The 63,565-nt window shown below is 38.8% G+C and overlaps 2 protein-coding genes across 2 annotated transcripts in view; both read left to right on the forward strand.

Moving 5' to 3' along the window:
* The first annotated feature begins 21,263 nt into the window (after positions 1–21,263).
* LOC101527508 (UDP-glucuronosyltransferase 2B16-like) lies at positions 21,264–33,289 on the forward strand. Its single transcript, XM_004596211.2, has 6 exons — positions 21,264–21,987; positions 23,244–23,392; positions 26,628–26,759; positions 28,980–29,067; positions 30,239–30,458; positions 33,010–33,289. Exons 1-6 carry the CDS (start codon positions 21,264–21,266, stop codon positions 33,287–33,289), a joined length of 1,593 nt encoding a protein of 530 aa, XP_004596268.2.
* Positions 33,290–61,337: 28,048 nt separating this feature from the next.
* Positions 61,338–63,565, forward strand: part of LOC118759009 (UDP-glucuronosyltransferase 2B31-like) — a 17,223-nt gene continuing 14,995 nt past the window's right edge. The window contains exon 1 of the mRNA XM_058667247.1: positions 61,338–62,067. Coding sequence (XP_058523230.1) covers positions 61,338–62,067 — 730 coding nt within the window. The remainder of the gene's footprint in view (positions 62,068–63,565) is intronic.

Here is a 63,565-nt window from a genome sequence, read left to right on the forward strand (position 1 = left end):
TCTGCTAGGACTATGTCCATAGAAATGAAATCTTCATGTGAGTGAGTGACTTGCAATCCTACACGTATACCACAACAATTTGCAATAGCAAAGACATGAAAACAGCCCATATACTCATCAACAGATGAATGGATAAATAAACTGTGGTACATCTACTCCATGTCATACTACTCAGCCATAAAGAACATTAAATTCTAACATTTACAACAAAATAGTCCAAAATTGAGGCAACATGCTTAGTGAGATCAACCAGTTTCCACAGGAATTATATCATAGGTTCTCTCTGATACAAAACAGTCGTCAGGCAAATCACAAATTAATAAATACAGGTATTCATACTCTCACAGATGTATGGTATAAGTGAGACTAGAATAGTGGGAATTAAAGTTCCATCACAAAGCATGTCTGCACTGCTGAATAAAGGCAGAACTTTCATTCTGAAACATGTAAACCATTTTTAAAATATTTTGGATCATTGATCCATTTCTGTTCATTTATTAATCAAACATATTACTCATGTTAATATCATTTCTCTAGTATAAAATTTAGTTTCATTCTTGACCTTTGCACTTATTTCAAATTTGTAGCAGATATTATCCTTTAGTTGAATATTTGCAAAACTGTTACTTAATAGCTTTTACTTAATATTTTTACTCAGATTAAACAACCTGATGACTCAAACTTATTTCTTCATTTCTCCTCTGCTCTCTATATATCTCTAAAAAGTTTTAAAAAATCTCCTTGCTCTCTAAAGGTAATGACTAATCTTTTTCTCTGTAATAATACCTAAACACGTATAAACAACCAGGCAAACTAATCATCTCAAACATTACCTTATAGCTTTTCTTTTTTTTTTTTTAAAGATTTATTTTATTTTTATTACAAAGTCAGATATACTGAGAGGAAGAGAGATAGAGAGGAAGTGGAGCTGCCGGGATTAGAACCAGCGGCCATATGGGATCAAGGCGAGGATCTTAGCCACTAGGCCACACTGCCGAGCCCAACCTTATAGCTTTTCTAAACTTCTCTGGGCATAGTTTATGAGTTCTCAATCTATTTCAACTATTAAATCTTTCCTTTTTTTACCTCTTTTTCCATCATAAATAAGCAATAAACCTATGTATACCTATATAAAATTCAAACACATTCTGTTTTGAGTTGTTCATCCTACACATTACAGATATTGCTTATAACCCTCAGAGATAAGCTATATTAAAAGCACACATCACATCCTAAATAGAGATTCATATGTTTAAAAAAGTGGGATATCCCCTAGAGACACTTTATCTCTTACCATTTTTAATGCTTAATTTTAAATATTTGCCTCAAGGAGACTTTAATACTGTTGCTGGCAAACATTTTTCTGCATCTATGTTCTCTGATATGACTGTATAAATCCCTGTCTGGGTGAGACAACTGAATGGTTGATATTCTGGAACACTAATAACTCTTGGCAGAGATTATGCTGTTATCGCCACAGAATTTCCTGATTGATCCTCTGAAACACAATGGGTTCCTCTATGGATCATTTGGCCTTGGAAATACAGCAGTCCCCGGAAAACAGCCCTGCCCATGAAGAAAATGCTTCTTCGAGCAGATCTTCCTCAAAGCACAGGTGAACTTGACAAAAATGTTCACCTGTACCTTACCTTCCATTGTTGCAAATGACTGAACAGGCAGATAAGGGGCCTATGATTTGGATTAACGACTACATTTCCCTGCAATTTAGAGATCAGAGAGGCCCACGTTAGCAGAGCAAGAAAACAACTGCCTTAGTATCTATTTAGGATTTCATATTCTTCCATTATGGTTGGGTATTCCCCCTCCATGTTTATCTCTGGCGAAACAGATTTGGTTAATTTCTCATTGTCTTTGAGAAACACCCCCACATTTTTTTTTTTGGCCTCAGCCAAGTTTTGTCTTTCAATGTAATGATAAAAAACTACTCCAATACAGGAAAATCAAATCTCAATTGTACTGCTATTTCATATTAACACCAGAAATATCAACTTATGAATTGGAGTAACTATAGAGCTATGGAAGAATTATTAGATTGATTGGTGACCCCTTGGTAAATTTTCACACGATTGTGGTTAAAAAATCAAAAACAAAATCTTCTGTGTAATCATTTAATTTCTCCTTCCTGTAATAAGTAATGTCATCATTGACATTACAATATGCACGGGCTAATTGCCTGACAGGATGGAGGTTTGCCTCCTCCTCAAGCTTGGCTGTACCACAACAGTATCTTACATTCTGAGCACGCTCAATTCTGGAAATTGCCAGCAGTTTCATGGCCCAGAGAAGTATTGAAAGATGACTTCTCTGACAACTTCCATAGTAACTGCAGTTGCATTTATTGAAATAGGACTTTTTATATTCAAGTCTGTGTCAACCCCCTTATGTTTAAGCTATAGGAATGTTAAGTTTTAATTTCAACATTGATAGCACTAATTCCTGTGATTGTGCCTATTATACCAGTATCAATAATAGTCCAGATTTTTCCCAAGAAAATTATATTCTGCCTGAGCTATATGCTCAGCCACACATTTGGTTGCATGTTAACCTCACATGAGAATGAAAACACTCCCCAACAGAAGAGCTCCTGTTTAACATGGATTCTAAACTAATGTACTAGGCAAAATGCTTCATTGGGCTTATCATTTTAACTATTATGAGACATTTTTCATGTGTTAATTATGCTCTGTTTATTTGCCTTAATAATTTTAATCCCACAAATTTCTATTTACATTTTTGAGAGCTCTTGTAGGAATATTTATGGGAAAATGGCAATGTCATCAACTTGGAACATTCAGGCTTTGAATGTAAGTGGCCTAATTAGAGGATACAGGGTTGCTGAATTGATCAAAAGCCAAAATTAATCCACATGCTGCCTATTAGAAACATAACTCACCAACAAAGACACACACATAATGAAAGTGAAGGGATGGAAAAAGATATGTTCTGCAAAATAAAGTTATGAATGAATAGCTGTATTAATACAAAAAATAAACTTTTAGACAACAATTGTTCAGAGAGAAAAATTTCATTACATTACATTACGTTACATTACATTACATTAAGGGAGTAACTCAACTTGAATATGTGACTGTAGTAAATACATACCCATCGAATGCTGGAGCATTCAGTTTTTCAAATAAATGTTGCACGGCCTCACAGAGGAGCTTTCTGAGTGGGATTATCCAGCCGTTGCGCACCGCGGCCTTGGTGCCAAAACCGCTAGGACACCATGTGGGGGTGAAGGGGTGCAAATTGCCCCGGAAGAAATTCTAGGGACATACTCAAGCAGAGGCAACTGAGAGTGTGTTTGACAGGTGGGGAATGATTTCTGGGTGCTTCCACAGACATGACACTACACTCACAGGTAATTGAGGGAATTGAGACAGGATTGTTCAGAAACGGCAATACAGAGAACATGTCTGGGTCAGGACAAGGCACCTGCCCATATGGAAGAGTTGGGCTGTGCTGGGTCCCATCACCTGTTAGGGTGTGAGACAGCCAGGATTGGGGGGCAGGCTAGAAAGGCTAGGCACAATACCTGCCAGTGAGCGACAGAGCAGGGCTGAGTCATGTCAGGCTGTGCTGCAGCACTTACTCGCACATGGGAAAACCGGATGGGGTGATTCAGTAGATTTGTGGGCTCTTTCCTGCTAAACCGCAGTACCTACCAATGTACCTGAGAACTGGGACTGGAGGCAGGCCAGGCCAGGCAAGCCTGTTGCACTCTCCAATACATGCTAGTACTAAGATTAGAAGTGGAATGTGCTAGGCATGTGGGAGTGGCCCCACAGGCAGGACAGGATGTTTTAAGCTGCAGCACTCACTAGGTTGTGCAGAAATGGGGGTGGGGGGGAAGCATAAAATGTGAGTCTATTGCACCCAACAGCATGCATGAGATCCTGTGTTGGGGGCTGGTCTAATAGAGGAACCTTGGGGACTCCCGGGCCAGTCAAGGATGCAGCTCCCATTAGTGTATATGTGGGCCCTGTAACGGTAGTCAAAGTTGAGGTAGGCAGTATCACTCACTGACATGTGCAGGAGCCAGGATAGTAAATGGACTGACCCACACTAGGTGGCAGCACCTGCTATTTCACATGAAAGCCAGACTAGTGGTTGATCAGGCTGGGATAAGCTGCAGTACCCTTAGCACATGCTAGCACCAGGGTTGGAAATGAGTCCAGTGGGTGCTAATTGAAGCCGCCCTGTCCTGGCTGCCAGTGTACATGAAGTTTGGTCCTGGGGTGGGCTGCAGCCACAAGTTAGTTCACGTACACGATAAGGCTGTGGGGCAAGACTGATGATGGGACTACATCACCTGGTGTGTGGGTTGGCTGGTAACAGGGAAGCACCTGGCCTGATGATGCACTAGCTGACACACACAGAGATAAGGTCAGGAAATTTCCCTGGCTATGTTTCTTGGGGGACTCCCCGACTAGACTATTGGACTGAGATCCTGTCTTAACAGAAAACTACAGGATATGTGGTCTGACCTTGGATTGCATGTATCAGGGCTGGGTTTCCTTGTCTGCTGATGTCTGTCCTCCACCCAGAGGCACACAGAGAAGGTGACACTTAGCTCATCTAGGATCAGGGTTTCTGGGGCATCACCAAATTACCACCTTTCCCTCCCCTTCCTCTGATTGGCCAGCAACTGAGGTACTGATGTAGCACTGTGGACATAGGAGAGAGAGAGAGAGAGAGAGAGAGAGAGAGAGAGAGAAACAGAACTGAAACATTTGTCCTGTCCACCTACCTTCATGCCCTGCCCCTCTCCCTCCTGATTGAAGCCTACTTGGGTATGTATCTTTCTCAATTACATTATCAATATAAAAATAAATATAAAGCAAATGTTAATAGATACAAAGGGTGACATATGGTCTAATTCAATCATAATGGGAGAATTCAGCAATCACTTAGAGAATCGAAGACTAGAAAGAGCTCAATCACACACTGATGAGAGGGCACTCTTCAACAAATGGTATTGGGAAAATTGGATCTTACTTATTTTTCCCTTGATCTGTAATTCTTTCCTATCACCAATTTTAGGTTGGGTTTGTTATTGCCTTGTAGTTCTTTCAGTGTAGTTCTTTTCATTGTAGTTGCAATTTTAGACTTATTTAATTATCTAAGTAGGTACCAATTACCGAAATTATTGAATTTCATTTTCTGTTTGTGTATTATTTCCTGTTTCTTTCAATTCAGTTGCCTCAATTTTTTAAAGATGTATTTATTTTTATTGAAAAGACAGATACACAGAGAAGGAGACACAGAGAGGAAGATTTTCCATTTGTTGATTCACTCCCCAAACAGCCTCAACAGCCAGAGCTGAGCTGATCCAAAGCCAGGAGCCCGGAGCCCCTTCCAGGTCTTCCATGCAGGTGCAGGGAAGGCTTTGGCTCATCCTCTACTGCTTTTTCAAGGTATAGCCATTGAGCTGCATGGGAAGCAGGGTGTACAGGACACAAACTGGTGCTCACATGGGATCCTGGCATGTGCAAGGTGAGGACTTTAGCCACAAGGCTACTGTGCCAGGCCCTCAATTTTTTTTATTCGCATTTTTTTTCTTCCTTGGCTCATTCACCATTCAAGAACATGTTATTTTATTTCTTGTATTTTATTTCTTGGTTTATTCCATTGTGAACTTATAAACGTGATGAATCTTTTTCTTTGAGATTTTTTTTGGGGTGACCTGAAGTGTGATCTATTTTAGAGTAGGTGATTTAAGCCCATGAAATGCATAATCTGCAGCTGCTAAATAACATGTTCCATTAATTTTAAAAAATTGTAAAGGTTTATTTATTTTTACTAGAAAGGCTGATGTATAGAGAGGAAGAGACATAGAGAGAAAGATCTTCCATCCACTGGTTCACTGCCCAAATAGCCGCAACAGTTGGAGCTAAGCCAATCTGAAGCCAGCAGCCAGGAGGTTCTTCCAGGTCTTCCCAATGGGTGCAGGTCCCAAGGCTTTGAGTCGTCTTCTATTGCTTTTCCAGGCCACAAGCAGGGAGCTGGAAGGGAAATAGCATGGCGGGTTACAAACTGGCGCCAATATGGGATTCTGGTACATGTAAGGCAAGGACTGTAGCCACCAGGCTATAGCACTGGGTCTTTTTGCTGTTGTTGTTGTTTTACTTTTAAAATCCTTTGTCTGTGTTATCTAGCTACCAACGAAAGTAGGATGGTTATGCTAAGATTATCAAGAGGTTGGTGGCTGGCGTATATGTAAGCTCTTTAGACCTACTATCTTAATTTCCTTATAATTGTATTTGCTTTCTTTGAAAAGATACTATTTCAATAAATAAGGACTGTCTGTGTGGAAAGCTTTTTATGTAAGTCTATTTTATCTTACAGAAGTAAACTTATTTCTGTGTTTAGATTACATTTCTTGCTATATCTATGTTTGTTTAATTTCACTGATGAATTAAGTTACTGTAGGCAGCATAAAATTGGGTCTTGTTATTTTATCAAGTTAGCCACTTAGAATCTTTAATTCTGAAGTGGAATTTGTAGTTGAAATTCCTACTGATATGTAAATATCTATACTTGTCATTTGTCAGAATGTGTCTGGTTGTTTTGTGTGTTCTTTTCTTATTTTAGCCTCTATTGTTACATTTCTTTGTGGTTTGCTGATTTGTTGTATTGACAGGGGTCATTTTTTTTCCCTTACTCTTTTTTCTGTTACTGCTCAACCAGAAAAGCTATGGCTTCTCAGATGTTTATAATGGTAGTTATTTTCCTTTCACAGATAGTATAAGTCTCCTTTAAATATTTCTTGTAAAGCCACACTTCATGTGAGAGATTTCCTAGTTTTGCTATTGATAGCAAGATATTTACTTAGTAACAATACTTTAGTTCCCTTTCACATTTGGAGTCTTTCTGGATACAGGATTCTCACAAGTATTTACATAAATTTCTTTTATGAATTCAAACATGTCTTCCCAGTCTACTCATTTCAGGCATCTGCTGAGAAAATGCTGGATATTTTATTGGGAATTATTGTATATACGATTTCAGATTTTGTTTTGCTTCTTCATATTGTTCTCATTGTCTTGGTCTTTCGATAACTTGAATATAATATAATTCAGACATTTTGTTTGTGTCAAACGTTTGTGGTCCTTTTGGCTTCTTGTCTAGGTTTTCAACAAGTTTTGTCTCTCTCTTGTTTTCTAGAGATTTCACAATGCAAATGTATTTTTTTCTTTTGATTCAAAGGTGTCCTATTAGTCTCAAAGTTTTTCTTCACACTTTCAACTTTTCTGTTGTTAAATCTGTGTTATTTTAAGATATCTATATTCCAGACAAGAATTAATGTCTCCAGCTTCAGAAGTTCAATTTCTAGGTTCTTCATTCATTTTAAAATGCTATTTATTCAATTTTTCAGGGCCAAGACTCCATACTGATTTACATTATCTCAATTTCTTTGCTATATTTCTCATTCAGATAATAAATTATTTCCTTTTTCTTTTAATTTATGGTACAAATATACTAATTATTTTTATAACCTCTTTGAATTGTCTTTATTCTTTTGAATTTTACCAAATTTCCATATAATAATTTGTTGAATTCATGAATTTTTTTGCTTGCTTAGAGTGCTGCAATAGTCCTTTAGATGTGTGAAATTGTCTTACCTTACACTTTTGGGTCTCTGTGCTGATCCTGGTGCAGCAGAATTGTATAAAATTTAAGGTATGTTTCATATGAAATGGCTTTCTTCTGGAGCTCTTAAGATGTCATTAGGTAGGCCATATTAATTTTTGGTCCAGGTTGGCAGTGAAATTTAGTATCTCTGTGGTTTCATCAATTATTATCTTTTCAAACTGCATTTGTTGTTGCTTCATAGGTAAAAAATTGTGAAATTTCTTTACCAATAAAGGTGAAGGCCACTTTGACAGGGTGCATTCACCAAATAGTTCTGAGGACAGTGTACCCAGTTTTTTATTTGTTCACTGTCCGTACCTGTGGGTCACAAGAGAATGGAGTTACCCTGGTTAGGGAAACACAAGCAGGTATGCATGGTAAGTTACAGAAGGTATGAGGCTGTTAATTTTTCAAAGTCTTAATGTGAAATTAGCAAACTTGAATTGCCTGGGTATGCTTGGTACATCGTCAAGTGGAACACTTCACAATGGCTGAAGATTACACAGTGGCTAGGTCTTCCAGTGGACTGGGACATTACATTGTCAGTGTTTCAGAGATGTGTGGCTTAATTTTCAAGGTCTTCAATCATTAATGTGCTCAGAAATGACTGTTTATCAATTTATCGCAGTTGCCTATATGATTTCTAGGTGCCTCATCAACTAATCCACTCACAGTAGGCATTCCAGGCACTTACTGAGTTTGATGTGTGGGTGCATGTGTGTGTGTTTCTGTGTGTGTAGGGTTGCAAACAATAGAACTGCTTTTGGAACCCAAAGAGAATGCTCCCTTGGGTCTTGGTGCACTGAGCTTTATTGGCAAGCTCCCTAGGTGCTCAGGGGACACAGAGAAGTTACCAGTTGCCTAAAATAAAGCTAAGTGCATTGGATCTGAAAGTAATTTGGTGCAACCATATTCTAGAAGGAAAAGAGTATGATATAGAATGTGCTCTTTCTATCAAGCAATGCAGTATTGTGGATGATGAAGCTGCAATCTTTTTTGAAAAAGCAGATATTGCAGTTGCGTCTTGCAACTCGATTATTTTTGGCTGGGGGCAGGGAATAAGAAGGCAAGGGTGGAGGAGCCATCTGCTTACCCTTTACCAACCAAACCAAGTTCCCCTTAATTTAGATTTGATACATTAAAAATCTCAATTGTGGATATTATGTGAATAATTTCATTTTATGCAAGTCCATCACATGTTTTTATGTTTTATGATATATAAGTCATATCCCACCAAAATCTTATACTTTGCTTTAAGCACTCCTGTTCAGATCTCAAGGCCTGTGATAGCCAGACATAGGCCAGGCCACAGCCAGGAGCCTGGGCTCTACCTGGATCTCACTCCTGAGTAGCAGGGTCTCAAGCACTGGACTCATCAACTTCTGCCTTCTTAGGCACCTTAGCAAGAAGCTGGATCAGAGGCAAAGCAGCTTCTCTGAAACAGGGATTCCCATGTGGGATGCAGTTGTCCCAAACAACAGCTTAACCAGTGCCCTGAAATACCAAACCAAAAAGAAACTCATTGTGTATTATCTTCCAGAGTCTATAGGATATAAACTATTGAAAAGATACTCCCTACATACTCTGTAAAATTATTGTGAATGTAACTCCATTCTAGTTAGGCAGATGTGAAATCTCAACTCTCCCTATACCGTCTCAAACAGGAGATGATCTAAACTCTTTACCAAGATTTACCATCCATGTGTGACAAATACTAAACTAGAAGCATGTGAGGCAAGGAAAAATCATTTTCTTGAGTCATTTCTTCACAATACTATGATTGTAATTGGGGGAAAAATGATAATACAGATTACAAAGCCTGTTTTGTGCCTGTTCATTTGTGATACTGAGAATGAATGATCTCACAAAATACATTAACATCTCACTCATGAAACTCAAGCCTTCTTCAGGGGCATATGCCACTGTCGCTGACCCATCTCTGTAACCCAAGCTCAGATACAGTATCAACAGAAACGGTAAGTAATAAAAATGAACACCATCTAGTCTTCAATCTGGAAGGATTCATTTTATGTGAAATAGTAATTGAGAAGTTAAGACTGAGGCCGCTATCAAAACAGGTGGGAAAATTTTGGAAAGCAACCAACAGAAAGCTAGTAGCTTTGTGAGAGATGTATTAAAAAACACTAGATATTTTAGTTTATCAGAGGGTGCAAAATAAAGAGATGCTTAAGTAGGGCTGTTGTAAGGGCAAAACAATCCTCAGATGCTGCCCACAAGGGAGATAATTTGCAAAACAGCCTGGATCTTTTGGATCATAATGTAAGAAAATTTATGCTTCTGGAAATCATTAAAGAATATTAAGATTCAGTGAGCAGTTTCTGGGCTGAACATAGATCAGACCATCAAAGGCTGTCTTGTTAAATCCACTCTCATGGCAGGGCCTGCGCACAAGCCCAAATCTGGATACTCAAAATGGAAACATCAAAAGGGAATCACAACATTGTAAAGACACTTTTCAGAGGGAGTGTGTGTGCACATTTAGCAAATACACAACAAATAAAATCCATGAAGGGATGACATCCAGTATTCAGAATTACTACAACCTGCTACAATATATTTGATTTTCAACACATTAAGCTTAAAAGGCATACAGAAAAACAGGAAAGCAAGACCTATTGATTTAGGGAAAGTGAGTAATAGAAACTGCCAGAAGAAGGGAGTAGTCATCAGATTTAACCAACAAAATTTCACATTGACTGTCATCAAAAATTTCAGACACAAAGAAAACCACATTAACAAACTAAAGGCCCTAGTAATGGTGGTGATATAATAGCCTGTAGATGACATTTTGGAAAAGGTAAAAATCTGATGTCTTAAACAACCAAACAGAAATTTGTGAGTTAAAGTGACTTTAAATGAAATTTTAAAATGTAATAGGTGTGTTCGAAATGTTTTTTTAAAGTCTGAACAACATTGATCATTGATCAACCAAAATTACAAAATCCAAAGAACACAGAGACCTAGAATGAACTGATATAAACAGAATGTTTCAAAATCTTGGCATAGAAACAGATGTCTACAGCAATATAACAGACCGGAGAACTCGGACATAGTCTGTAAACAACTACAGCAATCAGTTTTACAATGAAGCCAAGAAGAAACATTAAACAGAATGTAATACTTGAGTAATGATGGCAGATAGGCATTTTAAATCATGTTAGTAAACTTTTGACCTAAGAACATATAACAGATTATTTTAGAAAATGGAGTCTTAAGAAATCAAGGCTGGCACAGTAGAGGCTAATCTTCCACCAAATGGTACAAACATCTTATATAAGCAATGATTAATGTCTAGGCTGCTCCACTTCTTATCCTGCTCCATGCTTAGGGCCTAAGAAAGCAGCGGAGGATGGCCCAAGTCTTTGGGACACTGAACTCATGTGAGAGATCCAGAAAGTTCTACTGGCTTCAAATTAGGTTTGTTCCAGCCATTGGGGCCATTTGGGGAGTGAATCAGTGGATGGAAGATCTTCTTTATCTTTCCTTCTCCCTCTTGCAAAATATGCCTTCAAATAAAAAAACACATCTTTAAAAAATAAAGGGTGGAAAAATTAAAGAGACACTGTTTTAATCACCGCTCTCCTGTGGTATGTGTTGAGTCATGGAATTATGATTCCTCTAGCTTTCTTTTTATTCTTCAAAATAGGTTTGGCTATTAGTGGTCTCTTGTGTTTCCAGATGAATTTTGGTGTATGTTATTGTAAACAATAAAACAACAACAGAAAAGAAATAAGAAAGGAGGAGGTTGGGTGGTAACAGGCAGGAGGGAGTATAGAGAGGGAAGTATCGCTCTGCTCTTAAATCTGTATTGTGAAATACATACAATGTTTTTGCTTTCAATAAAAGTTTTAAAAATACTTACATATTTCAATCATTTAAATACACAAAACCCTAGAGGAGAAAACACACAAAATTTACATAATAAATGTATGTGATAATTATAAATAAAAGTAAACATGATGAGCTCTCAAAGTCACCATTAGTAAAGAAAGTTTCAATAATTTCCACATATGCATCCAACATCATTATAATCATTTTACCAAATAAAGCTTTTTTATACTAAGTCAGAAATTATACAAGGATTGTACAATATACCAGTCTTATAAACAATTGTATAAGGAAGCAGAAACACAATAGCATCATAACATCCTGTAGAGAATAAAAGTAATATGCAACAGAATTAGTATTTTCTAAATGTACATGACAGTACATGCATTTTATTATGCGAATAGAAAATACAAAATGAAAGCATAATCATTTTATTCATGGATGTCACCAGCTGCAGAGTATGGATATATCTTATTCCTTGCTTGTATTTCATTTGCACCCACATTGTAACGAGCTTTTAAAATTTTTCACGCAACAAGAAAGATCAACCCATGCACAGTTTAAGTTTGCAGACAGATTTTTTATACTATTTTAATACTATGATAATCCTCTTATCCAGTGTGGACAGAAAGGGCATTACATGACAATGAGTTAGTAAGACAAACATTAATAATCAGATACATTAAATGTCACTAAGTGATTAGAATAACCCACAATACCAAAAGTACCACATGAATTAGAATAATGATAAATATGCTGGAGCATATCATGGGTTAAGAGTTTATATAATGTATATTATATATTTTCACATATGCCACAATTCAGATTCAATTTCAATGCAACTTGATGAAACATACAGTTTGAGTATGGATCTGGTTCAATGTCAGCGCCACCGACTAGTTCTTACCACCAACTTGTTCAGATCTCAAGGCCTGTGATAGCCAGACATAGGCCAGGCCACAGCCAGGAGCCTGGACTCTACCTGGATCTCACTCCTGAGTAGCAGGGTCTCACTGGACTCATCAACTTCTGCCTTTTCAGGCGCCTTACAAGAAGCTGGATCAGAGGCAAAGCAGCTTCTCTGAAACAGGGATTCCCATGTGGGATGCAGTTGTCCCAAACAACAGCTTAACTGGCACCCTGAAACGCCAAACCAAACAGAAATTCATCTTCCACATTGATAACATGCGAAGTCTGACAGATCAGCTGTCTCCCCAAGTGAAAATTATTATTAAAATAACAATTTAATTTCAAAAACTATTATCCTAAAATTGGAAAATATGATAAAAAAAACAGGTTTAAAAATCCATAGAAATAGAAAAATTGAGAGTCTAGGGAATGGCAATTGTTGAAAAGATATTCCCTAACTACTCTGTAAAATTATTGTGACTATAACTCCATTCTAGTTAGGTAGATGTAAAAGCATATCTCTCCCTATAGCTTCTACAACAGAGGATGATTTGAACTCTTTACCAAGATTTACCATCTCTGTGTGACAAACACAACACTACAGGCATAACACAGGTCCTTAAGTTAAGTCCTAGTTCTTGTGGAAGAACTAGAAGCTTTAGCTGATGGCTTTGTACCAGCCCAGTTCTGGTCATTGCAGCCATTTGGAGAATGAACCAGTAAATGGAAGATCTCCCTTGCTGTCTTTCCCTTTCTCTCTGTAAAATCTTTCCTTCAAATGAAAATAAATACATCTTTGAAAATAAGACTGTCTTTGTTTCTTTGACTTAAAAGTAGTTTTATACACTTTTTAAAAAGATTTACTTATTCTATTGGAAAGGCAGATGTACAGAGAGGAGGAGAGACAGAGAGGAAGATCCTGTATCCGATGATTCACTCCCCCCCAGTGACCGCAACAGTCGGTGCTGCGCCGACCCAGGAACTTCCCTCTGGGTCTCCCACGTGGGCGCAGGGTCCCAAGGCCTTGGGCCATCCTCAACTGCTTTCCCAGGCCACAAGCAGGGAGCTGGATGGGAAGTGGAGCTGCTGGAATCAGGCGTGTTCAAGGCGAGGACCTTAGCCATTATGCCATCGCGCCGGGCCCTAAAACTAGTTTTAAAATACATGAAATCATATCAATCATTTTTTGTCTAATACTCTTTTCTTATGTATACATTTGAAATCATCTCAAAACAATGTTTAATTCATCTTTTTCTTAAAAGCTACTTGTTTTTATTAGAAAGACAGATCAGATTTACAAAGAGAAGGAGAGACATAGAGCACAATCTTCCATCTACTCATTCACTCCCCAAATGGCCATAGCGGTTGATGCTGAGTTGATCCAAAGTCAAGAGCTTCTTTCAGGTCACACACATGGGTGTAGGGTCCCAAAGCATGAACCATGTTCTACTACTTTCTCAGGCTTTAAGCTGAGAGCTGGATGTGAAGTGGAGCAGCTAGTGCCCATTTGGGATCCCGGTGCTTGCAAAGTGATGATTTAGCAATTGATTCTTCATGCTAGGCCCTCTCCATTTTTTAAAGATATATTCATTTTATGTGCAAGTCAGAGTTACAGATATATAGCTGGCTCACAGCTCTGGGATCCAAGAACCTTTTCCATGTCTTCATTGTGGGTTTAAGGATCCAATGACTTGGACAATCCTCTGCTGCTTTTCTAGGTTATAAGCAGGCAGATGGATCATAAATGAAGCAGCCAGACACGAACTGACACCTATATGGGTTGCCTATATCACAGGTGGAGGATTTGCATATTGTACCATGATGCCAGCCCCAGATTCCAGATTTCATATCTTATCCACTGGATTTAGTAGTGCCACAGTAAATGTGGGAATGTAGATTCTTTTACAGACTGATTTCATATCTTCTGGACATATAATACTGACAATGCAGATTCAAGGGATAGCTCCACTTTTGTTTTTTCAAAGGATTATAAACAATTGTATAAAACCAATTTACACATTATGTAAAATATTCATATTTTAAATATAAATTCATAAAATTGATAAAATATTTAATAGTTTGTTATTTGAATTTAATAATTACATTCATCTTGAAAATATTGTTACAAAGATAAAAGCTGCATTAGGAACAGCTACCAAACATTAGAAAAAATGAAACAATAACTTAATGAAATATACTTTCAGAAAATAGGGCAGAATCAAATAGCTCCAGCTTTTTAAACAGATTTATTTTATTTTTACTTGAAATTCAGATTTTTACATAGAGGAGTCAGAGATGTCTTCTATCTGCTTGCTCTCTCCTCAAATGTTCTTAAAAGCCAGAATTGAGCTGATCTAAAGCTGGGAGCCAGAAGCCTCTTCCTCACCTCCAACTTGGGAACAGGCCCCAAAGTCCTGGACCATCCTCTGCTGTTTTCCCAGGCCATAAGCAGAGCTGGATAGGAAGTGGATCAGTTGGCAGATGAAATGGTGACCATATCAGAATTGGCACTATCAGGCAAAGGAATAGCCTATTCAACCAACCTGCTACCCCACTCCCAACGGATAAAATATAACTCTGATACAAAAACCTGGTGGGTAGAGGAAAAGTACAGAAATACAATATTAATATATTCATGTGCAAAAACTTGTATCTAATTTTGCAAAATAAATAAAGACAAAAAGACAATTTTAATTCCTGTGTTTCATTGTTGTTTAACCCCTGTGTCTTCCCAAGAGTTAAGATTTGTTCTCTCTCACATTTTTATGATGATACATATCCTTTCATTTTAATAATGAAAAGATAGGTGTGACAGGACAGGTGGACGTGTCAGTAAAGAATTGGGAGTTTATATGAACAGGATTTGGGTCCTCTGTTTTTATTCCTCCCTGTTAAATGGAAGGTTCCCTTAACCTCAGGCCACTAAAATCTCCCCCCAAACCTCATGCTTACCCAGAACTTCCTAATGGACTTAAAACGCTCTCTTTATTGTAGTGAATTGAAATTTCTTCTAGTCTGGTCCCTGGGAAGGGCTTGAGTACAACGATAAGATTCTTAAAATGAAAATGCTGGCCTGCTTCTATAGGTATTCCCTCATTAAACCACACACAGACTCACTTAATAAGAATGTTGAACAACAGAATTGGCTCACCTCTCCATTTTTCTTTCCACCATGGGCAAACATCCATTTTCCTTTGTCGCTTATATACATATAAAGTCACTTCTGTGCTTAGAACCTGTTAGGTGTCTAAGGCCTAAACTCCCAAATCAGGTGAGACTATCCTCAAATCATCTAAAGACTGCCAGTTTGTTTCATGCTCTGGAAACCTCGAACTGGAACATTCAAAAATTGCTAAGCTAATGCGCTGTAACCTTGACCCAGGAGCATTTCTGCATGCTCTCCACCAAAGTTTTAGGGTTCTCCTACACCCCTCTGAACTAGAGCCCTGCTGCCCTAATTGAAACATCACTTAAAACCCACTGACCTATAACTGTTAGGCTGAACCCCCACTCTCTTTACTGCCTGGTCTGCTCCCAGAAATCAAATGTTGTTTTTTGCTTTACATTTTTCCTGGCCTCTTCCTTACATACTTAGAATCTTAAAATCCTACAACCTAGTATCTAGCTAACTTAACACAGCCATTAAAAATTGATCAGTTCCAGAAATGTCATGGAAAGCCTTCCATTATGGAATGGTTGAGAAGTCAGGGGCTCACCATTTGAATGGGCTATCCAGGAAGGTGTATAGCTACAAATGGGGCCCTGAAGCTGTCTCTGAATATTTCTATGTCCATTTTTTCTTATAGATTTATTTATTTTTATTAGAAAGGCGTATCTACAGAGAGGACAGACAGAGAGAAAGATCTTCTGTCCTCTGGTTCACTTGCCAAGTAGCCACTATGGCTACAGCTGAGCCAATCCAAAGCCCGAAGCCAGAAATTTTTTCCAGGTATTCCACATGACTGCAGGGTCCCAAGACTTTGGGCCATCCTCAAGTGCTCTCTCAGGCCATAACTAGAGTCTTGGATGGGAAGTGGAGCAACTAGGACAAAAAAAAACAAAACAAAAAACACACAAAAAAACAAAACAAAACAAAACAAAAAAACAGTACCTATTGGGGATCCTGGTGCATGCAAGGTGAGGACTTTAGCCATAGGGTACCACACCAAGCACTCTGGGTCCATTTTGTGGAATTTTTGTCATGTTATAATACTCATTGTACACTTCTCTATTATGCTGGTGAATGAAGCTATATAGTTTGACTTGTTACACATTTTTGTTTTTGTTGTTGTTCAAATACTATGTAATCTTAAGGAAAAGTTTTTCCTTGCATAGATCTGTCTCTTCAATTAAAATTTCATTTTTTTCCATATTATCTGCAAGAGCCATTCACACTTAAGAGATAATGGAGCTTTTACTAGACAAAAAAAGTGGTAAGTTGATGTATGTAATGTTGCTAAATTGGCTTTTCAAAATAATCAGTTGGCTGGAACAGACTCAAAAGGAGATGCATAATGACAATCAAGATTTGAAGAAACACATCACCAATCATCAGCAGCCTATCAGTCAAAATGACTAGGAGATACAGCCTCACATCAATTGTAGTATCTATCAAAGAAAGGACAAGTAGTAATACATGCCTGGCATGGGTGTGCGGGAAGAGAAGACTATTGTTGAGACTGCAAATTACTATACATTTATGAAAAAGGATGAGCTCTTGCGTAATGATTACATTCTTTGTGTAGAATGTACACTTAATGTTCTAATCCCTCTTAATTTTTGAAACATTACTCATTTGAAATTTTATTTTCTTCACAGATTCTGAATGAACTTATACTACTATCTATATGAAACTATTTATTTGTTAAAATCTCTGATTAGCCATTGAAAGATATTTTTATAGAAGACTGAATAATTTTCAGTAATAGTAACATATAACAGAGTACAGAATTTCCTTTAGGCTAAGTAAAAAAGAAGGGCCCAGCATATTTAGACAATCACCTGTGGAGTGTATCGAAGATTCTCTTCCTGCTTCAATACAGTACTTAACTCTGCTTTATCCTGTTCATATTAAGTGCCTCATGTGGACTAGATCAGGGAAAAGCCAGGCTAGGCTGATTGATCCTACTGGTGCAAACAAAATTAGAGTGGGTGAGGGTTGTTTGGGCTTAGCTGCAGCATCAGCTGGCAGAAGCTGGCACTGGGGGCTAATTCAAGTTAAACCACAGAACCACCTGGAGAGTGCATATTCCAGGAGTGGGAGTGGCCTGGGATTGAAATAGTGGGTTCCTCCCTCTTGGGTTACCACCCCCAGGGAAGGAGACAAAAACTAGGATAGGGCTGGGGTGGCTAGACAGAGTGACACCCAACAACATCCATGAGGGCTGGAAAGTTGACCTGGTTAGATGGAACTAGACTTTAATACCCATTGACATGTATGAGAGCAGAAGGGGATGTGGGACAGACTGGACTAGTCTGCTGCACATACTGGGAGACCAGGGTAGAGGGTGGGCCTGGTGGGGGTTATTGTGGGTCGCTCCGACTAGGCTGCAGCCCACACTGGTTTGTGTGAGGGTCAAGTGTGTGCTGAGCAGAAGCAGGCTGGACTGCAACACCCATTGGTTCCAGTGGAGGACAGGACTGGAAACAGGACCAACCCAGCAATTGCAACCACCAGCTGATCTGGGCGATGGACTGTTCCGGGCCTTGTGCTTGCTAGTACATACAAGAATCTGGTCTGGGAACACCTCAGACAAAGTTTCTTTGGGGATCCCCCCAATCAAACTGCCGGACTGAGAATCCTAACCATTAAAAGAGGACAGAACAAGTCAATCAACCACCTCAGCTAAATGTTGGCAGTGAAAAACTGGGCAAATAGAGACTCTATGGTGGACTATGTCAATCAATGGATTCTTCAACAACCTCATCGTGCTTGGAGTGGTGACAGTTGCAGCAATTCATAACTGTTGAACTATCAAAACCACTTGACCAAGACCATCGGAGCATGCCGCACATCCGGGACTTGGGGTGGGTGGGAAACTGGGTTGGGGCTTCCCCCTTAAAATCCCCTTTTACTTCAGATATATGAAGGAAACAATATGGGAAAAAATAAATAAAATTTAGCTTTCAATGATGAAAAAAAAGACCTCCAAATGCCTAGTAACTGGTATATTGAGGATATGACAAATAGAACATGGTGTGGAAAGATAGAAATTTTGAGAAGGGAATTTTTCATTAGTGTAAAACCTAACCAGATGTAATCCTCTGAGATTGTCCCAGGAATTCAGAGCAAATATCCTGAAGCAATGGATAGGGGAATGAATGCTGCCTAATCTTCAAGTTTAGCCAAAAGCTCAACGAAAGGTGCTGCATCTCTCTTTTCTGCTAGAAAAATACACGGTTCACCTTGCATGCCTGCACTTAATCCACATTCTGTTTTTACACCCCCCTTCCATGCCTAGGTGACCCTCTGTCCTCTTTCTTTAGAAAAAAAGATTTACGTTATTTTTATTGCAAACTCAGATATACAGAGAGGAGGAGAGACAGAGCGGAAGGTCTTCCATCTGTTAATTCACTCCCCAAGTGACCACCATGGTTGGAGCTGCATCGATCTGAAGCCAGGAGCCTGGAGACTTCCAGGTCTCCCAGGAGGGTGTAGGGTCCCAAGGCTTTGGGCTGTCTTCCACTGCTTTCCTAGGTCACAAGCAGGGAGCTGGGTGGGAAGCAGGGCTGCTGGGATTAGAATCAGCACCCATATGGGAACCTGGTATATTCAAGGCAAGAACTTAAAGCACTAGGCTACAGTGCCGGGCATGAACCTCTGTCTTTAAAAATCTTTTACTGTCAATAATGTTTGGCTGATGATCATGAGTTAGTAACCCATGTATGTGATTATTGGTGTTGTGCATCAAGCCCCCCATTGTTGGACAGCAAACAAACTGGCACAATTACTAAATCAGTTATTCTCTTGTGTAACAGAAAAACCAGCTGTAGTGGAATCAAGGTTAAATCGTGTCTAAAACAGTTTTGACAGCTTGTCCTGGAGAAAAATTTAATAGCAAAAAAAAAGTTCCCACATATCACAGCCTTTAAAATGCAAGAAACAGGTAATGTTTTCCTGAGTCTGTCATATTTAAATAACAATATTGTTTGATATTTGAATAAAATCATGTGGTGTTAGTCATTCTCTCTGGGCTCATTTTATACAATAAATAATATTCAGATTCACCCATGCTGTTGTAAATAATGTGAATTCAAATTTTTACATCTCATTAGCATTCTACTACTTATTTATACAGTTTTGTATCCATTCATTCATCTCATTTGAATATTAACTTGATTATTTTGCTACTTGTGCACAGAATTATAATAAACATGAGCTAAACTTTATCAGATTTATTTAACTTCATTTTAATAAATATATAGACAAAATTGGGAGTGATGGTTCATGGGACAATATTATTTTTATTTTTCAAAGAAAGTTAAATATTCTTATGACAGTAGTTCGGACAACCAATGTAAAATGCACAGATTTTTTTGAGAACCTGAATTCAGTAATAAACAAAAAGGAAAATATTCTAATAGTCTCTCATAAGCATTTAAGAAATTAACTTCTTCATCAAAAACTTAATAGATCACCAAAGGCATAGATTTTTTTATTTATAACATCTATTAAGCTAAAAAAAATAATACCTCAATAACACATTTTTTCAGAACATAGAGTAGGAAAAATCTTTTCCACTTATTTCAACAGACAAACTATGTAGAAGAAAAAAATCAATGGTATAGTAGTAATAGTTTCACTTAACTAATATGCAACAAATGAAATGCATAAGTCTTTTTATTTCAAACAAATATTAATCCTGATGTATTATTATCTTTCACTGTCCCTATGGGGCAGCATTGTGACTTCAGAAACCAATCCTCCTCCTATGGCACTGGTATCCCATGTGGGCGCTGATTCCTGACTCAACTGCTTCATTTCTGATCCAGCTTCCAGCTTTAATATAGTTACTTTAACATAGAGAATTATTGTAATATAATTAATCTTACAAATAAGTGGTATGAACTGGAGGACAAGTTTAATCAATTAGTTCAGGACCAGAAAATATGGTCCAAATGATCTCATTCACAGTTTTACGACAATTGAATAGACACAAGTTGGACACAGAGTATCAAGTTTGGAGATATAAGTTTTAGTACCTATTGCACAGTATGTTGAGTGTAATTAATATTTCTGTAGATTCAAACTTATTGTGAATATGTTTTAAATGTTCTTTCTTCAAGCAATAAATATGTGAGAGGATAGTCATGTAAATTTAACAAGCTGTATTTCATCATTCCATATTGAATACAAATAAAAGAATATATTATAAATCATCTGTTTACAAATGATAACAATGGAATAAAAAATAAATCTTAAAATGTCAGTGCATTTATGTGGAAAGAATAATCGTGTCCAAGTATTTCACTTACTTTTGTTATTTAGACATGTTTTGTGTTTGTCTCAGTATGTTTCTACATGTATGTGCCAATCATCTCAATTGCCACCACTCATGGCACTGCTCTGAAATCTCTTGCACAATAACATGCATTTTATACATTAAGATCATGGCATACTGATAGGAAAATAAATCATTAAAAGACACTAACAACACCCACATAGACAGGAAACATGTAACTTGGTTTCTCTAACTTCTAACCTGTCCACAAGCATTGTTTATGTTATATCATTATTTTAATCAATGCAAGTTATATTTTAACTATTTGTTTAAATTTTCCTTGAATATAAGCATGGGAATCAAAAGAAAGGGAAAAGTGGGCAGAAAGCATTGTATTTCACCAGAATGCCTGGGACATGTGTTTTAGTTCTTTTGCTATTACAGCCGAGTTTTCACTTCAATCCTGTGAATTGTGGAAAGGTGCTGGTGTGGCCCATGGAGTACAGTCATTGGATGAATATGAAGACAATCCTGGATGCTCTTGTCCAGCGAGGTCATGCAGTAACCGTTCTGAGATCTTCAGCTTCTATTTTAATTGAACCCAGCAATGAGTCAGGAATTGTATTTGAAACTTTTCCTTCACCTTCCACTAAAGATGAAATGGAAGCTTTTTTCCTGAATTCAATTAATACAATGATATATGATGTGTCAAGAGATGCGTATTGGGAATATTTTCCACTAATGCAAGAATCAATTTTAGAATATTCTAACATGCATGAAAGTTCCTGCAAAGAAGTGGTTTTCAACAAGAAAATCATGGCAAAACTTCAAGCTTCAAAGTTTGAGATTGTTCTTGCAGACACCATTGCCCCCTGTGGGGAGCTGCTGGCTGAGCTCCTGGAAATCCCCCTCGTGTACAGTGTCCGCTTCACTCCTGGCTACACGTATGAGAAGTACAGTGGAGGACTTCTATTTCCTCCATCCTATGTGCCTGTCATTATGTCCGATTTAAGTGGTCAAATGACATTCACTGAGAGGGTAAAAAATATGCTGTTCATGCTTTATTTTGACTTTTGGTTCCAGACATTTAATAATAAGAGATGGAGTCAATTTTACAGTGAAGCACTAGGTATGTCTTGCATTGGGGTTCTTCAAAGAAATCTTGGGTTTCCAATGATTTTGTAGGTGAGAATGGAGGAATTAAATATCAAAAGAGTGTATCTGTTAAAGGCAAAATAATGAGATAATAGAAAATTTAATTAGTCTTACAAATGTTATGGAAAGGCATATTTTACAGAGTCAACTAGAAACCAGGGTTCATTACTTGAATATTTAGATGTCACAGTTATGCATGAAGCATTGAGTATCATCTAAAACAATGTCAATGTTATGATACTTTTACTGTTAGAGAAATTTAGTGGAAGATTGAATTATATTATCATTATATTATTATATTATCAATCACAGATTGACCTATTTAATACATTTCAGGCAAAACTAACTTTGTTGTCACATTGAAATAATATTTTACTGTATAGATCTGTTGCTTCATCCAAAACCAAAATGTTTTCCATATTGCTAAAAGAGCTATTCTTGTTTGGGAAGGACTGTATTGCTTCCAGAAGGAATTTCTGCAAATAATTTCTTCATATTCCTTCATTAATTTCTTAGAAAGTATATGTGCAAGGTCTGAAATTTTATGAAAATATAAACATATATGTAATTAATCCATATTTTAAAATTTATCTCTCCATATTTCAAAATAAAGGTGAATATGAATTTCGCTTTACAAAATTTAACAAAAATCTGTGATATTTGCAAATATTTCCATATAAATTTTATTATAAGTATATAATATTAAGCTACTAACGTAAATCACAAATAGGAGTAAGCGAAAAATACAAAACTAATCCAAGAATAAAACAGCCAATACCTCCCCCACAAGCAAAACAAAACAAACAAAAAACACTTCACAGAGCACTTCAAAAATAGATCCTCTAACCTCTGTAAAATGTACTGTCTACCTACTTCTTGCATGCTTTGTTCATAATTACTATAGGACTTCTTTATTCTACAGCTAAAACGGTGGTTTTCATTCAATCTACTACTGTTGTAATTTTAAAGAGGAAAAGGACATGTTTAATTATATAGTATCCTATTTTAATTGTAAGATCTGTGCCTATTCTGTTGATGTGAGTGATCTGGTAGCTTGTGTCAAACAGAAATCAATGCTTGTTATATTTTTCTATGTTATGTATACACAGCATTTGTTCTGTCAATATATAGACTCTATGTATCTTTGCATCATCCCGTGAGTGTACATGATAAACTTTATGTAACAATTCTTTCACTACCATACATTTTCCCAATGTTTCCTTCATTCAGGGAGACCTGTTACATTATCTGAGTTGATGGGGAAAGCTGAAATATGGCTCATTCGAAGTTACTGGGATTTGGAGTTTCCTCGCCCACTACTGCCAAACTTTTATTTTGTTGGTGGGCTGCACTGCAAAGCTGCCCAACCTCTGCCCAAGGTAAATATGTTCCTGTTTGCTTTCTTTCTATGCTTAGCTTTTTCTGGGGTAAATGACTCTGCATTCTTTACTTAGAGCACCTGATTTATAAGGAGAGATAGTGGAAATGGGGAAAAAAATGCTCTTCCAGGCAGAAATTCATGAGAGGACTCTACAAAGAACATAAAATATTTGAATTAGAAGATAATGAAAATTTCCATGAACTTATTGAAATTATCTCAAATATTTATATGACATAACATGTATACAGATGTCATTACCATTATGGAATAACAAAATATTTAGGAGACTCAGAGTGAAATTATTTTACTTAAGATATTACTTATTCAATGCATAATAAATTATTGACTATGAGTTCAATTTCTAAGTAAAAATTACTAGGATACAAAAGAAGTAATTGCTGGAAATGTAGAGTACTAATGTAGACACTGTTTGCCCTCTCCCCCATATCTTACATGGTCTTTGGGAACACAGGCAATAAAAATCCTGTGAAAGTTTTGAGAAAGGAAAACTGCATTGTTAAAATTTATTCTGAGAGGTCCCAGAAACTCCCACAGTTGGTGACAATAATGGATACTTGAGTGATATCCATGGAAATGTTAATGATGAAGGGAGAATAAGATAGAGAAAGACAAACAGGTAAAGAAACAAAAGTGTGCTATAGAAGTTGATTGGTCTGCTTTTGCTGAAGTGGCCATATGGTAGAAAAAAATTTAAAGCAGTGTAAAGTAAATCACAAATATTTTGGTATGGAACCAGCAAAAATTAATTGAGTTAGGGTAGAATCAGATTTCCTTTAGGCAAAAAAATTAATCAATTAGAATCCCTCAAGATATAGTCCCTGCATTTGATTGCAGAGGTAGCCTGTGGAAAAAGCATTAAAGAGGTGGTTGTAAGAGCTCAGGATATGGAATGAACTAGATGAGAATGACATTCATTGAGCTGATTATTCATGGCTTTTTAATAAAAATATCACCTCACGTAGTGTTATATGGAAAAATGGTTAGTACAGAAAAAAAATAACTGAAAGAAATCCAAACATTCTATCAAAACCAAGGCATTACTGTGTTAATTGCAACTCTAGTCACAATAGCTAAGTAAAATGTCCTATTTCTCTGTCCTTTAAAGAATGGGTAAAGAAAATACAACACATCTACACGACAGAGCACTGCTCAGCTAGGGAAGTGCTGAAAACCTGTGATTTGCCATTCATTAGATAGGACTAGAGGCAGACCATGCTAAACAAAAACAGGGCAGTTTCAGAAAGACAAAACTTATTATTTCATTCATATGCATAATCCAGCAAAATTAATATTACAGAAGTTAGAAAAGTTATTGTTTTAGTTTAGAGAGAACAATGGAAAGGTTAATCAACATGTGGAAAAGTGAATTAAGAGGAATTACACTGTAGCTATTTGGTTTGAAAAATTGGTTTCCATTGCATAGTAGGGTGAATACAAATAATACTAACATTCTAAATGTTTTATTTAAAAAGCTGGGAGAACAAAGGATTTTTTCAACTTAAAGAAGTAATAAAGTGTTTTGTAAGATATTTTCCTCACCTGTAGATAACGGCCACTTTTAACACTGCTAGGAGAAAAGCAGCCAATTGATGGTGGGCATACTGGGGCTGATTAATGCCAAATTTCAGTTAACTATGTTAGGATGCCAGCAGAACTGCTGGAATGTAACATCCATCGGCAGGTTTGTGGGCCAGACCTGAAGGTTGTCTAGGTTGGCCAGTCCACATAACACACTGGGATGAGAGCAAAAGCCAGAACATGATGCAGGCCAGGTAGGATTGCACCACGACACCAGCCAGTTCACATGACTGCTGGTTCTGAGTGTGGGCCAGATTGGGCTAGGTTGCTGCACACACTGGCAAGGGTTGGGACTGTGGCAGTCCAGTCCAGGTAGGACTCTAGCTTGCATCACCTGGTCACCTGGTATTTGGGCTGGCTCTACTGATTGGCTGTCCTGGGTTAGGTGCACTGACATGAAAGAAAGCCAGAATGAGTGTGTGTTAGCTGGGCTAAGCCCAGCGGAAGCTGACAAGTGCCAGCTTTGAGTACATCTCAAGTCAGGCTGGACCACAGTACCATTTGGCAGACACATAATTGGGACTGGGAGTGGGTCTAGCAAACAAAGGTGGGGAACTCTACTGCTGGGCTAAGGCTCCCACTAATGGGCATGAGAATCAGAGCTAGAAGACATGCCAGGCTGGTCAAGGTGACAATACCCATTGGCCTACATGTGTGCTATATCTGGAAGCAGATTAGATTGAGCTGATCTGAGGAGCAACAGCCATGGGTGTGCATGAGAACCAGATGAGATGCTGGATGCACAGGATCAGACTGCAGAATCTGCAAAAACCAAAATTATGTCGTTGCATGGTATGCGTGAAGACTGGGTCTGTGTCAAGCTGGGCTGGGCTAAATTGAAACACCCATCAGTTTACAAGAGAGGTAGGGCTGGGGGGTGGGGTGGGGGAGGGTGGGGCGGGGTGGGGGAGGGTGGGGCAAGATTGACCAGGCAGTTGCATCCACCAGTATGTAGTGTATATTGGCTTACTCCAAACAACTTGCCTTTTTATTGGTTATCAAATGCCCAGAGAGTGCCTGTCCTGTTTAGAAATGAAAATTTTACAGATCTAAGATTACATCATGGTACTTAAAAATGTTTTCAGTCTTTGGCTTTAGCAGATATTAGGCACAGAAAAATAACTACAATGTGCAAAGTCAACTATAGCAGCTGTGTATAAATCAAAATCACTGAAAGTAACCTAAACACAATATTAAAGAACGATTAAATAATTTTGTATGTATAATCACATCAATTGTTTTAACACAAGGTCAAAATCACAATTGTTTTAATAGAAATTTAATAGGAGGTTTATTTGGAACCAAGGAAGATAAATAAAAACATTTTTCTCCAATAAAAGAAGCAAGATTACTATTCTCATCACATGCATCTTATAATATATATAGGGCATTAAGGTTCAGTTTTACCAGCAAAAAGAAATGTGGGATATGGCTAGCACAGCAATTTGACTAAACTAACACAAATAATGGGTAAACAGGAATGTTTGATCAGTTAGGCATCTTACCATAACCACCACTGCAGTGATATCTAAGAAGCCTTGATTTCCTCTTCTTACTTGACTACATCAGCCCTTGTACATCAGTGTTTGATATCCTGGTGACCTATTGAGATGGAACTAATTCTTTCTTCACAGGAGATGGAAGACTTTGTGCAGAGCTCAGGAGAAGAAGGATTTGTGGTGTTTTCTCTGGGTTCAATGATCAGTAACATGACAGAAGAGAGGGCCAATGTGATTGCATCAGCTCTTGCCCAGCTTCCACAAAAGGTCAGAAAATGTGTCTTAATGTTGGACAGCTACTCAATGAGTGTCTTAAATTCTCCAGAAGGACTGATTAAAGAAACTATCTGGGAAAGCTAAGCTATAATGGAAACAGATTTATTTCTGATGTTAGTATAAAAACACCTCTCTGTATGTAGTATAATAATAGAACAGAAGTGGCTTTTAAGTGGAAAATATGTTTGACTTTAGAATCAACTCAGAAAATGACATATTTACTAGGGTTAGTGTGAGGTTTCCTTATCATGACATCACAGTCAGTGACATACTGATCACCAAATTCTTCAGTGTCACTTTGATTTTTCTGGTCCACCACACTTATTGATGCCATCTTATGCATTAAATGTGTTATGAGAATTCAGATAAATTGCAATTAATGAGTGAATGGATACAATCATGTTAAGTAGGTTTCACAAAAGGAAAAAGCAAAGACAAACAAACAAACAAATGAAAATCTCTAATACTTGCAGTCTTGATAGTCCAAGAAACCCCTAATAATACCCTTCTTGCATAGGTCCTCTCAAAGTGAAATTCCAGAATCTATACTAATAAAGAAAAAAATAGAGTTATGCAGGAGGAACTCCAACTGTGTTTGAAGCAGGAATATATATGAGATAGGGTAGCATTGGGTCTTCCTTGAAGACAGACCCAATGCATCCTAATATGTGGTGCCATAGTACTACACTCCTAGCCCATTATATTAGTACATTCCCAGAATGCAGGGGTTATAGGAAGGATCCATTAGCTATGACTACTAAGGGAAGAGGTTCAGAGACACTCCTGTATGATTTACAAAAGACATTAATTTTTGATACATGTGAGATAATTTTGATATTTAAGTAGTTATGAACTACTTTTTAGTTTTGCATTTAATGTAGAGTTCAAATATTATCCTAAACATATTTCTCTGACACTACAATTATAATTAATTTTCAAAGTGAAGATAACTTTGAAGTTTACAAGTCAGTAGTTTATTTTATTATTGGACATGTTAATGATCTGATTATAGCACTAGTCAGCAGTTTTTGGTGTCACTGCTAGTTACTGCATCACAGAAATGTTACTAGACATTTGAAAAATTACAACGTTTGTAGTTTTTGTTTTAGACACCAAATGAACTCTGATAACACCCCATATTAAAGTTGTTCAACTCAGAAATAATGCTCTTAATTCATTTTAAAATAACACGTAAATGGTCAGTATTGTGGCTCAGCAGGTTGTTTGTATTACAGTTTCCATTATCCCCTGTCATAGATTTTCTGCTGGAGTTAATCCTCTGCATCCAACCGCATATCCAGTTTTATCAATTTGTAGGCAGTAGCTCAGGTGTGGTTCCCACTCTTAACCTGTGTGTCTAACACAGAGTTATTGGTTTCAATCTATCTTAACCACCATCTGTTTCAGGCTTTTGCTAAACAAACCAGCCCATGGATTCATTCTGAATCCATCTCTCTCTCTCTCTCTCTCTCTCTCTCTCTCTCTCTCTCTCTCTCTCTCTCTCTCTCTCTCTCTCTCTCTTCTCACACACACACTCACACACCCCAGACACATATACACATATACTTTTCTCTGTTTCTCTCTCTCTACCTCTGTGTGTGTCTATTTTTTTTCTCCCTCATTTCAATTTATATTAAATTAAATAAGCAAACTAAATAAGTCACTTTAACTTTTTCCTGAATTAGTACTCAGGAAGTTGCAATAAAAACATATTAAATCTAGTCCTAACCTGAATTAGTTTATCACACATAATTTATTACATGAATTGAAGGAACAAGCAATGAAGCATACTTGTACTTTATGATTGCTAGTGAAAACAGTTAACATCACACTTGGAAGATGAGACCAACATCCTAATTCATGCATTTCAATATGTATATTAATTATAATGAGATACTCTGCTTGGCAGGAAATTGTGGCAGCTTAGAAATTCCTTAAACACTTGCTTTTGTCATGCTTCATCTTATTGGACCAAGGTAGATTATGTGAAGTCTCATTATTATGTTCCATGTCTGTTTGAATGTAAAATTACACAGAAAATATTTACATTCTGCTTACCTCATTGAGCATTTTTTTTACTTGATCTCTTTCCTCTTTTCCCTCTCTTTCATGTGCAAAGCACTTAACTATGTGACCTCTCAACATCCTCAAAATTCTAAGATACACTGATCTAAAATCCAACCATAAATGTTTATTTTCTTTCTATAATAGGTTATTTGGCGATTTGAGGGCAAGAAACCAAATACCTTAGGAAATAACACCCAGCTCTATAAGTGGATCCCTCAAAATGACCTTCTTGGTAAGCAAAATGAAAAAAAAAAGTGCTGAAACCATGAATAATATCCAATCAGGAGAGTTGACCAGCAGCAAACTGTTTGCCCACTTATTACGGAATAATACAGAAATCAAAACAAATGGCTTGATTTTGATTTCCATTCCTAGGGTGATACAATGAAGAAATACAGAAAATACTTCATTATGCACAAATTCTTAATATCCAGTAGTCTTATTTTAAGTGAGATTAATCACACTGAGAATTTCACACTAATTTTCTGATGGAAGGGCACTTGAATAGAGATTAAGATTTCACTTGGGACATTTGCATCATTAATTTTGTTCAAGTTTGATCTCCACATCTGCTTCTAATTTTCTGCTAATGTGCATCAAGGGGAGTAGCAAATGACGTCGCTTATCCTGTGGTCAATTTTATCAATACTCATGCCCTTGACTGAGTTCTTGGATCCTGACTGTGTCTTGCCTAGTCCCAGGTTTGAAGGAATTTGGAAAATGATTATCTCTTTTATCTCTTTTTTCTATATGTCTCACTCATTCTCTCCCTGCTTGTCAGATAAACTGTTAAAAATACTAATTACTAACTGCATTTCTCTGTTTCCAATTTCAGTCACTACATTTGTATTATCTCATTGTATAAAGGATTCCAAATGACCTTGAGTTAAAAAAAATCCACATTGTATTATGAAATACTCCGTACTTCTGTAGATTCAAAATCTTTATGATGAAATAAGAATGAATTTGAACATGACATATTATTGTTTGCTTTTATGAGTACAGTACCATGGTCATTCCACATCATGCTGTGCTATAACTACACATTAGCCACAATGGCTGCATTGTTCAAGAGAAATTCTAATATGAACTAGAACTCCTGACAAATACAATCTTACTTTTCTGGAAAATGTATCCTTTTGTCAGTCCTACCTGCTAATATTATTTTCAGTGATTAGGTTTCAAGTCACACAGCACCTTTTCATGTGCTCTTTAATGATCTCTCTATGGGATATAACTGTCTTTTCCTCTTGATCTCAAGGCAATGTGCATGCAGCTTCATTTCTGTTCATAATCTGCTATCAAGAGAGCACTACCCCATTGAGTGCCTCCAATTATGTTCAGTATTTTTTTGTTGCTCAGACACATCATTATTAACTTTATTGAGATTCTGTCTATTTCAGGTCATCCCAAAGCCAAAGCTTTTGTCACTCATGGTGGAGCCAATGGCATCTATGAAGCAATCCACCATGGTGTCCCTATGGTGGGCCTTCCTTTGTTCGGGGAGCAATATGATAACCTTGCCCATATGAAGGCCAAAGGAGCTGCTGTTAGACTGGACTGGAAAACCATGTCAAGTACAGAATTGTTTAATGCCTTGAAGACAGTCATTAATGATCCTTTGTGAGTATAATTTTACAAAAATCTAAATAGTATTTAATATATGCACTCCCCTAGTGATTCTGAAAAGACACAGTGTGTTGTGTACAATTCTGGTAATGTTGGGAAACAATAATTTCCTGACTTGGAAGATATACAAAATAAACTAGTAATTCACTTGAAATGCATAAGTTTGATTGTTTTTCTTATTTTTATTTGAAAGGCAGATTTACAAAGAGAAGAAGAGATAAAGAAGGTCTTTCATCTGATGGTTTGCTCTCTAAACGGTTGCAATGGCCAGAGCTGAGGTGATCTGATGTCAGGAGCTAGGAGCCTCTCCAAATCTCACACCTGGACGCTTGGTCTCAATGGCTTTTGCTGTTGTCTGCTGCTTTCCCATGCCATAAACAGAGAGTTGGATCAGAAGTTGAGCAATCAGGACAGGAAACTTTACCTGTAAGGGTTGAAAGTGCCATACATGGAGAATTAGCCTGTTGATACATGGAACCAGCCAAGTTGAAATATGTTTCCTCAATATTCAAAATATTTGTATAAGAAATACTCAAATCATTTGGCTAAATTATTAATTCAATTAAGTAATTAGCACTGTGTTTTATAGCAATAGTGCTTGGGATGCATTTGATTCCACTTATCAAATACTTACAGCAGTGTAAATGTAGAATTTTCTTTCTGAATGAATCATGAAATATGATAGTTAGGTTTAAAGAAGCATTAAGCTTCAAAGTTCAATAGCTGTTGTTCATTCTAATGAGCTTAATGAGAAGCACATTTTTTTCTTTATTTACAAACAATTTGTCTTCATGTTTGCAATTTTATTAAATTTTAATAGATGTAATGATAAGGAGTAAGGAGGGTTTCTTATAGCCAATTAAAATAGTATTATGTATAACACATTGTACTAGCTTTTAGCATATGTAAGTGATATGCTCTTTAGCACAAAGTTAGTTTTGTAACTGTTCTTATCTGACTATAATACTGTAATAATATTGAAGAATAATAGTGAGCTGGGAATGAGGAGATGAGAAAGCAAGGGGGAGGGAAAACAGTAATACATACAAGATATTACAAATTAATTTTTAAAACAGGTAATTAAAAGAAAGACAAAAACAAAAGAAAATAAAAATAAACCAAAATAAAACCTTTGTGCATAAATTTCTAAAATTCTTGAAGTATTTCTCTTGAAAGGAGTTTTCCAACTGTAATATTAAAATAACTTCAATGAAGTTAGTCTCTTTGAAGCTTCCTAAAAGTATTCACATGGGCCCAGCACAATAGCTTAGTGGCTTAATCCTTGCCTTAAAACATCTAAGAATCCATAAGGGTACCAGTTAGTGTCTCGGCTGTTCCACTTCCCATCTAGCTTCCTGCTTGTGTCCTGGGAAAGCAGTAGAAGATGACTGAAGGCCTTGGGACCCGGCACCCATGTGGGAGACCTGGAAAAAGTTCCTGGTTCCTGGCTTTGGATTGGCTCAGGTCTGACCTTGCGGCCACTTGGGGAGTGAATCAGCAGATGGAAGATATTTCTCTCTGTTTCCTCTTGTCTCTGTAAATCTGTCTTTCCAATAAAAGTAAATGAATATTGGAAGAAAGAAAGGAAAGGAATGAAAAAGAAGGAAGGAAGGAAGGAAGGAAGGAAGGAAGGAAGGAAGGAAGGAAGGAAGGAAGGAAGGAAAGAAGGAAAGAAAAATAAGTGTTCAGGTACCATGCTATTGTAGTTTATGATTTGAACTTGGTAAGCCACATTGCTAAAAACATCACTTACCTTCCAAATTAGTTCTCAATAGTCTCAACAATAGTCACAAAGTTAACTTCATTGAGAATATCCCCAGCACAGAAATCACAAAGCTAACAAGAATAATTATAATAGAAAGCACTAGGTGTTGGTTTAGTATATGAAAAGAATAAAACAAATGTTCAACAGATTGTGAATCAGACAAGTGAGGATCAGGTAATTTAGGTGATGATGCTTGCCAATCAATTTGAGAATGAACATGTAACAGTTGAGGTACATACTAAAAGGGAAAGTAAGACTCAGTGAAGGACTACAAAACATGCCAATTCAAATGTTAATGTACTAATTAATGAATAAGTTTAATAAAACACTTGACTGAGAACCACTCTACAAATTTTGATCACATATTTCAGAACTTTGTCATGGATTTGCCTCCTTTGTCTAAATTTCGACACTAACAGCAACTTATTGCATCAGGTTGAAAAGCCTTTCTTACAGAATCTTTATAACTTTTCATATCAAATGAGGGTTTTTAAGCAGTTGTTGTCACTTTTGGTTTGGTCTTCCATAAGAATTATCTGATTCCAAAATATAGGTTTTACTATTAGCAAGATTATTCTCTTCCATCTTCTCTCAACTCAACCATAACCTAGGGCATTCAACAAATTCCAACCCAGAAACTTGATTTCTCTGATGTTTGCTGAAAAAAATGTATTTTTCCTACCCTTTTACGTACATTCATCTTTACCATCTGCATAAATGCATCATATGTCCTTTTTTCTGATACATTCTATCAAGTTATGTTTACCAATTTCCCTTCAGCTATAAAGACAATGTCATGAAGTTGTCAAGAATTCACCATGATCAGCCCATGAAGCCCCTGGACCGAGCTGTCTTCTGGATCGAGCATGTCATGCGCCACAAGGGAGCCAAACACCTGCGGGTTGCAGCCCACGACCTCACCTGGTACCAGTACTACTCTCTGGATGTGATGGGATTCCTGCTGGTCTGTGTGACAATCATTTCTTATCTTGTCATAAAATTTTGCATGTTTAGTTATCAACAGATTGCTATGAGTGGAAAGAAAAAAAAGCGAGATTAGAAAGTTTTTTTCCAAATATGAGGCTAGTAGCCCTGATCGTGAGGTTATGCCGTTAATCCAACCATTAGGAATGCAAATGTGTCAAGCTTGCCTTCAATAGTTTATGAGTTGAATGCCTTCCAGATGTGTCAAAATATCATCGACTTGAACACAGTGCCATTAAGCAGAATGTATGTGTCCTTCCCAAAGTGAACTACAGCCAGATCCATTTTATGGGTGGTAAGAAAGATTTTACCTACAGAAAACTGATTCCATGTTAAATAAACTCAACTTCCACTAGGACAACTTAAAATCAAGTAAAAGTGACTATGATTTTCAATGTCAAGAAATGGGAAAATGAGGTAGTAATGAAAGTGAGCCAAAAGGATTTCCTCAAACTTATATCAAAGAAAAACTGAAGTTGGAAAGTGCTAAACTTGATTTGGTATGGTATGCTATAAAAGGTAGCATTATAGTTTTTGCAGGATTTAGGTTTCTTGAGCAAAGAATAAACAGGAAAATTGGAACCACCAGTTACAGATCTAACACATGAACCCACTGGAAGTGGGCAATGAGCTAACACCGATGAAGGCTGTTGCATGTGTCTTAGCAAATGTTTGAGCTATATAAAGTCACTGTGCATTTTTTTCATGAAATAAAAACATATAATCATGCAACCTTTTTTGTTTGGACTCAGATATTGCATATATCCCTACTTTACATCACATCTGAATCTACAACATAGTTAACACAGTCCGTTAGGAAGAAGAAAGGCTTTTTTCCATGTGAGACTTATTTCAGAGTTCCAATTTTCCTTCATTTGAGTCTGTTTCCCCTTAGTTTTGGATAGTATCATGGTCCAGAAAATTGCTCCATTATACATAGAATGTATGGCTAAAAGATTTACTACCTCCTACAAGAAGATATCCCATTTCTCCCTTTCTAATGATTTGTCTTTATTTATTTAAAATTGCAGTTACAGTAAAAGCATAGGAGAAACAAAGATAGTGAAAACTCCATCCACTGTTTCAGTCCCCAAATAGCTCGGTGCTAAGGCCTGGGCCTAACAGAAGCAAAGAGCCAGGAGCTTCTTCTGGATCTCTAGGGTTTAAAGGAGCTCAGGTTTTGAACTATTTATTGCTGATTTCCCAGGTTCACGAACATGGAACTTAATCAGAAGAGGAGCAGGCAGGACACGAAATGACACCCATTCAGTATACAAATGTTGCTGATACATACTATCTCACTGTGCTGACCCATTTTTTAACTGTGTCCCACGGATGTTACTTCAGTGTTTTTCATAATTCTGAGGTGTCATTGTCTTCATTGCTCCAGGGTTGAGAAAATCTAACACAGTCTATTGACTGATCAAGTCCACAATAGTGTATTCACAGGCCCAGTAATATATTGCAAATCAGGCCAGGGTAGTGTTCCAACCTTTTCTGCTTTCCATCCTCTGACAAGGCACTGGATCTCCTCTGCTGGCCTAGATGAGCTGACTGCTATGTCCCCCATGTGCATCTGGACATTCTGACAGGCATCAGCAAACTGTGGAGGCCCATTACCATATTGAACTCCTAGGTTGACCCAAATATAGTTTTATTTTCGCTGTGGCCAGATTTTGAGTCCAGCAATCCAGTTGGGGGTGTCCTCCAGAAAACCTCACCTGGGGTGACTTTAGATTTGACTGTCGCGTGTGCCAGCCCCACACCTGCACCAGCCAATGCACATGCCATTGCTTGTAACTGCCTGGGAAATTCTGCCACAGTTCCATCTCTCATGTAAACTAATGGGTGCTACTTCCCAGGCCAGTCCAGCCCACCACAAGTCTGATCTTCATGCCCACCAATGAATGCTGCATCCTAGATGAGGCAAACCCCAATAGCCCCACCACATCCACCTCTAGTCCATGTTTTCTTATGTGTCACTATATGCTGCAACCTAGCCCAGTCTGTCCTGTTATCATATGACTCTTGGTCCCACCCATGGGTCCTGCAGCTCAAGCCTGTTCAATCTACTCCTGGACTCAACCCATACTCGTGTCAATTGGTGCTGTCACCTTGCCCAACCTTGGTCCAATGCAAGCCCTGGCTCTTGTGCTCAGCAGCAGGTATTGCAGCCTAATGGGGCAGTGCCCACAGTTACCGTATAAGATCCGTTCTCACTCCTAGATGTTGTGCTTGCCAGAGGGTGTGTACTTTGTTCCATTTTAACACACCATGTACCCAGTACCACTCTTGCCAGTAGGTGCTGGTGCCTATCCTAGCTGGCCTGTCCCTATCCTGTGTATCAACGGGAGTGGTAGCCTGGTGTCAGACCCACCCCCAGTCACAGCTTTCATGCTCACAAGTGGAAACAGCAGCTCAACAAGGGAGTTCCAGAAATTTCCATGCCAGGCCTGTTCCCAGCCCTGGGTCTTGGGCATGCCACAGTTGCTACAGCCTAAGCTGTGATAGCCCGGTCTCAGTCTTGGCATTCACCAGCGGGTGCTTCAGCCTGCTTCAGCCCTGTCTGCTTCCAGTCCAAGCTCTTGTTGGCAGGTGCAGCAGCCTAGTCTGATTCAGAACGTTTTAAATATAGCCATAGGTACTGTATGTCATCATATACAGTAACAAAATTGACATGAAATTTTTCCTTTTAATACTATTTCATCAATCTTGTGTATAAGAAATATGCTGCTTAAAGCAATAAATTTGGAAACAAGCACCTCTCAGGCACAAACATCAAACAATTATACATTTCATTTGAATATAATAAGTAATGTTTAGACCATCTATGTTTGAGACTAATCAACTATGAGTTTTGTCAAGTAATTTCTATGTGGATGTCATACTTAGTATATGAATGCATCTATGTATTTTAATATTATTTATATACATTCTTGGATGTTCTGAAATACAGTCTTTAAAAAATATTCTTAAACAATAACTAAAATGTATAGTGGAACCCCGGAAAGGTTGCTATTCCTGCACCACATTCTTGTGTCAATCCAATGTTTTATAACGCTGAATCTCATCACTCATTACATTGGCAATGGAGAAATGTTTATATAGCATACATTCAATATCACAGAATGATTGAGGGACAATCATGAAGAAAGATCTTTTATCCTTTCATTTAATCCTAAATTAGGCATAAAACTGCTGCAGCTTCAGGTCAAAGAGCCTAAAAGAAAATAGACTCGCCCATTGGGTAAACAGATACACAGGTTCTTTGGTTGTTACCTACTGCCTCCCTGGATGAACTTCAGTAATAAACTAGATAAGAAGTGAGGCAGCAAGAACTGTAATGAGAACTCCAATCTGGTATGTAAATCTTCATGCAGGGATTTAACTGCTGTGCCACACATACACGGCTGTTTTACTTTTTCAAAGCAGATCAGAGTGACAGAAATCTAAGTTTCGTGTGTTAATATCTGTGTGACATTTTGATTCCTAGCCAAAGAAACCAGAATTGTGACTATGAGCATGCATTCCTCATGCTTCCTCATTTGATAACTGGTGGATTTATTGACTGGCTTTTGCACATAGCTGTGGATGTTGTGTTTGTTTTAAGGGAAAATAATGTGTTTAGCTTACAGTCTCATGGCATGACAGTTTACCTTGGCCGGTAGCGGGCATCCATGCAGTTGGGGCAAACAGTGCAATGGTATAAGGAGTACAACTCCCCTGTTGACAAGGCTACTAGAAATTTCTGGCTGCATGGCAAGGCCCTGCAGCATGTATGTCTAATCACCTCATTGCTGCCTGTACCCATTGTATGGACACTCAATCACCTCTTTGATATTTCTTGGAATTCTGTTGAGGATGTTGTTATTTATCTGCAAATGTGAAAGGATTTCTGTAACTGATATAATACCTGAAACTGATTTTATCTATCATGTTATGATAAAACGGTCTTTAGCAACTCAAGACAATGAGACTCAGCTAAAAACGTACAGTGGTACAATTGAGCCCACACTGTTTCCGGTACTGTTATGTACTCACCTTTGTCCTGGAGCTTGCCCTGATATAAGTAATGTTTTCCTTAAGAAATGACTTGATAATATTTTCGAAACAGATGACATTTACGGAGGTACAAAGAGTTTATTTACCATGCCTCTTCGAACTGTTGCAATACCTGGAGTGACAGCAGTCATTTTGGCTTTCGACCACGTAAAGCAAAAAGCATATGGGGCAATCTCTAAAAAGGAGTTAAATATTATGAGCCCCCAAGGGAAAATGGTTTAAAACTTCTACCTTCTATTGGAATTTATATCTAGGGAAAGCAAAAAGTCTGAAAAGATAAAAAGAAGTTTTTTGTGAAGGCCCTGTAGTCATAGAAATGCAGAGCTGTCCTCTTCTTCCCACTGCCCTGTAACAGAATAACAAAAAACAATTGAATCAGTAATAGGTGAAGGTGAGGATGGTTAGCATATGGCTGATTATAAGATTTAATAAGAACCTATGAAAAAAGCCTTTATAGGTTTCTTTCATTTATAAACTTTCTTTTTAATCTTATATTCTTGATTTTTTGAATAATATTAGTTCAAGTTTAGTCAAAATTGATTTTGGATATAAGTAAATCACCTGTTACTGTGTAACCGCATGTGCTGGTAACTGTGGAGTTCCTGGCTTTAGCCAGGTTACTGCAGGTCTAAATGCGTAATGGCTTGCTGAGAGTGTTCCTTTTGAAATAAAGTAATAATAATGTTTTTTTAAATTGTTTTGTAATCATTCTGAAACCATTGGATGTTTGTTCAAAGGCTTGTTGTGATTTCTGTATAAATAAAGAAGGCAGCTTTTTGAGTTGTCATCATGAGCATCAAATCTTAACGGCCTGCGTCTTCATTCTCAGCGTCATTGTCTTCCCTCTAAAACTTAGCTATTCCCCTGAAATAACTATTATCAATGCTTTCACCCTTCATCCACTTAATCTGCCTCGGCTGCACTATGTATGTTCTTCATTTCTAACTAATTCAGCTTGCATTTTCTTCAGTAACTTGATTTCATGGGATAAGCTTTGATTCCTGATTTACATGGATTTTCTTATTTCTTTGAAACTGTTTTTCCTGATTTTTGAATAAATAATAATAACAACAATAATAATAATGACAAACTATTATTATTGAATTCATTTTCAAGGATGTCTCCTGTCTCTTCATCTTTATGTTGTATTATATAGAAGTGTTTAATTACTTTTGGGGAGCCATAATCTTCCTTCTTCTTGTTTCTGTGTTTAACTTTAAGCATCTGGGAAAAGCACTAATTAGTTTTCTTCTGTGATGATCCTTATATTTAAATTATAGCTCTGTGGCATGCTGGAATAGCCACTTCGGTGGAAGTCCAGATGAGAATTCACGTTGAGGCCAAGCTACTCTTGCCAGTTCCCAAGTATCGGGCGGATGTCCAGTGTGTTACACACATTGGCCATGGCAAATCTCTTTGTAGAGTCTGTAACAGTGTTACAACTATTAGCATAACCACCACCTCATCTCCTGTCTTTCATTGTTATCAATTCCCTATGACGTGTAAATGTGGCTACAAACTTCACTCATTCGGGCACATGAATTACCCAGATCTGTGTGGTATCCTTTGTGAGTGCAGAATTCTGGTATATTATGCCTTCAGTTTTCTGAGAACTCTTAGTCTTTGATTTCAGAACAGTGAATTTCCAGAGCCCAAGGTCATATCACACAGTATCACGCAGCCACAGAATTTCTGCAGACTTTGTTCTGATTCCCCATAGTCACCAGGACTTGAGGAGCTGCTGAGCACTATATGTTTAACTTAAACACAAGAGCAGCTGTGTTCCTCCTGCCCCAACTTGCTGTGAGTGGTCTGTCTTGGGAAGTTGTAATTCCAAGCCTGTAGTATGAGAGCCTACCAATATGCCAGCTAGCACAGACTCAATGGCAAGAGGAGCATCTGTTTGATCCTCTCTTAAAATTCTCTGGATAAATGCCTACAGAGATAGTAATGAGTATCCCAGGCCCTGGTTACTTTCAGATACCTTTTGGTGTCATTAAGCCCCAGTTGGTCTAGGCCTTCCTGTTTTTGTTTCACAGACAAGAGGGACTGGGGGAAGAATGGTGTGCTGTTTTGGTGGCTAGTTTACAATCTCATGTAATATATGAAACATTACTCCATTGAAATTCATTTTTTCTTTAGCAATTCTGATTGGGCTAGTATTGCTATGCCCCCAAAACTTAGTAACATTAAAATCTTTGGCCATCAGATGCTGCCATAGAGGATAGAAAGCCTATCAGCAATCATTATTACTTAAGTAAATAGCAGTTAATACTAGTACATTTAGAGAACTATTACAAATTTTCCATGAGTTTGGAACATATGGGTCCCGACATGTTTTGACCAGCACCTGTGGATAATATCAAAAAGTCCCCTTGTGTTGCAATGTCTTTTAACTCTGCCTTACCCTGTCCATACATATTTCCAACTGCCTAGGGTCTGGTACACTGAAAATGTGACAAATAGAAACTGGCACAATTATTAAATGGATTCTTCCTTTGTATGATATAGAAAAAATAGATAGATGAAACCAAAGTTTGAATCATATCTATAATAATTTTTAGGGACTATACTTGAAAAAAACATTATAAAGGCAACAAAGATTTCAAAATACCTAATGTAAACATAGACAACAAAGCCTTTGAACTGCAAGAGACATCATGTGATGTGTTTCGGTGTTTCTCATGTTTAAATAACAATGCCCTGATCTTTGAGCAAGATCTTGTAGTGTTAGTCTTTCTGTGTCTGACTTGTTTTACATAACATAGTGTCCCAAGTTGCACCCATGTTTTTATGAATAAAGTGATTTCTAACTGTTCTAACTGAATAGTATTCTACTACTTACTACTCATTTATAAGTATTTTATCCATATATTCATCTCATTGGAAAGATTAACCTGATTCTTTCTCTTGTCCACTGTGCATAATGTCATAATACATATGAAAAGCAAGATTGTTTTCACTGACTTATCATATATATGTATATGCATATATATGTGCATGTATGTATGTATATATCTATATGTACATATAGATATATATTTCAGCTGGTTAGGAGGAACAGGTTTCAAGGAAGTGGTGCACAGCATGATGAAATTAATTGTCAGATGTTAAAACTTACGACAGTTTTTCAAAAGTCCTCAACTCAAAAAATCAGTATATGAATGAATAACAATGTTAATTTAAAAAAGTGTACTTCTGGGTCCAACGAAATTCCCAGTTGCTGAATCCTCAGCTTGCATGGCCAGGAAGCCATATGGGCACCAGTTGTCTCTCCAGTTGATCTGCTTGCCCTCCAGCTCCAGCCGCTGTGTCCACTTGGGGAGGGAACCAACACGCGGAGAATCTTTCTTTTTTTTCTTTTTCTTTTTCTTTTTCTTTCTTTTTTTTTTTTTTAAGATTGAGAGAATCTTTCTTTCTCTCCTTCTCTCTGCAAATTTGCCAGATTTTTTAAAGATATATTTATTTTTGTTGGAAAGGCAGATTTACAGAGAGGAAAAGACACAGAGAGAAAGATCCTCCACCCGCTGGTTCCCTCCCTAAGTGGCCACAATGACCGGAGCTGAGTCAATACAAAACCAGGAGCCTAGAGCCTCTTCTGGGTCTCCCACATGGGTGGCAGGGTCCCAATGCTTTGGGCCTTCTTCGAATGCCTTCCCAGGCCACAAGCAGGGAGCTGGATGGGAAGTGGAGCAGCTGGGACATGAACTGGCACCTACATGGTATACTGGCACGTGCAATGCAAGGATCCTAGCCACTAGGCTACCACACCAGGCTCAAATAAATAAATCTTAAAAATGAAAATATTAAAGAGATGTATTTTGTTACTCCAAACTGTAACATTTTAATTAAAAGCAAAACATATTTTAAAAAATCAACGTACATGTATAGTGCAAGGGAATCTTCTCTAATTTTTATGTTTAACTTTAGATTTCAGACATTATTTTGCAATAATCACAGCATATTTCCGCACATGTGTTTAACTGCAATAAATTCCATTAATGGTAAAAATTTTGAAATGGTGAAAGATTTCATGCAAAAAAATCCCTTGAAACATGCTGCTGAAAAAATGAGAACAAGTTGTGCAGTAATTTTATCTCTATGCTCTGTGTCAGAAAGCTTACAGATCCAAATCAAACTTTATGTCACTTTCATCATACTGATTCAGGAATCTTACTTAATTATGGATACCATACATATAAAGATCATGGTGTTCTAGGAAAATTAATCATAGAGAGTAAAATAATTTACATAAACAGAATAACATCTAACTTGATTTTTCCACTTGCCTTCTTGACCCACAATATCTGCTAGTTCATAAGTATTTAAACATTTCAAGTTACATTTTAATTATTTGGTTTTTTTTAAAGATTTATTTTTTATTGCAAAGTCAGATATATAGAGAGGAGGAGAGACAGAGAGGAAGATCTTCCATCCGATGATTCACTCCCCAAGTGAGCCGCAACGGGCTGGTGCTGCGCCAATCCGAAGCCAGGAACCTGGAACCTCTTCCGGGTCTCCCACGTGGGTGCAGGGTCCAAGGCTTTGGGCGTCCTCGACTGCTTTCCCAGGCCACAAGCAGGGAGCTGGACGGGAAGTGGAGCTGCCGGGATTAGAACCGGCACCCATATGGGATCCTGGGGCGTTCAAGGCGTGGACTTTAGCCACTAGGCCACGCTGCCGGGCCCATAATAGTATCAATTTTTAAAAAAAAAATTTTTTACTGCGTTATTGTTGACAATCATTACATAGTTAATTGCGGTTAAAAAAAAAAGTTCACAGGGTGTAGGGAAGTGGGTAATACTATTATGTCCATATTGTTTCCATCATGTATCTGAGGTAAAGGGGGATATTGAGGGAGAAGCCCCACCCGGTTTCCTGCCCACCCCAAGTCCCGGATGTGGGGCACGCTCTGAGATATTTGCTCAAGTGGTTTTAATAGTTCACCAGTTATGAATCGCTGCCAGTTTCGCTTGATGAGGTCGTCCACTGATTGATATGGTCCATCATGAAGTCTCTGTTTGCCCCATATTTCGCCCCCAACATATAGCTGAGAGGAATGATTGATCTGTTCTGTCTTCTGTCTTTTCTTGGTTAGAGTTCTGAGTCCAGCAGTTCGATTGGGGAGATCTCCAAAGAAACCTTGAAGTATTCCCAGACCAGATTCTTATATGTTCTAGCAAGCACAGTGTCTGGAACAGTCTATCGCCCCAATCAGCTGGTGGCTGTGATTGCTGGGTTGGTTCTGGTTTCAGTCCCGACTTCCACTGGAACCAATGGGTGTTGCAGTCCAGCCTGCTTCTACCCAGCACATACTCGGCCCTCACATAAACCAGTGGGAGCTGCAGCCTAGTCAGAGCGACCCACAATAACCCCCACCAGGCCAGCCCCCTACCCTGGCTTGCCAATATGTGTAGCAGACTAGTCCAGTCTGTCCCACACCCCATTCGGCTCTCGTACATGTCAATGGGTATTAAAGTCTAGTTCCATCTAACCAGCTCAACATTCCAGTCCTCATGGCGGTTGTTGAGTGCCTCTCTGTCTAGCCACCCCAGCCCCCGTCCTAGTTTTCATGCCCTCCCGCGGGACTGGTGACCCAGGAAGGGGGAACCCACTTTTTCCCTCCCAGGTTGTTCTCAGTCCCCGTTTATGCACTCTTTAGGTGGTTCTGTGATTTGACTTGACAGAATTAGCCCCCAGTGCCAGCTTCTGCCAGCTGATGCTGTAGCCAAGCCCAAACATCCCTCACCTGCTCTAATTTATGCTTGCACCAGTAGGAATAATCAGCCCAGCCTGGCTTTTCCCTGATCTAGTCCACATGAGGCCCACAGGCGTTGCAGCCTTGCTTAGTCTGGTCTGTCCCCATCCCAGCCCACGCTCTCCAGTGGGAGTAGCTGTCTGCCGAGGGGACCAGCTCCTTAATCCCCCTGCCAGCTCTGTCCCTCCCTTCCTGGATCTCATGTGTGCTGGTTGGGTGCTGCAGTCACATCCAGTACAGGCAACCTCACCCTGACATTCCATAATGTGTACTGGTTTTTGTCGCAACCAGACCCGGCTCAACCCACACTCTGTTCTGGTGTTCGGATTTGCCAGTGGATGATGACATGAACTGATTCAGCCTGGTCTGCCCCTGACCCATGCCGAATGTGTGCCAGTGGGAAACTTTCCATGGCCTGTTCTGGGCTGTTTCCTATCATGCTTCTTCGCTTACCTGCAGGGACTGTGTCCTGCCAGAGGAGTTGCCCAGGCTCCTTCATCAGAACCCCTCCCAATGCCAGATTTTGCACATACCAGGGGGTCCTTGAGCCAACACTACTCAGTTCACCTCCTGTCCTAGAAGGAACAGTGGCTTTTCCCGGCTGGCTTTCACCCCATTCTGGTTCTTGTTGTTGGATATTTCAGCCCAGCCATGGCTCGTCCATACCCACATACAGCTCACACATGGCTCAGTAGGGGGTTGAGACACAGCCTAGTCAGTCCCACATCTCCTCTGGTTCCCCATGACACCAGATGGTGTTGGGGTTGAACTGGCCTGGTGCATCCAATCCCAGTCCACACTAGTGCCTTGGGTGACTACAACTGTTTCCTAGATAGAACGCAGCCCCCATTCCAGTCCACGTGCCCCTTGGTGGGAACCTCAACCCTTTTAGGGTGTCCAACTAGGGAAACTTGTATTTCCATGGCTTGGGCCCACACAACCCCATAGTCTACCCCCAGACCAAGTTCTCTCACATGCTGGATACAGTCTTGACCCTGCCAAATGTGACCACTCCACCACTCCACCAAACAGTTGGGTAATGGTACCCATCACTACAAAGAGGCCCCCATCCATAGTATTGGTGTGCGCTGGTATGTGACGATCAGTGATGTTCTAGGCAAACAGGCCATTTCTGTATTCTGAATTGGGTTGGTGTATCTGACTAACCGTAATTGTCTCCTGGGTACTTCCCTCCAAACCACCAGGTCTCAGTCCACACGCATGCCTAAAACTTCCATGACCCTGTCACTGGGAATCACCCAAGATTCACTACTCACCTACACTAAAATTGGACTTAGGCATGGGTGTCCCCTGGCAGCAAACATATCTTAAAAAACCCCAGAGCAGGCCGCCGGGCGGCCAGCAGGCAAAGCCTGGCACCACATGGTGCACTGGTTCAGCCCAAGGACTTGTTCACTGCCTTGCGGCAGTATCTTTGGCGTGAGCCCCCAGCATTGGGTCCGACCCGGCAGGGGCACCCCCCACAGCCGCCACACTGTGAGGAGTGGCACTTGCCCCCAAACCCAAGGCCCGAACCCAATAGTATCAATTTTTTAAACCGTCATTGTAATGCAATAACCAAGCTAGCCAACACAGAAGAATGCCACACACTGATAAGATTCAAATGCCCTTATTTTTGTAGGTTGAAAGCCAGTTTATGCCACGAAAAATTTCTTGACCCCAAAGTACTAATATACAGGACTTGTAAATACAAAACCACAAAACAGGGAGGGGTCGGGCCAACTGAACTTCCTTAGGAATAAAAAATTGCCAACTTGGAAAACTCTTGGAAAACTCAGCCAGGTGAAACATTTTCCCTACTCATGCTTGAACAGTCTCATCAGGTGTTTGAGCGTTCTGTCCAAGCAGAACGCTAATTTCTCAGCCAGGTTGCAAGTGTCATCAGTTAAGGGGTTTGTTGGTGGTGGTGGTGAGGATAACCTTAGCTAAAATGGAGCCCTGGAGTTCCCTGTGACAGTCCTGTTACTTCAAATTTCACAAACTTACTTTTCTAGTCCATTCTCTTAGGTCTTGTTTATTCATTTTCCTTCAGTTACAAAGAGAATGTCATGAAGCTATCAAGAATTCACCATGATCATCCCATGAAGCCCTTGGATCAAGCCATCTTCTGGATTGAGCATGTCAGGTGCCACAAAGGAGCCAAACATCTTTGGGTTGCAGCCCACGACCTCACATGGTACCAGTACCACTCTCTGGATGTGATCGGATTCCTGTTAGCTTGTGTGACAGTCGTTATGTGTCTTGTCACAAAATTGTGCTTGTTTGCTCATCAAAAGTTTGTTAGGAGACAAAAGAAGAAAAAGTTAGATTAGAGCTCTTTCTGACATAAGCTTAACAGCCATGAAACACAAGATCATGCTATTCATTCAGTAAATAAGGATGCACATCAGTCAATATTATCTTGCACATAGTAAGATATGTTGACCTTCCTGGTTTACTAATATTTTAGTATTATCTAAGCATTAAGTAAGGCACAAATCTCATTTCAGATATCTTCAGGAAATTGTATGTTAATGCTAAATAATGTATAATGTTCTGGAAAACCTGAGAGACTCAATGAAACTAGGTAGCTCCACGGTTGATGGAATGTACACATGTATAAACAATATGGGAATCAATATGGAAATTCGTCAGATACCTGAAGTAGATCTGCCATATGACTCAGCCATTCTACTCCTGGGAATATAGCCAAACAGAACCAAATCAGCATTTGAGAGTATTACTTGCTTATTGTAGCAAAATTTACAATAGCTAAGCATGGAAACATCCCAATACCTATTAACAGACAGTGGATAAAACAAATGTAATAAATTTTCTCCTGCCATACTACTCCAGCAAAAAGAAAAAAAGAATGGTGTTTTTCTATTTTGCAACAAGAGGTTCCAAACTAACCTTCATTATGCTTAATAATGTTGTTTTTGATACATGGCAACTAATATACAACATGCTAAATATACATGCATATGTACATGTGTACAGAAACACACATATATACACATATATATGTACACACACATATATATACACACACATACAATAGAAGGGAGATTAGCATAATGGGATGAAATGGAGTTACACCGCATGCATCTTTACCCCAATTAATAGTAGAATACCTATTGATATATGTAAATATGCCTTTACAATATGATATCATACCGTCTACCTTGTCCTGTTGTTCTGTACTTAGCATGTCATGATACATTCATGTATCAGAATGTTAAGCTTGCAATGGTAAATGAAATAATTGCTTTATTATATTTTAAAAAGAAAGAAACCTTGAATATATCCATTATTCTGAATGAATGAAGAAGTTCTACATGTGCCACAAAAAAGCAAATTACAATCTGTCTCTCTTTTCACATTAACTTCTACAACTCCATTAATGACTTTCAAAATATATCTTATTTACAATTAGTTACATTAGGTCATTTAGGTCTATGCATGTTCATGAGAGATGAAAGCATTTCATTATTAATTTTGAGAAATTGTTCCACTGACTTTAAAACTTATATGCATAATTAGAACATTCATAGACATTAAGGTCTACTAGGAAGAGAATTATGAAATATCTCAATATAAAATCAATGTCAGGAGACAGTGTTGTGGCTCAATAGGATAATCCTCCACCTTATAGTGCTAGCATCCCATACTGACACCAGTTCTATTCCCTCCTGCCCCATTTCTGATTCAGCTCTCTTCCTAAGGACTGGAACGGTTGTGGAAAATGGCTCAAGTTCTTGGGCCCTTCCTCCCATGTGGGAGACTCAGAAGCATCCATGGCTTTGGATCAGTTCAGTTCTGGCTATTTAGATTTGGGAGGAAAAAAGTTGATAGAACGTCTCTTTTGCTCTTGCTCTTACTCTCATTTTTACATATCTGCCTTTCAAACCAAAAGCAAATATTTACAAAAGAATAAATGGCAAACACTGGGAGATTTTGCTTTTTAGTTTGTTAAGTCTTCTATTAATTAAAAAGAATAGATTTTACACATCACACTGGTACAATTCCAAGAATACAATCATAAACTTTCTAATTTATCTAATGAAGTTATGAGGATGAGGTGATTAATTTATGAAACACCTAAATATAAACAGAAAAGCTGAATAGATCTAATGTGTGGCACAATCTTTTAACACAGCAAAGAAAAATTAGTCTATACAGGACATAATCACTACTCTATCTCAAGAATCAAGAAACCCTACCAAAATCATTAGCACAACTTTTCAGTCTTTTTCTGCATATAACCAGCATGATCCTAATTCTTGATTTCTCAGCAATTTCTGTGCACTTGCTTTGAGTTGACTGAAACACTTTATCAAATACCGCTTCGGGTTTAGAGTAAGTGGGACTTAAAAATACCCTATTTGCATGGATATTTCAGAGGAATCCTTGTAAATATCAATGAACTTTTTTTTGAAAATATGGGAATAGATGTTTATGTTTAGCTTATTACCTTTCACTTTTAAAAAATTGTAAGAACATGATTTAAGAATAGCTTTTTAATTAATATCTACTACTCAATAAGTGTTAGGTTTTAGACACGCAAAGTTCTCACATACAGATAATTCCCACAATCAGGTCATCTTTACACGATAAGTTAATCACAAGCCAAACTCTCAGATGCAGCGAGGTACTTAGGAGGTCTTTTACTCCAACAGAGTTGGAACAGGTGTGGGGGAAAGGGGGTTGAGACCAAGAAGGGAAATGTCTCCTGCCATGATGGCAGATGGTGGAGGTTCTGCCATCGCAAGGGAAGGGAAAAAAATGGAGGAGGATGGGGGAGGTACATGAAAAAGGGGGGAAGGGGTACACATGGAGACTCATTTATACAACACAGGTGAGCCTGTAAGGTGTGGGGGGTGTGGGGAATTGGTTGGAAGGGTCTGTAGGTGAGCTTCAGGGACTGGTGACTGAGATCACCACAGGTGATGGGCAGGTGGGCAGCGACTAGAGGGAGGGACTATGAAAGAACGGTGGGTGATGTTCTCAGGTAAGACACCATAAGGTTACACTTCACTGGTGGATAACTGGAAAAGCATGATTTTTGCAAACTGTTGGAAAGGGAAGCAGGAAGTGATGCTAGGTCAAAAATGGAATGTTTGAATCACTCCTCACAATAAGATTTTCAAACTTTACACAAATATTTGGTAAAGATTTAATGAAGGAATGTGGTAAACCTCAATTTATAGTCTTTTTTGGTGTTATATGAAACTCTTATTGTTCAACATTAAGTGAATCATTTAGGTAATACAGAAATTTATTTTTTTAAAGATTTATTCATTTAATTACAGCCAGATATACAGAGAGGAGGAGAGACAGAGAGGAAGATCTTCCATCCGATGATTCACTCCCCAAGTGAGCCGCAATGGGCCGGTGCGCGCCGATCTGAAGCCAGGAACCCGGAACCTCTTGCGGGTCTCCCACGTGGGTGCAGGGTCCCAATGCATTGGGTCATCCTCGACTGCTTTCCCAGGCCACAAGCAGGGAGCTGGATGGGAAGTGGAGCTGCCGGGATTAGAACCAGCGCCCACATGGGATCCCGGGGCTTTCAAGGCGAGGACTTTAGCCACTAGGCCACGCCGCCGGGCCCAGAAATTTATTTTATTTTTTAAAGAGATCTATACCATGAAAAATGATTTCCTCAAAGTCGCATAAAATACAGAGATTTTTTTCAGCTTATTGGAAAGCAAATACATCTTTTACTCTCTAGTTGTTTATACGAAAAAGCTGTTTAAGATTATGAGTGGCCTATTCTCATTTGAGGGAATGTAGGAATGTATAGTGATGGAGTAATAGAGATTACTATATCCAGATACAGGGATACAATGCAATATGCATCCTTGCTTCCAAATCAAAGATGGACTCCCAATGAAACTGTTGGACATATATAGACGATGGGAGGCTGGACTGTCTGACATTGTCTGTACCAGCAATGTTGGGGCACACTTAAATAACAGGCTGATGGAATCATGACTCATTGTGAAGGACTATGTTGTTGTAACAACTTGCGGGGAATCAGTCGCAGGGTGAGATTTTTTTAGTGGGGAGAACCCAGCCTGTGTGAAATTGTACCATAAAATTCAAAAATTAAAAAACAAAAGAGTATGAATAGCCTAATTTGACATGATAGGAGAATGACTACACATATACATTATTTACACGTATGAAGAAACTTGGAAAAGTTCATAGAAAACAGTTAAATTTGTTTTAATGAACAAATTCTTACATAGATTTTACACATTACATACATTTTAATTCACTTTTAAAAGATACCTGGAAGATGCATCTCAAAACTTTTGAGCACTTAAACAAAAGTGTATTTCAATTTGCTTTTCTATGAACATTGAAGCACCCACATAAATGTCAACATCTAAAAGAAACTTCAGCATGCAAAAATACAATATATATACATACAGATATGTATGTTTCTTTAAAAGCACACATACATTTGATTTAATTTATCCCTAAATATTTAAATTTTTGAAGCTATTTTAAATGGGACTGATACTACAAATTTTTTCTCAGCTATGGCATGGTATGTGTGTACAAAGGTTATTAATTTTTGTGTTTTTTTTTTTTGTAGCCTGCAACTTTGCCAAGCTATCTCATTTTACAGCAATCTCTGGCTGGAGTCTTTTGGTTCCTTCTGTATAGGAACATATCATCAGTAAATAAGGATAAACTGACTTCCTCCTTTCTCTCTTTTTTTCTTCTATTTTTCTTTCTTGTCTAAAGGCTCTAGATAAAACTTCCAGAACAATATTTATTAGTAATGGCCAGAGCTGCCAGTTTTCCATCCACTCAGTATGATGCTACATCCATATTTGTCCCCTAGTGCCCTGATTGTGCTGAGGCATATTCCTTCTCTACCCAAATGTGCTTCAACTTTTATCAGGGAAGTACACTGTATATTATTAAATATTTCCTCTACATGTTTTGAAACAAAAATATAATTTTTATATTTAAGTTTCTAATGTGACGTATCACTGTTACTGCTCTGTGTGTGTTAGAATCACCATGAAAGATACTCAGGGTCACTAGCCATCAGGAAAAATGCCAATGTTAAACTGCAATGATGTCTTACCTTTCCCCACTTAAGAATGTCTACCTTCCAAAAATCAAAAAAAAAAAAAAAAATGCTGGTGAAGACAATGTAGAAAAATGTATCTTCATATGACTCTGGTAGAAATGTGAACCATCTCAGTTACTAAGAAAGACAGCATGAAGAATCCTCAGAAATCTGGAAATACATACATCATATAATGTAGGCAGCTCGCACCTGCTGTTTAAAGCAGCTCAACTCACAATAGCTAACATGTAGACACGACTGACCACCAATTGATACCTGGATAAAGAAATTGTGGTATATATACAAAACACAATAATTTTTAGCCTCAAAGAATAAAATATCATTGCCTTTCACACCTAAAACAATGGATGTAATTAGAGACCATTATGCTTAGTGATTGATATAAGCCATTTCCAAAAAGACAAATGTCATATGCCTTTCCTGATTTGTGATAATTAATATAAAGCACAATAAAAGTAATATATTGTATTATAAAATTAACTTTTTAATAATTAAAATGTTAAAGTGTCAATTGAATTATCACTTTGTGAATTCATTACTATTTATAAGTGTTGCAAATGGTCTTGAGCATGAGTGGTTTATCCACCTAACTTTTTTCCTTTTTTTTTTAAGATATACTTATTTTTATTGCAAAATCAGATATACAGAGAGAAGGAGAGACAGAGAGAAAGATGTTCCATCTGATGGTTTACTCCCAAGTGAGCACAATGGCCGGTACTGCACCGACCCAAAGCCAGGAGCCAGGAGCTTGTCCGGGTCTCCCATGTGGGTGCAGGGTCCCAATGCATTGGGCCATCCTCGACTGCTTACCCAGGTCACAAGCAGGAAGCTGGATGGGAAGCGGGGCCGCCGGGATTAGAACCGGGATTAGAACCGGTGACCATATGGGATCCCTGCATGTTCAAGGCGAGGACTTTAGCCGCTAGGCCACCACACCGGGCCCCCACTTAACTTTTGTTCATTTCTATATTTAGTGGAGCATTAAGTTTGTGATTATAAAATAGATTGAAAATATGCCATTGTATTTTTTAAACCATATTCCTTCCAAAGAAGGTATATTAAAGATTTATTTCTTTTTATTTGAAATAAGACTTTAAAAGTAGAAAAGCAGAAGAGATAGAGTTCTTCATTCCACTGTTCACTCCCCAAATATCAACAAAGACTTGAGCTAAGCTGAGCTGAAGCCTGGTGCCAGGATCTTCCGCTGGGGCTTCAATGATTTCAGGGCCTGAAGGTCTTAAGCCAACCTTGTTTCTCTCCCAGGTTGTAAGCTATGGTCTATATCAGAAATGGAAGTGCCAGGATATGAACTGGAGCCCATATGGGATGCTGGTGCCTCAAATGGATTACATTGCCATGACAGCTCACCAGTGTCATTGTAAAAGTTAAAAGCACAGTAAGAAGAGGACTGAGGGCTGAACAGGGGATAATAGATTAGGGAGGGAATTATCACTAACTCTTAAAACTTTATCTATGAAATACATGAAACCTTTCATATATATATTTTAAAGCACAAATATCTTAAAATCTTTGAATTAGTCATTTAAGAAGATCACCTTGCACGTCACTTGATAATGATCTTACATCTTACAGATTTTATACTCTTTCTCAGTTCCAGGAACAGCAACCACATTATATGACACAATGAGAAAAATTATGATTTGGCATGTTTAAACCACTGACATGTGGCTTTCTTTGTCTACCATTCCTAAGAATTTGTTCTGTTTTGTTTTGTTTTTTTCCTTTTTTGTTTTGAGGAAGGGCACCAGAACAAACCTGTAAAACCTCTTCCTCAAGTAAATTGAACTTCATTTCCTTGTTGGATTTTTTTGTTTCGTTTTACTTTGCTCTGCTTGTTTGTGCAAACTTAGTGGGAAAGACTCTGACTGTAGCATTCATAGTGTCTCAGTTCCTGGGAGAGTGACATACGTACAGCTTGCGAATTAGAAATGAAAATTCTCCATGTGTTAGCAGCACAGAAGGAAATGACGTATCTGAGAGAGCTTCAGTATATCGGCATTTGAATTAAATTTAAGTCATTGAGATTTAATATATTAAAAGGGATAACACATTTATGCAAACAATACTTGGACTTTCTTTTTTTCTTTTTTTGCAAGAATGATGTAAGTGCATTGGCATTCCCCAGGGACAAGTGTTAGATACGTAGAAAATAAAGTTACACTTTCAGTCACACATACCTCATTTTCCTTTGAATAAAGACTGGGAAAAAATAACCAATTAGGTGAAGATACTACAAGGGGAAACCACAACGCAAGGCACATTCGAAAGTGATCATAGAAAGTGTTCTAGTCACAGCTAAGCAGAGTGATGCAGGAAGCCGGGCAGTTGCGGCAAATGGTGCAGTGGTGTAAGGAGGACAGCGCCCCCTGTTGACAAGGCAGCTAGGAGTTTCTGGCTGTATGGCAAGGCCCTGCAGAATGTCTCTCATCATCTCATTGATGCCTCAACCCTTTGCATGGACACTCGATCACCTCTTTGATATTTCTTGGAATTCTCTTGAGGGTGGTGGTGTTTGTCTGCAAATGTGAAATGATTTCTGTAACTGGTATAATATCTGAAACGGATTTTATCTATCATGTTATGGTAAAAGGGTCTTTAGCTACTTAAGACAATGAGACTCAGCTAAAAGCATACAGTGGAATAACTGAGCCCACACTGTTCCAAACATCTTATTATGTGCCCACCTTTATCCTAGAATTTACCCTAACTTGTGTAATATTCTCTTTAAGAAATGGCTTGCTAATATTTTAGAAACAGATGGCAATTATGGAGGTACAAAGAGCTTATTTATCATGTAGCCTCAAACTGCTGCAATATTTGGAGTTACAGCAGTCATTTTGGATTTCGACCATGTAAAGCAAAAAGCATATGGGGCATCTTCTAAAAGGGAGAAAAATGTTGTGAGTCCCCAGAGGAAAATGGTTCGAAATTTCTATCTTATATTGACACTTATATTTAGGGAAAGATAATAGTCTGAAAAGATAAAAAGGGTTTTTTTTTCTTTTGCTTTAGTTTTTGTTTGTGAAAGCCCTCCATTCCTAGAAATGCAGAGCTGTAATGATCCTTCCCACTGCCCTGTAACAAAAGAAAAAGCAGTTGAATCAGTAATAGGTGCAGGTGATGGTAGTGAGTGTATAATTGAGTATAAGATTTAATAAGAATCCATGTGAAATGCCTTTATAAATTCCTTTCATTTGTAAGCTTTCTTTTTAGTTTTGTATTCTTGATTTTCAAGTAATACTAGTGTGAGTTTAGTGAGCATTGATTTTATATATAAATAAATTACTTGTCATTGTGTAAGCACACATGCTGCCAACTGTAGAATTCATGGTCTTAGGTGACTGTAGGTCTGAATGAGTAATGGCTTGTTGAGAATTTTTTTTAAGTAAATGCTAATAATTTTTAGGATTGTCTTTGTAATCAGTCTTTTAACCATGAAGAAAAAATGAAACAACTGGATGTTTGCACAAAACCTTGTGATAATTTCTGCACAAATAAAAAAGCAGCTTTTTTGAGTTGTTCGTACTCAGTGCTCATCATAGGGGTCCTCGTCTTGTCTTCCTCCTCTCCAATTTATGCCCTCTTGGCAATTTCCAAAATGAAATTGGTCTCTCAGAAACTGAGACCTAGATCTGTACAGAACCAGAAGAAATGAGGAATGGACAAAAGCTAACAGAAAAATAAAACAGTTTCTAAGACTCATAGTTCATACAGTCACAAGCTAAACAAAGATGTCGGTAATTCTGGAGAATCCACATGGAGCCAAGTCATCACAAAAGCCTGAATCATCTAAACGTGTACAGTGCAGGCTGGAGAAGTCAATCCGGGGAAGATAGATCAGCTTCCCTTTCAAAGCAGATTTCAAAAATAGTTTCCTTTGAAATAGAATGGCACAAATTAAAAACGAGAGCGAATATGTGCATTCCAGGCATAGGCTCTGCCCTCTAATCTTTTTAAACATTGCTAACACCATCCTGAGACACACACACACACACACACACACACGCGAAAAACATGGCCTTGGGATATAATCCAGATATTAAATCAATTGGGCTTTGATCGCCACCTAGTGTTCAATTGTCAGCAGTGACCAAGGATGTAGGAAACATTTTTTTTTTTAGTTTGATTTTTTATTTTATTTTTGACAATCTTTACATAATTAAGGGGAAAAAAGGTTCAAGGGCTATAGAGAAGGGGTAAGACTATAATTTCCATATTGTTTCCTTCATGTATCTGATGTAAAGGGGGATATTGAGGGAGAAGCCCCAACCCAGTTTCCCACCTGCCCCAGGTCCCCGATGTGGGGCATGCTCTGAGATACTTGCTCAAGTGGTTTTGATAGTTCACCAGTTATGAATCGCTGCCAATCTCACCACTCCAAGCACAATGAGGTCGTTGAAGAATCCATTGATTGACATAGTCCATCATAGAGTCTCCATTTGCCCAGTATTTCACTGCCAACATTTAGCTGAGGTGGTTGATTAAATTGTTCTGTATTCTGTCTTTTCTTGGCCAGGGTTCTGAGTCCAGCATTTCGATGGGGGAGATCTCCAAAGAAACTTTGGGGTATTCCCAGACCAAATTCTTGTATGTTCTAGCAAGCACAGTGTCCGGAACAGTCTATCGCCACGATCAGCTGGTGGTTGCAATTGATGGGTTGGTTCTGGTTTCAGTCCCGACTTCCACTGGAACCAATAGGTGTTGCAATCCAGTCTGGTTCTGCCCAGCACATACTCAGCCCTTACATAAACCAGTGGGAGCTGCAGCCTAGTCAGAGCGACCCACAATAACCCCCACCAGGCCCACCCCCTACCCTTGTTTCCCAGTATGTGTAGCAGACTAGTCCAGTCTGTCCCACACCCCATTCGCCTCTCGTACATGTCAATGGGTATTAAAGTCTAGTTCCATCTAACCAGCTCAACATTCCAGTCCTCATGGCAGTTGTTGAGTGCCTCTCTGTCTAGCCACCCCAGCTGCTGTCCCAGCTTTCATGTCCTCCCGTGGGAGTGGTCACCCAAGAGGGAGGAACCCACTATTTCCCTCCCAGGTTGTTCTCACTCCAGGAAATTGCACTCTTTAGGTGGTTCTGCGATTTGACTTGACAGAATTAGCCCCCAGTGCCAGCTTCTGCCAGCTGATGCTGTAGCCAAGCCCCCAAAACCCTCACCCACTCTGATTTTTGTTTGCACCAATGGGAACAATCAGCCCAGCCTGGCTTTTCCCTGGTCTAGTCCACATGAGGCCCACAGGTGTTGTAGCCCTGCTTAGTCTGGTCTACCCCCATCCCAGCCCACGCTCTCCAGTGGGAGTAGCTGTCCGATGAGGGGACCCCCTCCCTTATTTCTCCTGCCGACTCTGCCCCCTCCCTTCCTGGTTCTCACGCATGTACTGGTTGGGTGCTGCTGTCACATCCAGTACAGGCAACCTCACCTTGGCATTCCGTATTGTACACTGGTTTTTGTCGCAACCAAACCCGGCTCAACCCACACTCTGTTTTGGTGTTCGGATTTGCCAGTGGATGACGTCAACTGATTTGGCCAACCCATGCCAAATGTATGCCAGTGGGAAACTTTCCATGGCCTGTTCTGGGCTGTTTCCTATCATGCTTCTTGCGCTTACCTGCAGGGACTGTGTCCTGCCAGAGGAGTTGCCCAGGCTCCTCCATCAGAACCCCTCCCAACACCAGATTTTGCACATACCAGGGGGTCCTTGAGCCAGCCCTACTCAGTCTACCTCCTGTCCTAGCAGGAATAGTGGCTTTTCTTGACTGGCTTTCAACCCAATCTGGCTCTTGCTGTTGGATGTTTCAGCCCAGCCATGGCTCGTCCATACCCATATACGGCTCACATATTGTTCAGTAGGGGTTGAGACCTAGCCTAGTCCGTCCCACATCTCCTCTGGTCCTCCAGGACACCAGACGGTATTGGGGTCTGACCCGGCCTGGTGCATGCAGTCCCAGTCCACACTTGTGCCAAGGAAGACTACAACCATTTCCTGATCAGAACACAGCCCCCCATTCCAGCCCACGCGCCCCTTGGTGGGAACCTCAACCCAGTTAGGGTGTCCCCTTAGCGCTCCGACTGGGCCTGTTCCCAGCCATAGATCACGTGCATGCCAGTGGTTGCTCTGACTCAGCTTGGCTCAGCCCCTCACCTGTCCTGGCCTCTGCCTTAGACACTGTGGCTTAGCGTCCTTGACTCGAGCAGACCAGTAGGTGCAAAAGCCTAGCTCGGTATGACCTGTGCTCCATTCTGGTTTCTAGTTTCGCTTATAGGCTAAGGTTTGCTCAGTCCTGACCAGTACACCCCGTTCCATTACCAATTCACACATTACCCAGCTGTTGGAGCTACTTTGCCCAGCTTGTCTGACACCCAGGTCTGGACCACATGTTTACCAGTGGGAGCTATGACTCCCCAGGGCAGTTTCCCAAGTTTCTCCACTTGATCCCCTCCCAGACTCAGTTCTCATACATGCCAATGGGTTCTAGACCAGTGCCCGGCACAGTCTGGCCTTCCATTTGGCCTTATGTGAGCTGGTGAATGTTTCAGCCCAGCCCACCCCACACCCTATTCAGGATGTACATTCGGGTGCTGCTGCCTTGACCAGTCCAGACTGTTGTGGGTTCCTTTACCTGTGATTGATGCCAAGCTCCTTGGTCATACCTAGCTTAGTCCATCACCACGCCAACTCTTGAGCTAACCAGTGGGGCTAGAATTTCCACAGATTGTGGCTCACACATCCCCCACAGAATCTACCCCCGGATATGGTTCTCGAGTGCTAGTTAATATCATTGCCCTGACTAATGTGACCCCTCTGCTGATCCATCATATCAGGTAATAGTATATCCTGCTGGACAAGCCCCGAGCTTTAGTTGTCGCATGAACTGGTATTCAGTGCTCAGCATTGTTAAGTGATTTCAAGTTCTTCAAAGGAAGAGTTACTGTCATTGGGAATCTTTAGGTTTGACTCACATCCCAGAAAAACTGTGGGTTCAACCTGGAACTACCTAAGCAGTGATTCAAAGAACCAAAACCCCAGAGCTCCCCGTCCAGGAGGCAGGCAAGCGGAGCCTGGCACCAAATGGTGCTGGCCGCCCAGGAACAGCTCACCACTGGCACATGGTGGTTGGCGTGTGGGATCCAGGCACGAGATGCCCCGACCTGAGGCCCACCAGCAGCCGGGAGGCTGCTGGAAGTTTAAGCCCCCAGGCCCAAGGTCGTGCCCCTCCCCATTCCCATTCACCACCCAATGAGGGTGGTGGGTGGGCCCTGGATCTACGCAGTCACAGAGACTTCCCCCCTCGTGTTCTCACCCCAAAAGGAACAGCCCCCTGAGTCCAGGCAGGCCCAGGAACAGCTCACCACTGGCACATGGTGGCTGGCATGTGGGATCCAGGCATGAGATGCCCTGTCCTGAGGCCCACCAGCAGCCTGGAGGCTGCTGGAAGTTTAACACCCCCAGGCCCAAGTTAATGTAGGAAACATTAAAGACCTCCTTAGAAGTTCAACAGAATGGAATGATAGCACATTTTCAAAGTACAGAAGCTGTCTACACCAAGAGGGACTTAGAATTTATGGCAAATGGATTCCAGAGCCACATCAACGTAGCGATGGCAATGAGAATTGCAAGAGGATAGTGAGGTTCCTGCAGATCAGTTACAGAAAAGCACTATGAGACTGGTGAGCATTTCCTAGTAGACAGTAGGTGTGTTGGGAATTTTCTGCTACTGGGGCAGCCTTATGGGGAACCTGCTTCCAAGGGAAACAATAAATATAAGGAAGTTTGATAGCCACTGCTGCCCTGGATTGCTCAACCACCCCAGTCTGATGTGACTTTTGCCCTTTGAGAGGGAGAGTTGGCAACATGTCCTCCTCCAAGAAATATCAGAAAGAAGATTCCGTATTCATGTCAATGAAAGATAAATCCAACAGGAGTTCAAACCAGAATGCAGCACTTATGTCACTACCATAGTATAATGTTGCTATGAGATGAAAAAAGTACCTGGAATTTGAAAAATCAAAAAATTACCAGGGATATGGAAATGCTACATGGAGTAGAGAAACACAAGAAGACTGAAAAATTTACACAGCACAACTTATAAATTAATCCTACGCATGGTCAAGGTGATGCCTGGGCTCTTCTTCCCTGATCTCCAAAAGTTAAAAAGGAAATTAGAGGGACACATGCAGTAGCTCTACAGGCTAATTTTCTACCGACAAGTGCTGGCAACTCATACACTGGGTGTTCCACTATTGATTGAGCTCCCTATTTCTGGCCTGAGATGGCAGCAGGGCTGTACTAAGTTTTTGGCACCCTGAATCTGTATGGGAGAACTGGAAGAAGTTCCTGGCTTCTGGCTTTGGATTGGCATCAAATGTGGTTGCTTGTTCCCATCTAGCTAATTCCATTCTGACCCAGCTCCAAATTCATGTACCTGGAAAAACATCCAAAACTTTGTACATTCATGTAGGAGAATGAAAAGAAGCTCCTGGGCCCTGGCTTCAGACTGGCCTAGCTCGGGCAATTTGGGGAGTGAACAGGCAAATGGAAGATCTCTCTCTCTCTTTCTCTCTCTCTCTCTCTGCAGCTTTATTTTTCAAACAGAAACAAATCTTAAAAAAATATATCTGGGACTTTAAGTTCTTGTACAGTCTAGCATCATGGTACTTTCATGGAAACAAATACATCAATATAACAGAATAAAAATGCAGATAAAGTCCAAACATCCAAACAATAGTTTGTTACAAAGGAGAAAAGAATGGGGAAAATGTGTTCTGAAATACTCTTGCAGAAAAATCAGACTTGCAGGGGTATGGCAAGGAAAAGGAGCAGGAGGAGGGTGGAAGTACAGGACAGAAAAGATGAGAGAAAGATCTGGAAGATTAAGCAAGATGGAAAATGGAAGGAAAGAAGGAAGAAAGAAAGGTAGTGAAAAAAATAGAAATAAGAGAAATCCCTCCATTTTAGGAAAGCATGTGCAACTTGGAAGATGATACATTAAATAAAATGAACTACACAGAGAAAACAATGTTGACCTAAATTGATGAGAAGTATGAAAAACATTTGATTTGATTCAAGTATAGAGTAGAACAGTGACTGCCACAGACTGACTAGAGAACAGAGGAGGGGAAGATCAGGACAGATTGGGCAGTGAGTACAAAGTCACAACAAGATAAGAAAAATAAACTCTATGCTCTTGCACATGAGAGAAATAACTCTACTAAGCTGAGTTATGGGTGACTGAAGTTGCCAGTAAGGTATTGTGTGTGTTGTCATAGTGAGAAAATGGGTAACTCCATATTTTAATATTCTCAACACAAAGAAATATCAAACAGGTGAGGAAATGGATATGCTAACTACTCTTATTTACAATGTGTATCTAAATAGCAAACTATATCCATAATATGTAAATTCTCAGATATTAACATTGAAAGAGAGTAAATTAATGAAAATGAACAAACTTTACTATTGAGCAATATGCTTGCCAATCATGTCTAACAAGACATTACAGTAAAAAAAACATGAGATTTTAGATAAAAATACCCAAAGATAAAATTCTAATATTACAAAAAATCCTCAATAATGACAAGACCGTAGGATATGAAAAAATACTTCTCCAAAAAAAGATTCATATATGCTGAAAACTATGAAAACTTTTTAATAAATGGAGCAAAATATGGTACACTTAAGTACAATTTACCATACTAATTCAATTTATAGAATATACAAAAAGTATGTAAAAATAATAATTAGATGGAGCATAATATGTTACATTCCATACTACAACTGAGCATGCTAATTAAATATATAGAATGTATGGAATATGTAAATATAGTTATCATTTGATTCAGAAATTCCATTTTTCGCTATACACGTAAGAAAACTGAAAATATATCCACAGCAAATTAGTTCATAGTACTAATGAAGACATTATTCAGTGGAGCCAAAAGAGCCCTGTGCAGGGGAGACAGATGTCCATCATCTTAAAATGAATAACATCATGTTGTATATCCCTACTCTCAAACATTGTACAACAGTAGGATAGAATGAAGTATACATATATGCTACAAAATAAGTGAGTTTTAAAACATTATCTTATTAGTAATCCAATCAAAAGTATGTACCTGTTATAAACACGTAATTTATATGAAATTCTCCAAATAAGAAAATCTATATGCTTAGGAAACAGGTTCAGAGGTGTTAGTGCTGGCAAATGGGAATTAGCTAAGTATTTAACTGGAGGTTTGCCAAATAAGTCTAAAAACAATTAGTGTTGGCCTGGCCCAATGGCTCACTGTCTGAATCCTCACCTTGAAGGTGCCAAGGTCACATATGTGCTCCAGTTAATGTGCCATCTCCCTCACCTCCCATCCAGCTCCCTGCTTGTGGCCTGGCAGAGCGGAAGAGGATGGCCTAAAGCTGTGGTACCCTAGGCTCTTTTAGGGGACCCCAGGAAGCTTCTGGCTCCTGATATTGGATAGGCTCAGTTCTGGCAGTTTTAGTTAGTTTGGGAGTGAGCCAGTGGACAGACGATCATTTTCTCCTATTCTCTTTCTGTAAATATGCCTTTCCAATAAACATAAAAATACATCTTAAAAGCAGTGATTTAAGCAGTGATTTAAATTCTGTGATATTTAGAACTACAGTCTAAGCTATACAGTGTATATAATACATATATATATATTCATATCATGGAAATTAATACAAAAATAAATGATCAAAGAAATTAAGTGAATGGTATGGCAAATGAATAAATTGAGAGCAAAATATTTTCACAAATGACAGAGAAGTTATTGAAATGATCAAATATCCAGGTGTATTATCCAGATATATTTTATCACTTTATCTCAAGTTCCGTATCAACAGTTATTATAATAGGTGATTCTTATTTATACTAGTCCGTTAAACTTTTTGTAAAGTAAGTGAAATGTATATTCAAAATCATGGGCTCCTGAATCCATGAAATTATAATAGAAACGTTATTGCATATGTCCATTAAAATATGAAGTCAAATTCAGTTTTTCCCGTGTGTCATCCAGGTACTCTGTTTGCTCATAAGTACCCGTACATTGACCTGTACAAGTTACATTTTAACTATGAAATTAGTCTCCCTGTATGTAGCCAACATAGAAGGAAACTACAGTTTTAAATGAAATTTCTGTTTTTATTGAGATGTCTACCAGGTGGATTTCAGTTCTTCTGCTGCTGCTGCTACAGTTCAGTTGCCACTTCAGCGCTGTGGGATGTGGAAAAGTATTGGTGTGGCCGATGGATTTCAGTCACTGGATCAATATGAAGACCATCCTGGATGAACTCGTGCAGAGGGGACATGAGGTGACTGTTCTCAAATCTTCAGTTTCTGTTCTGCTTGATCAGAACAATTCTTCAGCTATTAAGTTTGAAACTTTTCCTTCATCGATGCCCAAAGAAGAGTATGAGAAGTACTTTACGGAAGACCTCATGAACTATGTTCTTGAAATGGGAACTTGCTCATTTTGGAAATATTATTCAACTCTTCAAGAACTGTCATGGGTAGATTCTGATTTTTTTCAAAGTATCTGTAGAGATGCAGTTTTGAATAAGGAACTTGTGACAAAGCTGAAAGAATCAAGGTTTGATGTTATTTTTGCAGATGCCCTGTGTCCCTGTGGTGAGCTGCTGGCTGAGCTACTGAAAGTCCCCTTTCTGTACACACACCGCCTCTTTCCAGGCTACACGTATGAAAAGTACAGTGGAGGACTTTTGCTTCCCCCTTCCTATGTGCCTAATACCTTGTCAGAATTAACTGATAAAATGACATTCATGCAGAGAGTAAAAAATATGCTGTATGTGCTTTATTTTGACTTTTGGTTCCAAACTTTCAATGAGAAGAAATGGGATCAATTTTACAGTGAAGTGCTTGGTAAGTCTTGTTTTCTTTAGATGCTGTCACATCCTGACTATTTTGTGCTTTGCAGGTGACCTTGTATGCATATCAAATAATAGAAAATTGCCTTCTTTGTTTTAAAATGTTTATTTTCATTTTTATTTGAAAGGCAGCTTTACAGAGAGGAGAGACAGAGACAGAGAGAAAGATCTTCCATTTGATGATTCATTCCTCAAGTGTCCACGATAGCTAAAGTTAAGCTGATCTGAAGCCAGAAGCCAAAATGTTTTTTCAGGTCTCCCAAGGTGATGCAGGGTCCCAAAACCTTTGGCTAACATCTGCTTCCTTCCCAGGCTGTAAGCAGGGTGCTGGATCTGAAAAGAAGCAGAGGGGCATGAACCTGTACCCATTTGAAATGCTGTTGCAGACAGATCGAGGATTATGCTATTGATCCATGTATTGACCCCCCAAAACTGTTTTCCAAAAGTATAATGAGGGAATGAAAACCTAAGATATTGTGACGGAGCCTTGTGCAATGGCTCAATAGCTTATTCTCAGCTTGCATGCACTGGTTCCAATTACTGTCCAGGATGTTCCACTTCTCACCCAGCTTCCTCTTTGGTCTCAGAAAGCAGGAGAGGATGTGCCAAAGCATTGGGACCCTGCACACATGCTGGAGACCCAGTAGAAACTCCTTGATCTTGACTTCAGATTGTTTCAGCTCTGGGCTTTGCAGCCACCTGAGGAGTAAATCAGCAGAATGAAGATCTTTTTCTGTATCTCTCCTGTCTGTAAATCTGCCTTTCCTTAAAAATAATAAATTAATAAAAAAAAAAACATTGTGACAAACTCTAAGTACTATAGAAAATCTTAGATTATATATCAGCAATTGATAAGTTCCCCCATAGAGGATATTCCAAGAAGTCATAAAGCCCCAAAGTAAAGCAATGAGTGTTTCTCTAAGCAATTTCATATCCTCCTCAACATACTCCTTATTTTATCTTGAAAAACGGTGCTTTTTAGCCTACTAATCGTGATGAAAATAGTCTGAGAACTAACTTATGTATTTGTTTTCTGTTACATATATGTATATATACATAGCACTTTTAAAAAATTTTGTTACATATATAATAAATTTATGTATATATGTATAAATACATTTAGAATTAATGCCAACGTATTTTATTACATTACATAATAAATGCCACTGCAATTGGAATGTGTAGTATTTATAGTGCCGATACTCAGTAACAAAAATCAATCATTTAATTTTATAATTATCCTTTTTTTTTCAATAAGTTGTTGAAACCCTGTGTTGTGTAATAAAATGATTCAACTGGAGACCTTTATGCTTAGTGAAATAATCCTGTCCCAAAATGACCAACACACAATTTCCTGATCTGTTGAACCTAAACTCAGAATATTTTATAAGCAGAATATTTTATATTCTGTAGGAATGAAAACCACAGTTTGAAATTTGTTTACACTTTACAGTCTTACAATCTTGTGAAGCAATACTTTGTCTACTTGCTAT

The sequence above is a fragment of the Ochotona princeps genome, chromosome 7 (assembly GCF_030435755.1).
Source record: "Ochotona princeps isolate mOchPri1 chromosome 7, mOchPri1.hap1, whole genome shotgun sequence".
Taxonomy (NCBI): domain Eukaryota; kingdom Metazoa; phylum Chordata; class Mammalia; order Lagomorpha; family Ochotonidae; genus Ochotona; species Ochotona princeps.

Coding starts and splice junctions, on each gene's coding strand:
- LOC101527508 (XM_004596211.2), top strand. CDS start 21,264: ATGCCTGGGACATGTGTTTTAGTTCTTTTGCTATTACAGCCGAGTTTT. Junction 21,988..23,243: donor ATTTTACAGTGAAGCACTAG/GTATGTCTTGCA, acceptor TCCTTCATTCAG/GGAGACCTGTTACATTATCT. Junction 30,459..33,009: donor ACAGTCATTAATGATCCTTT/GTGAGTATAATT, acceptor ATTTCCCTTCAG/CTATAAAGACAATGTCATGA.